The 72,089-nt window shown below is 35.4% G+C and overlaps 1 protein-coding gene across 1 annotated transcript; it reads left to right on the top strand.

Annotated features, from left to right (window-relative positions):
* Positions 1–20,568: 20,568 nt before the first annotated feature.
* LOC149554533 (uncharacterized) lies at positions 20,569–67,742 on the top strand. The gene is made up of 2 exons (XM_089828578.1): positions 20,569–21,126; positions 66,933–67,742. Exons 1-2 carry the CDS (start codon positions 20,755–20,757, stop codon positions 67,476–67,478), a joined length of 918 nt encoding a protein of 305 aa, XP_089684704.1. The 5' UTR covers positions 20,569–20,754; the 3' UTR covers positions 67,479–67,742.
* The last annotated feature ends 4,347 nt before the right edge of the window (positions 67,743–72,089 follow it).

Below are 72,089 nucleotides of genomic sequence, written 5' to 3'. Positions count from 1 at the left end.
CACTTTAGAGGCTCTACTATTGATTTACAGGGCTATGTTGACTCAGATTTGGCAGGGGATATTGATACCAGGTGAAGTACTACAGGTTATGTCTTTATTGTTGGCGAGGCAATGATGAGTTGGGTTTCTATGTTACAGAAGATTAATGCTCTATTTACTACAGAGGTAGAGTATGTTGCTGCTATAGAGGCAACCAAGGAGATGATATGGCTTCGATTTTTCTTAGAAGAATTAGGACATCCTTAGAAGGATAATTAGTTGTTCATAGATAGTCAAAGTGTCATTCATCTTGCAAAGAATTCAGCTCTGCATTCAAAGACCAAACACATATAGCTGCGGTACCATTTCATTCAATTAGTTTTGGAGGATGGACAGTTAAAGTTGGAGAAGATACATACAAATGATAATCTAGCAGATATGTTGACAAAGGTAGTAACAAGGGAGAAGTTGAACTCCTCTTTAGCTTTGGTTGGTCTTCTAGACTGAACATGAATAAAAGAACAACAGAGTCCAGGGTGGTTTGATCCAGTGGGAGCCTCATGGAGTAGCGACATAGCTATAGGATCAATCTCCAAGTGGGAGATTGTTGTTTAGTGTGGAGCCTAATCAATCCCCAAGTGGGAGATTGTTAGATTATGGTGACTGATCAGGAAAGTATTGTACATACTTCATAAATTCTTTCGGGCTTGGGGCATCACCCCAAAAAAAAAAATTGGGCCCTATTTTATTAGGATTTTGGGTCGACATGTGATTATTAATTATAACCCTAAAGTGGTAAAAATACTTGTATGAAAGATATTGGGGTTAGGGATTTTTTCATATGTGTAATGCGAAATTGGTTCTTGTGGCAGTATTGAGCTATAAGGGATTACAGATTGTAATTAGGATATAATCACTTGATCATAATAATATCGGACTTGTTGTTTGGTGGACGTAGCTGAGGGATTGGGTGAACCATGTTAAATCTCGGTGTCTTGTGTTCTTTTTTGTGTGATCTATTATTTTCTATTATTGGTTATATTTGCATGTAATTATTATTTATGTCTGTGGTTTAATCCTAACAGAGAGGGAGAGAGGGAGAGAGAGAGAGTAGAAGAAATAGAGAGAGATAGTGAATTAATAAATATTATGCAATATTTTATATAATAATATGTGTAGTAATTGATAATATTTATATATTTTAATTATTCTATATAGCATATGAATTAATTTATTAACTAAATAATAATATTTTTATTTGCATTATCTTGGTAATGACAATGTTCGCCTTGTGAGTAGGTGAACAGTGCACCAACTATTGGATAGACTGCAATCTTATCACATTTTAATTACAATCTTCACCTACATTTGAGAGGGGTAGCTCCTTCATAGGATAGAGTTATTTGTGATTTTTTGTGTACTTTTAACCTTGAAAGTGTTGAAGATTTCCCATAATGTTTTCTTTCCCTTTAAAAACAAAAATTGATCTTTATTTTAAAAAGAATGCAAAAGGCTTTAAAAAAAACCATAACAATTTTAAATAAAAAATGCTTTCATTTTTTTTAAAATGCATTGTTCTTTTTTAAATTAGATATCATTGCTTCAATATTGCTAAAACAAAATTGCCACAGATTGCAACATCATCCAAGTTGGATATATTTTATATGGAAATGAGAATTTTTGGGTGTTGGGAGCTCAACATTGATTTTCATTTAGGTTCAAAATGACTAGAAATAGAAGTCCCCCTAGATCCAATAAAAATCCTCTAGAAAAATAAAATAAAATAAAAAATTTTGTATCTAAAAACTAAGGCCAAACCTCTCCTAAAGAGATCAGGGGTATGAAAGTTTGGAGCTTTGGTACCATGTTGAAGTTGAGGAAATCTCATCCCACAACTCCCAAGAATCAATTACATGGAAACACCTATTACAGAAAGATAGAAGCAAAGCTATAGAGACTTGAATTTAGAGATCCATGAAAGAGAAAACATTCTTGATGTGCAAAAGAGAAATTGCAATTGAATCAAAAAATGTTTGAATATCTAAATTACAAAGAAAGATCAATCCTTATGAAGGAGATCAAGAACTAAAATGTAAATATTTAATAATTAATATAATTATTAAATGTGAACAATGCATAAGCTAAAATACGAAGAGACATAAATGGTAACTTAATAAAACAAAAACTCTAGTAGAAAGTACATAAAGGAAAATTTGTAAAACTAAACAAGATGAACAGAAAGAACCTCAATGATAGACATAAGAATACCAAATAGGATTTCATAATGGATAATTAATTACAAAGGGGATTTGAGAACATAAGTGTAATGATGAAAAAATATGGATAATAGACCTTAACATATAAAAAGATAAGCTATTCCAGTATAGTTACACCAAGATACCAAGAAATGAGTACACTTTTCCAAATCAATTGCATAGATTAGGGAGATTGTTGGATTACACCATTACATAAGAGATTGCCTACTTAACACTCAAAAAGTAAGTAACAAATGATTGGCGAACATATTCAAGACATATGAGTAAATGCATTCTTCATTGTTTTCTTGAAATATACAAGTTCAAGAACACTCTTATACATAATATGGACCTAAAATTTCCTCTAGAAATTTCTCTAGGATTTCCCCTTAATAAGAACCCCTCATGCCCTTCATTATAAAAATATCATGTATTTATGGGCTTCATTAATAACTTCCTTTTTTTCTCAGTTAATAGATGACTTTTTTTTGTGTGATTTGGAAAGATTAATTAACCACATAAATTTTGCACAAAAAAGTTAGTTGATTAACCATGGTAAAAGAAACCAAAATTCAATATTTAAAATAATGCAATTTTAAGCCCATAACATAAAACCATTATACTGATACCACCAAAGTAACATTCATTTCTTTTCTCGATTCATGATTTATTCATACACCCACAATTTAACTTCAATAACATGTTCATCAACTTTATTTGCATCTTAAGAACACAACATTCCTTTGAATAATGGAAAGGTTCCAATGATGCTATGAATAATTATTGTATTTCATTAAATAGTTTAAATTATCTTTTCAAATGATATTGCTAGTGATGTCAAAAATCTAGAGGGAAGATCGAGGACCACAAATATTTGGGTTTCTTAAAAAGTCAATTTCTTTTATTGCCTTTGGAATGACCTTAAGGATTTCAAGTGTTACCTTGAGAAGATTCTCATTATCAATATTCCAAATATACGACCATATCACTCTATAGGATGGTATTTGTCTAATACATTCTATCAAATAATTTAGCTACCTTGTCTGTGATCCCATTTTTTGCATATCCTTGGCCATGATTCCATGTTTGACTAGAATTTATGCTCTATATCCTTCATTCTTTTATGACTTCACATATTTTGTAACATCACTCATATTTTTCATGCACCTTGGCCATGACATTTTCACTTGCTAACGAGTTTCTAGAGCCATTCCAACAAATGTATTTTATGTGCATGTGTTTGAAGATTCATCAAACAATTACCTTAAGAGCTTTCATGTAAAATATAATTTGTGCATATTTCACAATAATGTCTTTTCATTCTTTGCACGTCTTTTTGAGACACCTTGTCATGCCTTGTTGATGATTAGCATTTTGTCAATTTTGTTGACTTTGAGGTTAAAGATTTCAAATTTTACATGCATGTTTACAACCACGTCCATATCCTTGATGTTCTTAGTGAGGAAATTGGAAAGAGAGGGGGGAGGGTGGTGAATCAACAATCCAACACTTTTAGTCCAATTAAATATTTTAGCACTCAACTATATGCATGCATAAATGAATAAACTAAAAAGTAAAGTACATAACACAAAGAAACTCATAACACCATGATTTTTTGACTAGGGAACCAGTAGCCAAGGGAAAACTCCGATGGGAGTGGCACCCACAAGAAATGCACTAATATAAAAATTCTATGTAAGGAGCGTTGACCATTTTAGGAGTGTATTACATACATTTAATGCATGAGTCATTGTTAGAGGACTAGACCTTGTTAGAGGCCTCAACCCTATTAGGATTTGTATTACAACAGAGATCAAGAGTGAGAAATATATAAATATTATTACCATGATCCTTTTGAAATTAACGATCATCCATTTACAACATATTTTGTTTGGTTGTTAATGAATTCAAATCCTTTAACTTCTTTTTAAACAATTGGTCCCAAATCAATAAGTGTGTTATGAATATTTTTTTATCGTATGTCCCCTAATATCTAGATGTTTGAATAGTAAAACATTTTTAAAGGATAAATCTTGTAAGAAATGTCATTATATATCACACAGAGATCCAAAATAATTAAGAGATACAATAGATCACCTTTTAGTGCATGATTAACACCAATACACATACATATCTTTTCAATGATGAAATCATAGTGGATTGTTTCCTTGTGTGTATGAAATATCTCTAAAATTTGTGATTCAAGAAGTAAATAAGAAAGAACTAAACTAGTGGCATGTGAACTGATAAACATGTTCCTCAAATTCTTTGAAATAAAAATCACATTCTTTCATCATAACACCAATTTCATGCAAATTACTAGAATGGAAAATGATCATTGAAATCTCATTAGTATATACAAATTGAACCACCTTATTATGTAATGTTTTATAAGGAATTGTAATTTCCCTTGGCGGATATTTAAGAGTGGGCGGTGGGTGAAGTGAATGGATTAAAGACAATAGAAGAGGTTGCATTAGACATAGAGTGGATGAGAATAATTGAGATAAGGAATATGGTAGAATATAGGATGGATATAGTGGTTGTTGTGAGTATTCATAATTCTATTCATCATGAATACTATGTGAAGAAGTTTGTTTTAAAGAAATATTTTGTTTTCCCAATGTAATAGAGTGATGAGGCATGTTAACATCATAATATATACCTTGATCTTCTTGATTTGGTGTTTGAAATTATTCATTTATTACAAGGAATACTTGTCCACTTCCACCCTTATCATGGTGATGCTCACAAACAATTTGTAACTCATTCATCATGCTTTCTTGGTTACTACAACATTTTCATTCACCATATTTCCTAAAACAAATGGGTAAATCACCATTGTTAAAATCACATTGTTCTAAAATTTCAACAATTATTTGTTCTTGTTTAGATATAGAAATAACATTTTTACATACCTATGATAAATGGAAGATCAAGTTGTTTTTTGAAATTTGAAAGCAAGGGTCTGGGGGAAATAATTGTTGGTATCTCTAACTATTATTTTCTATTAGAGTCAAACACTTAGTCATTTACAAGAAAGAGTCAGATGGTCATCATTGTGACCGAACTAGTCTATATAGGTTGAGTCATGTATAGAAGTGTGTACCAAGCTCTATAGGAGCCAAGTAAGTGTATGGTCACCAAGTGTTTTCTATATAAGCTGAGCTTGACATTGATTGAGCACTTTCAAAGCATACAAGTGTCAAGTTACATAGTATGTGTCCAGCACAATACATAATAGGCAATAACAATATCGAGTACCAGAAAACAGTAAAGGCCAAGCAATGCAGAGTTTACATAAAGGTCAGGAATAGTACAAATTTTGAGGTAAATTATTTCCAAGTTGACATGAAGGGAATATTTAATATATGTAGAGGTTGTTATAGAGAGTTTTGCATGTTAATGACGTGGATCATAGAGCCCTAGATTTTGTGATCAATGATTCAAATGAAGACACTAATTATGGAAGCATCTAGAAAACTCTTTATGAAATTTTTTAAATAGAGAAGATCTTAACCTAGTTCGTATGATGATTATAATGGCATGGAGATGAGAAGAGAAGAAAGTGTATGTGAATAAGGAGAAATATGCAAATACTAAAGTGAAAGACAGAGATCAGATCAGAAGTCGATGAAAGTGTTATGCTATCTCTTAATAGAGAAAGTGACCTAATTAGAGAACTTAAGGGGAAGAAAAGTATTATTAGATCAAAAGAGAGGACCAATTAGCAAGGAGAAGACTCAAAACCAACTCATTGAGCATATCGAGAGTTAGGTTCTAAATCAGTTCTAACCAACTTGAATTAGGGTAAATCTCTTAATAGAGTAGTCTTAATAGATCTCTGTAAATCTCCTAATAGAGTCCTTACTTCATTGTAAGTGTTAAATCCTCTAACAAGGTGAGACCTAGTAGTCTCAAACACTTTTAGCAGGACAAGCCCTTCATAGGGTAGATCATATATTATGATCAAACATTGTAACCCTAATAGGTCAACTTTATTACTACAATAGTGAAGATTTGTGGGTGTCATCCCCAAACTAGTTTTACCTTCACCTTGGAGGGTTTCTAGGTAACAATATTGTGTTATGTGTTTATTTTCATGCATACGATAGATCATATTTACATGTTACATCAAGTTTATTATTATGAGTTTTACATGCACAAGATAACTGGTGAATTTGTGAATGAATCGTTGAAAAGATAAAGTGCTTAAGATTGTGATTCACACCCCCCTATCAGTATCTTGTTATTTATACTTCCATCAATCATCAACAACCCCTAGTGGGTTCAAGGGCAATGCCTCTTGCTAGGTCTAATACAAGGTGAGGTCGAGGAGCAACACCCCCACTGACAAACACATTTGTCTTCTTGTGTTCTCTTTAATCTTTGCATTTTTGAAGCAAATTTCACCCAAAATTGATGTGTTTGAACTACCTTGAAAATACATAATTTTAAAAATTGTTTATTCAATTTTTTTCTTTCTTTATCTATTATCACAATAACCAATGATAACATAAAAAATTTAATCTACCTACAAACTAAAACAATACATCTATATGATTTAAACAACAGATATTAAGATTAATTACTCTAGCAAGGCTAGTGATTACAGATTCCTTTATCCTAATGCATTGTTCCCAACCTAGCTCACTATTACTTTACAACTTTAATACATTTCCTGACAGTAACGCCAAAAATGTAGAGATGAAATACGAATCTATTATAATACTCATAAAATTCATGAGCTAGTTCATATTGCATCTAATGTCAATCTAGGGTTGTAGACTGGTGAAGGGTATAGTGGTTGTTTGCTCAAGGGATGATGATAAGAAACTAAGTGGGGATGAGTGCAACTAGAACATGTAAAAATAAACCTACAACAAACAAAAATAGAATAGGCGATTAGAACTTAAAGCAAACTATCTAAGAATATGAAAGAAACAAAAACAAATGAAATTTTAATCTAGAATACAAAATTGTAGGAAATAAATAATAAACCACACAAATTTGAATTCACAATTAAATCTTAAATTTTTTTGAATTAATGATAATTATTATAACTATAATTATTTATAATTATATAAATAAACATATATAAACTGATATAATAATTCTATGTACGAAATTAATTTAAATTAACAACGTAAAAAAAAAACACATCCAATCTAAAAAAAATCACCAACCATCCCGTGGAATGGATCTTACCAACTCAATATGTCTGGTGATAGAGCACAAACTACTTTCTACTCTGTTGCAATCAAAATGTCATTAGTTTATACCATCAAAGGATTACAGAAATTGCATATAATGTTCTTTTACAAGAATATGTTCATATTCAAATATGTATATCAATTTGTATCTTTAAAATTGTGTTTGAGGTGAGATATATAGCTCAAGTTTATAACAACAACTAGCTAAAATTATAGGTTTATTTTGGTTGTCTAACAACATTAATAACTGTGATTGTTGGCCTCATATTAAAATTGGTTCAGTTAGAACAATAATAAAAATGACAAGCTGATTATTCTCTCCTCATATGATTTGGAACTATATTTACCTGCAAGTTTTCTTTTGTAACTAACAAAATATTTATTCACAATGAATCATTTTCCTCTATCCATAAAAATGACTTGGCTTTGTCTATCTTTTTATAGAGAAATAATAGGTTGACAATGTGGAATGGAAGATCCCATGAAAAGAAAAATGGCATTGTTGTTGGACTAACTACCAATGTTCCCATCCAGGATTTGTGACATGACTTAACCACTTCTTGTGTTCTATAAGTCTAGTGGTTGCATTAGACATTAACAATATGTCAATATTTGGGTGCAATGATAACCCTAGCTTGTAACAAGTGGTATCAAAGCTTGGTTGGGGTGATTTTTGGACTAACCACCAATGTTTTTCTCTAGGACTACTGACATGGCTTAACTACCTCCTATGTTTATAAGTCTAGTGGTTGTATTAGGCATCAACAAGTCAATATTTTGGAGCAACAAAAACTCTAGATTGTAACAACCACATGACCAAATGGCATCACAACCCATGTTCTCATCAACTAAAAAATATTTAGGCTTGAGATCGTGGTGGTAGACCTTGCAATAGTGGTAGAAGTTGTTGATGTTGATCAACTATTCGAAATACCTGCATGTCATGTTATCCTTTAGCCTTTTCCCTATGGAAACCTTATTTAATGGTTTTCCTCCCTTAACACACTTCATCATGGAATAGATCTTTTTTGTAGTGGTCATTACTTTGTATAACTGGAAAATGTTCAGGTGACCTTACCAATGATAGAAATATATTTCTTGATCTACTCTGTTGTGTGGAAAAGTATGATAAGACACATGTGGAAATATATATTTTTGACATAGAATAAATATTACTAAATATAATCTAATATTATTAATTAATTATTCTATCTAAGAACTTGATTAAATATTACTTACATATATTAAACCATATGCAACATAAGATGAGAAAACAAGATAAAATAGAATGAAAATGAAATGTGGAAGGGATAAAGAAGGAATGTAAGATAGATTAAAAATGAGATTGTGTAGGACTTAATTAGCTCTCATCAAAGATGAGGATCGTAATTGATCACTCTCATTCATTAGCCAAGTTAGTTGGAAAAACGCATTATTGAATAGGCAAGCTCATATGATTTCCAGTCTATTGATGATTTTGGAACCAACACCCCTAATTACAAAACATAAAAAATATCTAATTATAAAATGAATCAACTAAAATCATTCAACATCTTCCAAAACACGTTGAACATCTTATTGACACTATGTAATGGGCACTCTTGGATGTCCCACTAACTAAACCAAATTGCTGAAAGGAATTATGTCAAACAGTTTGCATTCAACTTCTTATTTCTCCGTTTAATGTTTTAAACCCCTTATAACTCCGAAAATCAAACGTTTATTTGTTTGTTGTGTTTGGTATCATACAACATAAGCAAGAAAGAAACTACAATGATATGCAAAGTGGAAATGAACTACTGCTAATAAAATGTTATTTTCAGAATTCATAAAACCAAATACATGGCAGATTTATCAACTCACTAATTACTTCAGCAGTATTGACATAATACTCCAACCCATGCTTTCGAACTTGCTGCTACAATACTTTGTCCTTCAATCAATCCACTACCTTCATAATACCATTCCCTCAAAGCGGCATAAGCGTCGGACAAATAGTGAAGAAGATATGAGCAAAATACCAAATCTGCCTGTAGCCGGAAATGCAACTAAACTGCCTAATAATGAAGCTAATAACAAAGAATTCCAAAGGCCAAACCCCAAGGGAATGACATCTAGACTGTTACAAGAGAGGATAGACGTCCTCAAATGCCAAGAACGGAGCTGCAACTCACACACCAATTTCTTCTCATATTCAACCTTGTCTAATGAAGCCACAAATGCTTCCTTTTATTCTATTTTAAAGGGTCCGCTCAACTCATATGGGCAATGTGGGATAAAAGACGTGTAATATATAAAACATATATTAAAATACCCCTTATGTCTTCCTTGGGTACACATCACCATAATATAAATATTAAAGTAACATTTTAATATTTTACAATTAAATTAGACGTTACTTTAATAAAACTTCAGGCATTAAAATGTATTAGCAATCGGACTCCGAATAATGTGAGTGATAGCTCATCAGAAAGCTCTCACCGAGGAGTATCGAATCCAATCACCAAAATTGACCTGCACTGTGTCCTGCCGACTTACTAAAAATAGTAAGTATGCCTGAAACTAAGTAAATCAACTTCATTTTGGCCCTAATTTTCCTTGGATGTCCCAACTAACTAAACCAAATTGCTGAAAAGAATTATGTCAAACAGTTTGCATTCAACTTCTTAAAACCCCTTATAACTTAATTACTTCAACAATATTGTCATAATACTCCAGCCCATGCTCACGAACTTGCTGCTACAATACTTTGTCCTCCAATCAGTCCACTACCTTCATAATACCATTCCCTCCAAGCGGCATAAGCGTCGGACAAGTAGTGAAGAAGATATGAGCAAATATCAAATCTGCCTGTAGCCGGAAATGCAACTAAATTGCCTGATAATGAAGCCAATAAGAAAGAATTCCAAAGGCCAAACCCCAAGGGAATGACGTCTAGAATGTTACAAGAGAGGATAGACGTCCTCAAATGCCAAGAACGGAGCTGCAACTCACACACCAATTTCTTCTCATATTCAACCTGCCTAATGAAACCACAAATGCTTCCTTTTATTCTATTTCCAAGGGTCCGCTCAACTCATATGGGCAATGTGGGATAAAAGATGTCTAATATATAAAACATATATTAAAATACCCCTTATGTCTCCCTTGGGTACACATCACCATAAAATAAATATTAAAGTAACACTTTAATATTTTACAATTAAATTAGACGTTACTTTAACAAAACTTCAGGCATTAAAATGTATTAGCAATCGGACTCCGAATAATGTGAGTGATAGCTCATCGAAAAGCTCTCGCCGAGGAGTATCGAATCCAATCACCAAAATTGACCTGCACTGTGTCTTGCCGACTTACTAAAAATAGTAAGTATGCCTGAAACTAAGTAAATCAACTTCGTTTTGGCCCTAATTTTTTCTTATCCTCCACTTAGACTTTGGAGAACATGAAGGCCAAAAGATGGGATCATTACACACTATTTGAAATACCATTCATCTCTGCATAGGGATGATACATTTCCAATGTTTAACAAGAACAATAGTTTGATTCATGAAGACACAAAATAAATAGAATTTAAAATTTTCACGAAAGAAATTAAAACACCATTATTTCTAAATTTGGAATGCAATGATTAATAATAGTTGACTAATAATTGTATAATTTGTATGCCCGTAAATAATGCATGTTGGCAATTTGACTAAGGTGATATGTCAGGGTTGTCATTTATCGCAACATATAGTCTATTTTGAGATGACAAAATGAAATGATAAGTTTGAAGTACTAAAACTCAAAAATTTGTCTTAGTACCTTTTAGCAAAATAATGTACAATCAACTTATTATGTTTAGCATAGTTCACCGGAGGTACTTGAGCTTATGTCCACTTATTGGAAGGTAGTATAGACTTTGTACAACACATGGGTAAAATTTCTTAAGATTTCTTTTTGTATGGAAGAAGTTATAACATATTTACCAAGTAAGGATTACCAGGACATAATAGAGTTAAAGACACAATAATGGTATTTTGGTTTACCAAAATAATTACTTGAGAATGTTGGGACAACATCATAGATGTTAACCCATGTGTGCAAAAAGGTAATTCAAAAGATTTAGTACCATATTAAGTAGCATGACCGATAAACCAAAGTTATGGGTGCAAAATCATAACATTTTGTTTAAGCAAAGTATGGCATTGTATTGTAATGATATAATGTTTGTAAGTGCATTTTATGTGATTGGTATTAATGCAAGATTAATACTAGTATAGAGTAATATAGTTGTATGATCAGTTTTGAAAAAAAGAGCTACAAGGATAGATCAAATTTTGAAGATATCAACACTATAAAAGGTTTTGTATCTATTTCTATTGATAGCATTCTACAATTGTATATGCATGTTTGAGCAGTGGACTCTTTTTGCACTCTTTTATATTATAATACCAACTCCTAATGGGGTCGAGGCTTCTAACAAGGCTTGGTCCTCTAACAAGGACAAACACACTATACAGATGTAACAAACTCCTAATATGCTCAATATCTTTCACAAGATACTTTTAATTAGTAGATCATTTTGTGGGGACCATCCCCACTAGGGTTTTCTCTTAGCTAAGCTTCCCCTAGTTAACAAATAATGGTATTATAAGTTGCATTACGTTATTCTTACGTTTACTTTTGAGTTTGATCATAGATCACTATGGATATCAATCAATTGCAAAAGAATCTTGAGGAACTTGAAATAGTTATACATGAAAGAAATAAGCCTAATATCAAACTTTAAAATGCACAAGATTTCATTCAAAAATTGAAAGAGCAGATTGAATCATCTAGAACAAAAAAGAAAGAGTCGCATGATTAGACCAAGGATTGTGAATCAGTTTCAAGGTTTAAGAAGGAGAATGAAATTCTGAAGCACGAGCTTGGAATTATAAATTTGAAGATGAGTATGATGGGAGATTAAAAGTAAAGTCAGTGAAATTTGAGACCTAAGAATGCAGATATGAAATCCAAACTTACCATAGTGACATCTAAACTTCAGATTACAAAGTTATAATATACAAAACTTGGGAAGTAGAATACTATTGTTAAAGGAGAACTTACTCAAATAAAACAATTTCTTGAAAAGCTATATTCAGTCACTAAGAAGCTTTATGAGAAGATCATGGCACAAGGACTCATTGGAGACAAAACAAGGATTATATATGGTGAAGGAGAATCATCTAAAGGATCTGAAGTTACTAAGGAACAAGTTCTAGTGAACCAACAACCTAATCAACAAGAAGATATGAAAATAGAAGTACTTAATCAACCTAAACAACCTTAAGAAGTAAAGAAACAATTTAAATAGAATATGGGTTGCATATGATTTCAGCTTGGACATATGAGGAAGGACTGCACAGGTAAGTGTACTAAGCCCTTTTTTAGTTATTATTATAATTGCTTTTCTTGTGGACATAAATATAATGAATGTAGGAAACCTAGATTTAATAACAATAATATAATGTATGGAAGTACTAACCCTGTAGCTAGAAAACCATTGGGAGCAACAAATGTCATAATAAATAAATTTATAAGTGCAACAATTTTGGGCATATTGCTAAGGATTGCAAATTTTAGTCTAATCAATTTGGACCTAGATATGGAACAAATTAATAGCATGTGAAATTTGCAATCACTTGGAGCATATAGCTTGATTTTGTAGAATGAATAACATGAGAACGCCTAAAATGAGATCGTAGAATATGAATCATAGGAGGAATGTAAACAACACTATAAGAAGGAATGAAAGTGTGAAATGAAATCAAGTTGAGAGTCTTAATACAACATTTGTTAGAGAAGGAACACCTGCAAGCAGTAAGGTATGGGTAGAAAAGACAAAAAAAACACTAGAGAACAAGATGAAATCAATGATCGTAGTTGAAAACCCCTTATCAACTTAAGCTATCACTTTGCAAGACTAAAATAAGGGATAATACACTAGATATTCATCAAAATTCTTATTGGAAGAATTAACTTTTGCATACTTGGTAGTAGCTTGGAATCACTATGATATTATGGCTAAGAGCACAAAAATGTTATGAAGATTTGTGAGGTTGCATAAGGTTTGAAGGTCTACTGGATTTAATAACAACATTTTGATTGTGTGTACTTGCACAATTAACACAAATGCAATTTTGTAAGGATTTAAGAGTTGAAATTAATTAATTTGATCACCATTAGATCGATCGAAGCTTAAAAAAATTGGAAGAGAGATTGAAAGGAGATTTGAAGGAGTTTGGAAGTGAATTCAACGAATATTCATAAAGATCCTAATTTGTGATTTCAAAGAACAGTCTAAAGCAGGTCAGTTAGAACCAAGCAATGGAAAGAAGAAAAAGAATTGAAAGTTGAAGATTGGGAAAATGAGTGAAATGATCACAACACGTAGAAATTTAGAGAAATTGAGAAAATTTTATGATAATTATTATCCTAACCAGAAAAGAAATTTGCATATTCTAGTCATCAAATATATGCTAAATTTTAGAAGCTCGTTGATCAATTTACATGGTACATTACCTGAAGAGATGTATGAAAGGATAAATCAATCAATGCAAAGAGATAAACGAGAAGAATTAGATACGAGGGAACAAAAAATCTGCAAGTGTTGTGCCATTGAGAGTTAAGAGATATTAGAAAGAATAAAGAAGAAGTTACACCCACTTTTGAGAGAGAATATGAGAGCTATGAGGATAATATGAGGCTTGTATAATGAAGTGCAAGATGAAAGAAAACAACTAGTTTATCAAGTATTAAGTGAACTAGGCATATTGGATACTGCCCCTACAGACAAAGTAAAAACAATACATGAACAATCACAAGATGACATTAAAATGAATACAATGGACTCTTAGCTTGATGCACTTGAGAAACATGATGCCACCATGACTGTAGGAGGAATAAATATTATAGTTGATACTACAAAGGACCCATTCAAGGATCAACCCAAATTTGATGTTGGCAATTTGATGATAGGTAATATAGAAACCTTTGATGAGCGGGGATAACTTTAAGAAACCCCTCCCGAGAAAAATATGTAAAATGCTAGCAAATTCAACATTAAATATGTAGGAAAATTTTCTAATCAAGGGCAATTTTTTCATTCGAGGCAAGGGAGAAAATTATTTTCTATTGGCAAAATTTTCCTTTTCATATCAAAATTTAATAATAATTGTGGCGAATTAAAATTATTATTTTTGGTATGCAAAAAAATGCAAGCAATTTATTTTTGTCTGTCATAAACATTTTTGTAATGTAAGAGGCAAATTAATTATTTCATATAACACAAAATATTAATATAGTTTTATAATATGCCATTTTCCAAAGAGAGATTATTTAAATTTTTGGTGAATTTATAGAGTTGCAAGTGGTCCATGGCCCACATGCCAAGTGTACACTGTACAATGTATTTGTAGTATGCCAATCCATTAGGATTCAATTAATAATGTGCCCTTTTTTATTGTCAACTTGGTTGTCATCATGTTTAATGTTATCATTTTTACGGTCAAAGGAATTAATTTGGATCATTGATGTAATATAGATCAATGGCTTCAACTCTATTTTGCGTCTGATTTTAAATGACATACCATAAAGTCTAAATATTCCCAGAATTAAGACATGTGTCCCAAAGACCAAAACATAAAGTAGTTGGCTAAACAAGGATAGTTAGAGACACATGTCAGTAAAATGGTAGGTGATGCTCAACCTGCGGGAAAATATTATTTTATTTTAAGGGCAAAATAGCATTGTCTAATAAGAAAACATTAGGGAAACACTGATGAAAAATTTAAAATAATTGTGTTCAAAATGTAGATTACATTGGCAATTGGATAGGGATTTGGACCAATTATGTGTAAACTAATGAGCGATTAACCTTGGATTTTAACCCAAATTATTTAATATCTCGGTGACATGGTTGACCACATATGTAGGTTTTATTCGCCAAATTGTGATTTCTCAAAGAGACGAAATAGCCAATTGGCAAAGATTCGCCACTAAAAAACTCATTGTTGATGACGATCATCAAGAACAACATAGTCCTATAAAGACTAGTTTGTGTAGTGAGGAATCACCACAACCTATTCTTTTGCCTTGGTCACACGATAGTGCACAAACTCTAGTATCTAGTACTGAGAAAGCATAATCTAGTTAACAAAGCAAATGGAAAAACATTGCTCAACAAATTACAATAGTAAAAGATATATCAATGTAGACTAAGGAACAAGTTGAAAAAAATGAAGAGAAGAAGGTAGAAGAGAAGACACAGGATATAGAAAAGGACAAATGCCAACTATCAATATAGTTATAGGATGGGTAGAGAGTAGAGAAAACCAGTAAAGACACTCAAATACAATCGATAACACCTACTAAAGAGGTTGGTTAGCTTAGTTCTACCACCTCACAATCACTATTTGAGATTTTATTAGCAAGCATGAAGATCGCAGAAGACATGCATGTTGAGAAATTAAGTCAAGTTGTAGTATTTTCCATAAGAAAAATTACAAAAAAATCAAATAAACTGAGCGAAAGTGCACAAGCCACCTTATAAAAGGTAACAGATAGACTCTAAGGCACCATACACATACATATCACTAAAGAAGATTTAGTGAAAAGAGTAGAGAAAAGTGGAAGCATTTGACAAACATTTTTCTACACTTGAGGATGCAACCTCTTTGAAAGCATAAGCAGTACATGATGCAAACTTTCTTAGTGCAACCCATGGAAATATCAAAAATGATCTAACACCATTAGATGTTTACATTAAGGAGTTGTGCATTTGAGGGAAAATATTTCTATGGAAAATGTGTCTTGGCACTTAATTTTACTCAAGACATTTCCCTAGTTATAAAGAGTAAGCAAGATGAATTGGAGAACACAACAAATGAGTTAAAGAATCCAAATGCCAAAATTATAGAAATTAAGTAGAGAATTAGTACAATTTATGATGGGTTATAGTCTTTTGAGCATAATAGAGAAATATTCTTGAAGAGATTCTCATTACTGAGAGAGCACTTGACTTTGAATATTGATATTGTTTAGAGGTAATTGGACACATATTTAGAGGCCAAAGAATCTTATGTAAAATTTGCCAATTCTGATATCTCCAAAGCAAAAGTTGCAGCTTTTGGGTTGTGTGCCTTAACAAGTGTAGGAGATGCAGTAAAAGACTCTTGGGACACATAGTTTAGAAGCCTAAAGAAGAGTTTTTATAACTACATGACATTTCTTTCCACCCATCCAACTTGATGAAACAAAGGCAAAACCTCAAATTTGACCAGTATATACATTTTTGACTCACCTTTGTCATGGATGTCGAAGGGAGAGAGTAATAGTGTGAAAAATTTGTAAAATTCTCTCTCTCTATATATATATAGTAAAGGGAGATATAAGTTAGGGGAGTAATTTATATATATAGATGATCCATATATATGAGTTAGGGGGAGTACTATATAAGATGAATAGAGAAATAATCTCAAAGATATTCTCATTACAATGAGAGCACTTCACTTTGAATATTGATATTGTTTAGAAGCCGTTGGACACATATTTAGAGGCAAAAGAATCTTATACAAAATTTGTCTACTATGATATCAATGCAACAAAAGTTGCAACTTATAGGTTGTGTGCCTTAACAAGTGTAGCAGATGTAGTAAAAGACTCTTGGGACAGAGAGTTTAGAATCTTGAAGAAGCATTTTGATGACTACATGTGACACTTCAATCCACCCATCCAACTTGATGAAACAAATGTAGAACCACAATTTTGACTTGTATATACATTTTTGATTCACCTTTGTCATTGATGTCAAAGGGGGAGAGTAGAAGTGTGAAAATTTGTAAAATTCTAGATATATATTGTAAAGGGAGATATAATTTAGGGTAAAGTAAATAGAGATGATCCACAAATTTTGATTTTTGACAGCCATGTGAAATACTTCACAAATTTTGAAGTTTTTAAATTTTGAACACTTGGCCAATTATTCCCATATGTTGTCATCAATGCCAAAGTGGGAGATTGTTGGCAATTTGGCTAAGGTGATATGTCATAATAGTCATTTATGGAAACATATAGTCTATTTTGAGATGAAAAAATGATAGGATAAGTTTGAAGTACTAAAACTTAGAAAATTGTCTAAGTACATTTTAGAAAAATAATGTACAATCAACTTATTCTATGTAGCACAGTTCACTAGAGGCACTTGAGATTATACACACTTATTGGAAGGTAGTACACACTCTATACAACATAGGTAGAATTGCTTAAGATTTTGTTATGTACGGAAGAAGTTATTGTAGATTTACTAAGTAAGAGTTACCATGAAAAAACAAAGTTAAAGGCAAAAAAATGGTCTTTTGGTTAAGGAATTTTTTTTGGTTTACCAAAATAATTACTCAAGATAATGTTGGGATGACATACTAGATAGTAACCCACACATGGAAAAAGAAAATTTAAAAGATTTAGCAAAATATCAAGCAACACGACCAATACCAAAGTTTTGGGTACAAAGGCATAACATTTGTTTAAGTGAAGTATGTCATTGTACTGTAATGATATAATGTTTGTATGCACACTTTATGTGATTGGCATTGGTGAGAAAGTAATGCTAGTATAGATTAGTACAGTTGTATGATCAATTTTGAAGAAAGAGCTACATCGACAAATTAGATATTGAAGATATCATCTTTATAAAAGATTTTTGTATCTATCCTATTGATAGCATTGTAAAGTTGTATATACATGTTCGAGAAATGGGCTCTTCTTGCACTTTTTTGTGTATTGTAATACTGACTTCTAGTATGGTTGAGGCTTCTAACAAGGCCTAGTCCTCTAACAAAGACATGCATACTATACAGATGTAATAGATTCTTAATAGGATCAATATCTTTCACAAGATACTTTTGATTAGTGGATCATTTTGCGGGTACCATCCTCACCGGGATTTTCCCTTGGTCAAAGTTTCCCTAGTTAACAAATAATGGTGTTATGAGTTGCATTGTGTTGTGCTTATGTTAAATTTTTAGTTTGATCATTTATGCAAGTTTAAAAATTGTTAATAATATCCATAGTTGGGGAAAAGTTTGTGGAACACTGATTCATCACCCCTCCTTCTTAGTATTCCAAAAAGCATTCACCATCCCATTAAAATCATTTGACACCCCATTCATGAACACCTCAACACCTATCTCCATATTTCATAAAAATAATAGTTCGATTTATGAAACATGAAATATAAATACAACATAGATATTACACTCCACAAATGATAATGTTGTAGTTTCTTTTGGATTGTTGATAATGTTAATAACTGGTTGAAAACGTCATAAACTATATGCCTCTTACCAATGCATACAATGAATACCATAAGTATATATAGTGGTTTAATTTATGAAAACATGAATTAAATAATATACAATTTACCAACCTGAATAAGCGTGTTGGTATTAGGAATGTGCAGACAATGTCTAAGTTAGCCTTCACATATTCATAGGATATTTAGTGTAAATAGAGAGAATTTGTAATGAAAATGACCCTAAAAATTCCCTCTTATAAATTTATTCAAATGTGAAATGAACACATGGATTTGTGGTTGTTCATTTTGCATTTGAAGATAGCGAGGAAAAGAATTGGTTATTTCATACTACATTTGATTTTCATTTCTATGATAGTTTTAATCAATTCAATTTTATGTTTGATTTTTTACTTTATTTATTTGTTGACTAGCGAGCCTTACACTAGCTACTATGCATGCATGTACTAGTAGTAGTTGGAGTAAATACATGAAGATATGATATGATGTGTGGAAGAATATGCACATTAGATATGCATATTAGAGCACATAAACTTTATAATTGTTTTTATTGTAATATATAATGTATCAATAGCTATAAGAATTTACAAAATAATGTGCATATGAGAGCACAAAGTTTACCGTTGTTTTTTTTTATCACAACATACAATGTACTAATAATGAGTGTTGGTGTAAATAATTATTCACTATTTACACTTTACTTAGATCAATGCATTGTTTTATTATTTCTTTGTTTGACACCTAGGAGTTTGCGTACTCTTATGAGTTGTCATGTTGACAACACTGAAGTAAGCAACTCTAATTCAACACATGGTGTCTACAACACTGAAGTTTGCATAATTAACTGAGTTGCCATGTAGAAAACACAGTTATTCACACTCTCATTTTAGCACATGGTGTCTACAACATAATTTTACGTGCCTCTCATCATCACACTTACTCTTGTGCTTAATGGAGGATAATTCACTTCTGGTGGACATGTGCCTTGTTGTAAGACTTATCAGTATGTTGATTCCTAAGCATTCTAGAAGCATTCCAGAGACCTTTATATTTAGGCACTCCCAGTGTGTATGTACATGACACCACATTACAGAACATTAAATGACAACAAATCAATTTTGGATATTGTTATTCTGATCATACCTTGTTGGTCTCCTGTTGTGCTTCTGCTTGAGTTCCTTGATCTTGGGTGATTTTGTCCTAAGGCAAATTCTTAGATGGAATCAAAGCTATACCAAATTCTTACAATGAGTTTTGGGGCATTTGGTTGTGGTGCTATTTGTAAACATTAAAGTGTTTTTTGAATAAACATTTAATTTCTTATGTTCAACCTTGGTGTGCATTATAAACACAAATGTACTAATAGTTGTACACTTGTATTGTTCAACTATAAATAATTTAGTGAAGGGTTATTGGTGCACAATGCAATTATATATTAATTTTTTGGAGTCAAGTGTATGTGGAATGTACGATTATTGAAATGCATTCAATTAGTGGCGCTCTTCCCCTAATTGAATATGAAAGACACTCCATCTTAGATTAAAATGCTTACAACAATATTAAAAGAAATTATGTTAATGTCCCAACAACTGATTCCTAGAATAGTCTTTTCAGTAATAAAATGATTAAACAATAAGTGGAACTTCTCATTATTGTATTTATAAAAAGAATTGAATTTGCTTAAGACTAAATGTAATTGCTAGACTAAATGTCCTAGGCTATAAACTCTTTAATGTTTAGGGAGACGTTAAAAGTTGTTCTTAAATAGGTGCTAAAATTTATTGGCGGGTAACAAAACCAAACCATGAACGACGATCGCACTCGCCTTATCTGTTTTAGTTTTGTGTCGTGTTCAGCTTTCAACACACCTTATGTGGTTCTTCGTACCCAATAGAAAAATGAACTGAATCCTCTGTTTTGTTTGGGTTAATGCCATGCCATTGTCGGAAGCATGAACTAGGGAACTAGGATGAACTTGAGTCCCATTCCTCCCCCATTCTCGGGACTTGGCCACACTTGTGGAAAATGCAATGCGTTCTGTCCAGATATTCGTCATCCACTTATTCACTATTCCAAACCAGTACTTTTGGTGGGCAGATCTACTGTTAGACTAACAAACAGATATTCATACAAGTGGAACTTTTCAAGAGACGAAAGAGAATTTGGTTACTGGAATTCTGATTCAGAAGGCTTTGGGGGGGTCAATTTCAAGAGCGGGATTGCTGAGGATGACGAATTTGATGACGGTAATCCCTGGTGGTCTGAAGAATATGAAAGGGATGATTATGATGACTACGACGACAGTTCTCAACTAAAATGGGGTAACAGCGCTGTACAACAGGTATTATAGAAACACCCAGAGGAAAATTTCTTCTTCTACTTGATCTATGTATATCGTGCGTACAATTCTGTATTTGCCTCTCTATGTGTACGTTTTCATCTATATTTTGCTCGTGTGTGTACGAATGCAATTCCGTATGTTTCTGTATATAAATGTTTGAATATGTCATTGTGTAGATTGTCTTGTGTGTACACATGTTAATTTGTATATGCATTTTCTATGTGTTTGTCTGTGTCTTTGGAAGAAAAAAGGTCAGTCTGAAAGAAAGAGGTCAGTCTGAAAGAAAGAAAGAAACAAATTAATTTTAACGTCCTAGATAACCTGTAGGACAGACTACCTCTCACACCGATTTCTGCATTTTTGGCCCCTTTCTCTTGTGGATTTGATGATGGGTGCCTCTACCTGCTCAGTAGTCCTCTGGTTGAATAAATCTACCCAAGAGTTAGCTGTCAAGATAGTAACATAATTGTTGCTGCTGCCCTTTAAGGTACCACACTCTAAAATGAAATGCTTTTCTATTTCCACTTTATAGTAAGTACAGAAAATGCAGTCTTTCTTCCTAAGCTTCTTTTGGTCTTTTCCAATCCCTAGTTTCACAATAAAGTTGACAAGAGTTGGTTCTTCATTGAGCGATAAGAATTTTTTCTCTCCAAGAGATATTGGCCCCTATTTACGCTTTTTGATGATGATTATTAGGGGTATTAACCTCTGCAATATAATAGTCTCTCTCTTTCTTGTTAAACCTTTATACCAAGAACCCGTGTGTAATTTATTCATAACAAAAGTCTTTATCTCTTTACTATTTGTGGGGCACAAATTCAAGTAAATATCCAAGGTACTAAACCATTTGTTGTTTTGACATTCCGAGTCTTCTTTCAAATGCGCAATATCTCATTGAAGACATTCTTAGGCCATCTGCCCTCATCTATTTGCTCAAATTCTTTTTAAATATCGTATGAGTCGCACCATAGCAATTGCTTCAACAAGAGCCACCCCCACCTCATTCAACATGATATCATTGGGACTAAACTTTTAATTTTGAACTTATATGTACTCAAGCATTTTTTCATTTTCTTAATTTCCTTCCACTGTAAATCGGAAGTGCCACTGACCTATGGTTCACAACCATAGTTCTAGAACAACTGGAAGTACTAAAATTCCAAAAAGAGTTTGGGTAGTTTTCCAATCCTATAGCTTTGCCTCTCTACATCTATTTTGGAAAGCATAAAACACTTTTCAATCTCCCAAAATTCGTTTCTTTTTGAACCCTTCCCAACTTAAATTTTTATTGAAGTCAATTGAGGTATTTGTAATCTCAAACTTCTTCAAGAGTACTATCTTCAAAGTAAAACTTACGCTAGTTATGTTTTCTCTATTAGAGAAAAATATCACTTTTGTCTTGTTAATATTAACTTGCATCACCACCATTCTACAAAAATGCTGAAGGAAAAGTAAGTGTTTTCGTAAGCCAAGAGTAGAATTAGAGATCAGATTAAGTCATCTGCATAACTCAACCAAATTAACACCATCCTTGTAAATCTAACCACTCTTCAAGTTTGACAATATATAAACCAAAAAGGGTAGGGAATGGGTACCCTTGCTTGACACCTATATAACTTCTAAATTTTTTGGAGATGCCATATGAAGTTGGGAGTTTGACTTTAACCTCCTCATATAGCCTATGAACATAAGCTCTAAGATGAATAGGGACCCCAAGTTTCTCCAACCCGAGCCAAATCTTGTCCCTAGGGGTTGTGTCAAAAGCTTTTTTGAAATCTACAAAGCAGCAAAATGATTCCTCCTTTTTCTTCCAACCTTTATCAATGATGTGCCTCAAAGTTATACTGTAATCAACTGTGGAATGCTTAGGTCTGAAATGTGCTTTCCCTTTAGCACGTTTATCCTTTTTTCCTGCCCTGTAAAGAGCTCAAGGTCTCTATGATATAAATCTCAGTTTTTCTTAAATTTAAAATTAAAAAGGCAAACTAATTGCACAATATGGATTTAGGAGAAGCAACTTTCACTGCAAGAATCTCCAAATCTCTTGTAGATTATTTAAATATATAATGATGCTTACGCAGATTTAGAACATCAACAAACCAATATGATATAGCAGATGCGAATTCCAGAATCAATATGTATATAGAACTGACAAAAACTTATGATGGCATAGTTTGATCTTTCAGGTTGAATAGATCACATGGGGGTTTTGTCCCAAGATCCAACATGTTCAAAGACAAAAAACGAATGTTCTGCATGATCAAAAAACATTGTAGAGTCCTCTATAAATACCTATGTGGGGCAGTTAATTAACCAGGCAAGTAAACTATCTGATTTGGCCCATTTCTAGAAGGTGTTAGGAGATATAAAACAAAACAAGACGAAACAAAAATCTGATTTTCTGCAAGAATACAAGATTATACAGTTGGCAGAAAACCTGAGTTTCCTTCTAGGAGACAACTGTGATGACAAGACAAAATTGGACTTCTTCAAGAAGTTGGTAGTTCTTACGAGAAGGTTCAAGGCAAAAATTTAATTCTTTTCATCCTACACAAGATAAGACCGCACAAATGGCAACAACCTGATCTTTTCCTGGTTTTTCAGGAAGGAGATGAAATTTCGTTGTTGGCAGCCAGCACTGCTGTCTAGGCTAGGTGGCCTCACTTTTATGGGTTCATCACATGTCCACTTGCTAGTTCTGTTTCTAGCATAATTCCTAATAACTTTGCAAACAAAGGGTTTATTATAATGGTTCTATAATTGAAAGGATTGTTGATGTCACCAGTTTTGAAAAGAGGAATAGCAAGACTAGTTGTCCAATCTAAAGGAAAACCCTGCTGAATGTTGTTGAATTTTTTATAATGCTAAATGCAATACATTTCTTTCCTTCTTGAAGATCAGCAAGGTCTTTTGCTTTTCCAACACCTAATTTCTTGACACCCAACTCTATCTCTTGAACAGTGAAAATTATAATACAAGTTTTGAGGAGAGGGACCTTAGAATCCTGCTCGTAAAGCTGCCTAGCATAATCAAATCACTAAGAATCTGTAATATTACTCTCCATTTGCTTTTGTCTTGATTGCAATTCTTTCCAAAATAACTTGGGGATATTTTTCCCAAGAAAGATTATCTCTTCCCACCTTGTGATCATGAAATTAGCTTTTTTCTTTCTTAAAATCTGCTTGCAATGACATTATTTTTCTCCTTGTTCGACTCTTTCAAAGAAACCAAGCATAAATGGGAAAACAATTTGTTTCAGGCTTCTTATTTATTGCCCTTTTGCACTTGTCCAGTACATTTTGAATCAAGTTTGTTAGCATGTGACTGAGATGGCCATGCAATGGATTTTTTTCCCTCTTAACAAATATCTCAAGTGCTATCTTGAATGTGCTGCAATTATTTTGACTCAAAAGAATTCTGCTCTTTGAGGAAGATTGTTGAATGCATTGAGTTTTTGCCACGTATTGCTTCTTTTCAAATCTCAGTCCAAGATATGCTTAAATAAATAGAATTGTGATAAGAATTTAAATCCTTATGTTGTTCACCAATTGAACCATCCTCCATATTCTACACTAGCCATGTGAGCAAATCACATAATCCCCTACTCTTGTGCCTATTACAAGGTAATTGGTAAATATTTGCTTGATATTAACAGAGACCGAAAGGTCGATATATACAAAAGAATGAGATGATGTTTCCTTAGGAAACAATCGTAAAGAATGGAAACATTCTATTCTAGAGAAAGCAAAAAACGAAAGCAAACTAAAGCTTAAGATATTTGCAATAGATAACCATTAACTAATAATAGACGACTTATCTATTGTTGTAATACCCTCCCTTAATGGTTAATCTATCTAACACACCAAGCTGTCCTCTGAATTTGACAAACTTATGAGGACCAAGAGGCTTGGTGAGAATATCTGCAGTCTGATTTGTGGTAGGAACATACTGCAAATCTATAGTCCCGTCTTCATCCAGTTGTCGTATGTAATGACAGTCAACATCCACATGCTTGGTTCGTTCATGGAAGATTGGATTTCGTGTTAACTTGATAACACTTTTGTTATCAACAAACAGAGTAGTCGGTCTAGCTGGTGACATCTGCATATCCGTAAGCATCCGACGAAGCCAAACAACTTCACATCCTGCCTTAATAGTCCCTTTGTATTCAGCCTCCGTAGAAGAGAGAGAAACTGCTTACTGCTTCTTGCTGGTCCATGTGATTGCACCAGATCCCAAACTGAACACATATCTAGAGGTTGACATTTTATCATCAACAGAGCCTGCCCAATCAGAATCTGTGAACCCACTGAGTTTAGGATTAGAACTTTGAGAGTACAAAAGTCCATAATTTGAAGTGCCCTTCACATAACGAAGCACACGCTTTGCTACCATCCAATGATCAGCCTTAGGAGCTGTCATAAAGCGTGAAATATAGTTGACTGCGAAGCTGATATTAGGTCTGGTAGCAAAGAGGTAGATGAGGCTGCCTACTAGTTGCCTATATGTAGTATCATCAACGGAAGGAGAATTAGACTTTGCTGATAACTTGAGACCTTTCTCCATATGTGTAGATGCAGGTTTGCAATCTTGCATTCAAAATTTGTCTAACAGGGCCCTAACATATTTGGACTGAGAGATGAATATACCAGAAGACTGTTGCCAAACTTCAACACCTCAGCAATAATGCATGAGCCCAAGGTCAGTCATATCAAAAGATTGGCATAAATTTTGTTGATTCCTTGAATCAAAGATGCCGAACTGCCAATGATGATGAAATCATCCACATAAATAACTAGAAGGATGATGTCACTGTCAGTAGTTTTGATGTAGAGATTTGATTATGAAGAACTCCTCTTGAAGCCTTGATCACTGAGGTACTTATCAATCTTGATGTACCATGCTCGAGGGGCCTGCTTTAAGCCATAGAGAGCTTTTACCAATTTGAGAACTTGATCGTCTTTACCAGCAACCTTGAAACTAGGAGGTTGCGTCATGTAGACCTCTTCATGGAGATCCAACCAAACTGTGCTGCCATGGCTAGGACTAATTTGATGGTGCTCATCTTTGCAGTAGGAGCAAAGGTCTCCTCATAATTAATGCCCTGATGCTGAGAAAAGCCCTTTGCTACTAAACGAGCTTTGTACTTGTCCAAAGTACCATCTGATTTGTATTTGATTTTGTAGACCCATTTGCAGCTAGTGGGTTTCTTCTTTGGTGGAAGATCAAAAATGACCCAAGTGTTGTTCTTCAACAGGCTTTGTTGTTCAGATGTCATGGCCTGTTCCCACTCCAGAATTCCTTTAGCCTCAGAATATTTTTGAAGTTCAAACACACTGTGAATGTTGGCCATAAGAGCAAAGTTAACAGTATCTGTAGTTTTGCTCTTTTTCTAAGCAGTTCTCCCATCAGTGAGCTCATCTTCACAAAGATCATCAAGTATCTTAACCCACCACTTAGGTCGGATAGGAGAATGACCAATAGTAGAACTAGGAGATGCTTGATCAGCAGGATCCTCATCAGAAGAATCTGGATCAAACTCAGGTGAAGCATCTACAAGCAAAGTGATCCTACAAGAGAAGCCGAAGGTGTCTGTGTATAGGTATCAATGGTATAACTGGAGCTGCAGGAGCTACTGGAGTCCTCCCATCATGTGGACCTAATGGAAGCCGAACTCCCAAATCATGAGTCATCATAGGCTGGTCTGCTGGATCAGGAACAGGAGAAATAGGCATGAATGGTCCTCATTGCTCGTCAAAGACTTCATTGCGACTGTAAATGAGATGAGATGTCTCAACATTAGTCAAGCGGTAGGCTTTGTGAAGACTGTTATATCCAACAAGCATCGGTTTTTGACTCTTGGCATCCAACTTGGTGCGTGACGCATCAGGGATCCAAACAAAAGCAAGGGAGCCAAAAACCTTCAGGTGACCAATTCTGGGCTTGCGACCTGACCAAGCCTCTTCCGGAGTTTTACCTTTGATCGCCACTGTGGGTGACCGGTTTAACAGATAAACTGCAGTGTTAACTGCTTCAGAACATGTCTGTGTTCGAGCATGGAATGAGCCATCTTAGTGATTGTCTTGTTCCATCATTCAACTACACTGTTCTATTGTGGTGTGTGGGGTGTGGTTAACTGGCGTTTGATGCCATGTGTATCCAAGAAGCTGGAGAAAACATTAGAACAAAATTCCCCCCATTGTTTGATCTAAGAGTAATAATAGATTTCCTAGATTCTTTTTCAACTAAGGTTTTAAACTTCTGAAATTTAGTTAATGCATTTGATTTCTTTTGAAAGAAATAAACCCACATTTTTCTACTGAAATTATCAACAAACAACAGAAAATACCTAGACCCAAGAACAAAAGGAGTGGCCATAGGGCCACAGATATCGGCATGAACAAGCTGAAGTGCCTAAGAAGCTCGCCAAGAATCGCCACTGGTGAAAGGTGTGCGATGTTGCTTCCTAGCCTGGCATGCATCACAAACTCCAAGGTGTTGAGTCTAAATCTCTGGAAAGCCAAGAACAAGCTCATCCCGAGCAAGCTGTGAGAGATAATGCACATTTAAATGCCCATATCACTGATGCCAAAGTGTGCTGACAGAAGATCGCCGAACAACCATAGCTAAGTCCTAAGAATCACCAGAATCAGTAAGTCTGAAAAGACCATGATCCTCAAGACCCACTACAACAGTCGACTGTGTCGCCCGATCAGTGATAGTGCACTGATGTGAACTAAAGGTGATTGCCAAGTGTGGAGAATGTCGTAGCAACTGACTGACTGAGAGTAGATCTAGTTCCATCCCTAGAATGTAGTACACATCAAGGAATATGAGATTCCTCCCAACAGACTGAATTTGAATGTTGCCTTTACCGACAATCGTGTACTCTTCTCTGCCACCAAAAATAATAGAGTCTAAGCGGTGAGTGAAATGACGAGAGGCACCTGAATCAATGTACCAGGCAGACGACTTCACATGATTTGCAGGTCTTTTAGCCATGAAGGTGTAAAAGGCAAATTTCGCCTACTCAGGGTGCTCTGCACTATTCGCTTTGGGTTGTGAACTTGACTGCTTAGATTGTGTAGCTAAGCGTCTCCAACATTCAACCTATGTGACCAAACTTGTGGCAGTAGTTGCATTGAATGTTCTTCTTTCTGGAACCATCAGAAGCTAGAGCAAGAGACTTCTGCTGAGATGGTTGCTGAAACTTGCCTTTATCCTTCTGAAAGGATTTCATAACAAAAGCTCACTTTGTGGAGGTGGAACTGAAGCTGCTACCGAATTGTTGTTTCCATCGATCTTGTTGAAGCAACAAGGTGTAGAGATCAGTGAACTTCAAATCAACACCAGTAGATGTGATGTTGAGAGTCTCGATAAAATACTCATAGGATTTTGGTAAACTCCGAAGAGTGATAACCACAATATCCTCTTCCTCCATCTTGCAACCGACGGCAAGTAACTAATCATGAATTTCTTGAATCTGATTCAGGTGTGCCTGGAGCGAGGTGCGCTCATCTATGATAATAGAAAATAGAGTGTTTTTCAGAAAGAAGGCTCTGCTCTTCGTAGAAGTCTCATGAAGATCTTTGAGATGTGTTCAGATTTCGACAGTTGTCTTGCCGAATGGAATCTGAGAAAGCTGATCATTAGCCACAGATAATTTGAGAAGCATCACTGCCTCTCGATTATTCAGATCCCATGTATCTTGATCAGAACTCGGAGAAGTCAGATGCTTCGTAACACCCAGAACAAGTTGATCGACGTTCCAATATTCAAAAATTGCGATGATGTGCTGCTTCTAGGTGCCATAATTGTGACCATTGAATTTGGAGTTGTGCTCGAGCAAAATATTTGTTAGAGATGCCATGACACATTTTTCAATGAAAAACTGTGAAAATTTGTAAAGGCACGTTCTTCGAGGAAAAGATTCAGAAGACCTAGAAGAATCAGAGAGTGACCTAGAAGAGAGCTCGAAAAATTTAGAAGGAATATGCTATCGGTTTTTGGATCCACTGGCTCAAGAAATCGAGGCATCCAAAAAAAAGGGGTGACAACCCAGTTGAGCTTTCGAAAAACCCATCAAGAATTTGCAATAAAAAATTTTCAACTCCAAAAATTAGGGTTTCGGGTAGAAAATCAGTCGGCAGCCATGGAGGTCAAAATGGCAAAAAACGTTGATTTTTTTGGAAAAAAAGTCGATTTAGCAGTGGCAGGTTGCAAATAGGTATTTGTTGTGATAAAAAAACATAGAGCCATTTGAAAATGACTATGATTGCCCTTAAAAAATGTGGATTTGGCAGGAGCAGAGCTGTTTTTTGTTGGATACAAATCACACTACAAAAAAACAACTCAATTTGTAGAGTGCAAACGAGCACGATTTGCTGAGTACAAACGACCACGGGTTGCAGTGTTAAATTCGGACCAGTCACAAGCACCTGCGTTTTTTTTCGATAAAAAACAACCACGATTTTTCCAGAGTTTTTGGTAAAAGCCGACCATGAAATTTAGACTTTTTTCAATACGTCGTTTGCAGAACTAGACTAAAAAAGAAATTGTGATTTTCAGAGGAGTCGCAAAATCCTAGCTCGAGATTTCTCCAGGTAGAAAACACTAGGCGGGTTTTAGAGAAAATTGATTGAATTTTTTTTTAAAAAATTTAAACAAATAATTTCAAGAAGAAATTATAAATTTTTTCGAAAAACTTTAAGTATTAGCTCTGATCCCATATTACGAGATAATTGGTAAATATTTGCTTGATATTAACAGAGACCGAAAGGTCAATATATACAAAAGAATGAGACGATGTTTGCTTAGGAAACGATCATAAACAATAGAAACATTCTATTCTAGAGAAAGCAAAAAACGAAAGCAAACTAAAGCTTAAGATATTTACAATAGATAACCATTAACTAATAATAGACGACTTATCCATTATTGTAATAGTGCCACTGTAGGTATTGCAAGTGAAATTACCAGACTTAACTCATCTAGGCACGCCATTGCAAATAACTAAATCAAATGCTCCACAAAGAGTTAACAACTTCTCCTCAAAGAGATTGCATCCTTTGTTGTCTTCTGAAACTCTTACCCATTGATGATTGCTTGCTTTAATAAGCCAAATAGAGTTGTAATTTTCCTTATGACAGAGAATGAAAGCTTGTTCACTTGCAGTCCTAGTATTGAAAATACAAATTAACTAATGCAAGTTTCATGCGATAAATTACTTTGTTTAATTGTATCTGAAGTTTCATGCCAAGCTTGAATTTTAGTATGGATTTTCTATGTTGTGAAGCCATTTTAATTCATCTGGGAAGCTGTAATTAAAAGATAACATGCAACACTGATGCAATGAATGCTAATTACCATTCAAGCTCATGACATCAGTAAGAGGAGAGATTCTTTCTGATGTTAAATGAGTCACTGAAGGGTGACTTCAATATTGAAAGGTTTAAGTTGTTTTTAAGTTCATGGTTGAAGCCCTTGTTTATTTGGCATATTAATTAGATCCTTAAGTTGAAGCTTATAAGTGGATTTCTTTCCGTTTATTTTGATTCTTGCTCAAATTCATATGCCTAGGTTCCAATCCAATGACCATACTCCATGGAAGCTCACAAGTATAAATTGTGTGGATTTTGACCTAATAGCCAAGCTTATGTAGAACTACACAGTGGCATTTCTATCTTTTATGTTAGTTTATTGCTCAAATTTGTACTGCTGGATGATTAATTTTGAACCTAATGCCTATGCTTGGGAATAATTTGAACATTGTCAGTCTGCTTACAATTGGAGTACATATAGTTAATTCCAAAACTAGTATCTCAAGATTTAAAAAAAAATGCATTTGTTGAGCACAACACTAAGGAATTTGTCTTTTGAAATTCTCTAAAGATCATTAGAATTCCTGGGTCCAGCTCATACTGGGGCCCCAGTAATCTGTTTGTGCCATTGTATATGTGTTAATACTAACAGATTTTGACAATCCATTGAATAGAGAGAATGCTGTTTCTGGATTGAATTGTGTATAAGATTTTTGCATCAATGTTTCAGATCACACTTCGTGATCCATCATTAGGATGAAGAGAGCCACAGGAACACATATGAGGATGGATCATGGAGTGTGATTCGAAATGTTGAGCAAAAATCTTGTACACTATTGAGTCCATAAATACCATTCTCTCAATTGTACATGTGTTTTCTTCTATTATGGTTGTTGGGTGGATATTTTGCAACCGTCAGTGTTGGGTAAAATCCAGTCGCAAAATAGGATGACCATCCATAGTGTGTGAGACAAAGTGTCTCATATTTTAAAGAGAAGGCTCCCCCTTCTCATTGTTCCTTGGATCAACTCAAGGTAAGCAAGAAGTTGAGAGATTTTGTAAGGGGTGTTACCAATATTCTTTCCTCTTAAACTTTCAGGAATGAATCCACTTACCCGCAGAGCGAGAAATGGGTACGATAAAATCTCTAACTACACTTCTATCTAGTAGCTTAAAAATGGCGATATCGATAAACTAATACTAACACAAAGGCTAGTTAAATTTGTACCGATTTGACTCTAAGTCCTGTCTTAATCTATAAGAGTTATCTTTACTCTTGGGGCTCAAAGACTTCCAGAAATAAAGTAGTCTAACTATTTTGTGAATCAAGAAAGAAATATTAGCTACAGTCAAGGGTTCTAATCTTAATATTTCTACAAATGCTCCCAGTCAAAGCTTCGGCTCCGATTGCTTCCTAACTTGTTTTATACTCTATTACCAAGAACACAAGATTGCATGAATCAAAGACAACATATGCAAATCACAGACAAAGCTTCCAATTCACACAAGTAACAATTGCACTCAATCATAATATTAAAATCATAGTTGAATGGCTCTCGCTCATGCGTTTCAAACTTTTGCACCCTGGCTTGCGTTGGTGTGGAGGCGGCCTCTACTGTGGTCCGACTCTCTGCCGCATTTGCTCATGCGGCTTCTTCCGTTTAGGTGAAACCTGTGCCCCCTCCTACTGTGGCTAAGATTGTTGCTGCAGGACCTAAAACTACTGCTCCAGCTGTGGACACCTTTCTTGATGTGTCTCAAGATGCTGTGGGTCAATCTGCTATCTCTTATGTAGATGTGGCTGCATTTGAAGCAGGTATTAATGCTCTGGTTCAAAGGAAGGGGTCTCCTCCGGCTGTGGTTAGTCGTGCGGCTGTACCTGCTCCTTTCAGTAATCCAATAGTGCTTAATCTTGAATCAGACATTGTTAATAAGATCAATACATATGTGGATGATTTCTCTGCTACTGTTGCTATTTTTTCGTTTTAGGGGTTTTTGGCCCTCTCTCTCGGATTTGCATGCTTGGATCACCAAATTTTGGGAACCAATCGTTTCGGATTTAGTTTAGATTTACCCTGTGGCAAGGGGTTTTTTTATTGTGAAATTTGCTAATGCTGATGACAGGAATTCCATCTTGTGCTGTGGTTTCCCTTGGGAGGAAAGGTTCCCCCTGATGGCCAAACCTTGGTATCCAACATTTAATCTGACTACTGAGTCCTTTAATAAGATTCCTCTTTGGGTTAGGTTGTCGAATCTTCCCCTTCACTTTTGGCAGAACTCAGTCTTGGAGGCTGTGGGAGAAAACCTTGGGGATTTCTTATTGGTTGGTTCGGTCTCCTCCAATGTCTATAGGACAACGTATGCTCGCATCCTTGTGGAGATGGATATCTATAAGGGGCTCCTTGCTATGTTGAAGTCAGCTTCTTCAAGTGGTTCTTGGACTCAGCTTCTTGATTATGAAGGTAATCCCTTCAAATGTAGGAAATGTCATAAAACCAACCATCTTGCTGCTCAATGCTCCTCTGATAAGGTTAGATTTAAGAAATCACCTTCTTGGTGGTTGGGGTTTCAGATGATTACTATACAATTTAGAAAGTTGCTTTGGATGTAGATGGGTTGGATAGCTCTTCTCGTATTACTTTGGATGAGGATTCTGTTCATTTGCATGTTGTCCCTACGACGGTTTTGACTCAAAATGTTGTTGCTGATCCATATCCTACTGCTGACTCTGCTGTTCCAGTCCCTTTGGCAGCTTTGAGTCAGAATTTTGTTGCTATCCTGTCTGTTGCCAACTCTGTCTAGAACATTGTTGCTGGTTCTTCTACTGTGGGGGTTTTGGGGGTTAGTGGGGATTGGCAGAAAGTTGTGGGGAAGGTGGAGGATGGTTGGACTTCAGTTAAAGGGGAAAAAAGGCAAATCTTCCAAACCTTCATTTGATATGTCTTTACATTCTCAAAAGAATGGACCAAAATATAAATCTTGATGTTCTGTGGTCTCTTGGGTTGTTTGCTCTCTTGTTGGGAACCTTAGTGTGTCCCTCTAGTTTGTCGGGTGGTTCTCCACAGTTGTTTTAAAATTCTCATTGTTATATCTTTCTTGTCCCTTTGTACAAGGTTTCAGGTCCTTTCAAAACTTGTTTTTACTTAATCAAAACAGTTGCACTCAATCAAACTTCAATTTCAATTGCTCCTTTGTATTCACTTTTCTGTCAAAACAGTGCTACATAGTCAAAGTTTTGTTGGCACAATTTCTCCAAAGCTCTCTTGCATACAATAAAAGATGATTTTACAATAAGAGAAGACTTATTTATATAGGCATAGGAGTTGAGAAAAAGATGGAGGAAAAAGTGGGAGCAACTTAACCAACTTTGACCTAGTCTAACTAGAAGAGAAATTATTGGATTACATAACTACACATGCAATTTGCATTACATGTAATTACATAATTCCATGCAACGCATCCTCTTTGATCTACAAACAGAAAAACAAAAACAAAATAATAATCTTAAAGATTGTTCTTTAGTGCCTTAAATTTGATGATGACATCATGCACTGTAGGAAGATCTGAAATCTCCATTGTCTTTGATATTGCCTTTATTCTTATTGCATCTGTATATGCTGATCGCACGATTTTGGAATTTGATGACAAGGAATCCTGTAGATGGTTTGCTAAAGACTTGTATAGAACAAATCTATTCATTGTATGGGAACTGAAATCATCAGAATCTAAATCAGCATTGACCTTGATTGTATATTTTGGAGTCATCCTTTCAATTGTAATCATATTACCGATTCGTCAAGAATCTAACATCCCATTTGCTCTAAGTCACATCTTCCAAATTTGCTTGCAACTTTGTCACAAGCTTTCTTAGCGTCTCCTCCTTGTAACCTATGAGCCCATGACATTTGTAAAATATTTTACAAGATGGAAGAATGTCACATGTAACCATGGCATCTAGATCAAACTTAGCAGTCTCATCCCAATTATTAAGAATTCCTTTCAAAGCGCCAACTTCTTGAGTCAAAGAAGAAATCAAGTCTTGTTCCATTTCATCGATGTTTTTGATATGCCTAAGGACTTTAACTGTATTTGTAATAGCTTGAACTCCTTTAGAAATAACTTTTCCTATCCAAGACATAGCAACTTCTACTATCCTTCTCTCCCTGGATGTTTGAGACACAACAACAACATTTTCCAAGATTTTCATCCTTTTGCTTGGGCTCCTCTGACTGATCTGCTTGTAACTTGGGTGCTTTTGTCTGTGACTCGGGCTGAACTATCAATGAGTTGTTAGGTACACTTGGTTGCTGATTGGCTTCAACCCTTTGAGGTAAAGTTTTAGGTTCCTCTTCATAATAGACAAACTTTATGTAATCTTCAAGCTCTTTGTTGCTTTGTTTTGCGCTTCTTTTTGCAAACTCATCAATCGTTACATGGGCACTTTCTATGACTTTGTGAGTAGTAAGTTTCAAACATTTGTATGCCTTGCTTCTATTGGAGTAGCCTAGGAATATCCCTTCATCACTTTTTGCATCAAGCTTTCATTTTCTTACATCTTTTAAGATATAACATTTGCTTCCAAATACTCTTAGATAACAAATATTGGGTTTGCAGTCATACCATAATTTATAAGGTGTTTTGTTTGTACCTTTCTTCAATTGAACTCGGTTCAATGTATGAACTATTGTGCTGATTGCTTCTCTCTAGTATTTTGGTGCAACATTCTTCTCTATCATTAGAATTCTTGCACATTCCATGATAGATATGTTTCTTCTTTTTGCTTCTCCATTTTGCTTTCGAGTTCTAGGTGCTGATACATGTCTTTTGATTCCTCTTTCATTGCAGAACTCATTGAATTCATTTGAGATGAATTCTCCCCCTTTATCTGATCTCAGGCATTTAAGATTCTTCCATGTTTCTTTCTCAATTCTAGCCAAATGCCATTTGAATTTTTTGAAAAGCTTCAGACTTATCTTTTAAAAATATTGCAGTCATCATCTTAGAATAATCATCAACAAATAGAATGAAATATGTATCTTACAAATCAATGGAATTTTGCCTTTGAATTTTCCTTTCCCTTTTGCTCCTCTTTTTGCTAGAAGAGCTTCAATGACTTCAAGATCTTCATTTGATTCATCTTCTTCTTCACTATCAACTTGTTTTCTTTTTTGAGTTCCCTCCTTTTCTACCAAGAGTTAGTTTTTCTTTGAATGTAGATTCAAGATTGCTAGAAGTAGGACCATAGTTATCAAAGTTATCCAACTCAAAAGTAGTCAATCTTCCCATAAGAGCATCTAGGGTCAAATCATTTGCTGGATTGCATCTCTTGAATAGCTGAAACTCTAATTGCATAAATAGGAAGACGAGTTTTTAGTACCTTGTTGATTACTATTTCATCATTTATTTTACCTCCATAGACTTTCTGTAGCTTTGCTCACAAATGTAATCTTTGATTTCATCAAATTCAGAATGGATCAAAGAGAATGCAATATCAATCATTGTAATGTTGTGATCCTTTGCCTCTTTTATTTGCTCCACAGTCATAGGTTTGGGTGGTGGCACATATTTGTTCTCCAAGTAGAACACACCAACATCATTGATGCTTGATATATGTAGCTTCATCAACTCCTGCCATGCCGAAAAGTTTTCTCTATTAAGATCAGGGATCTTCCTTTTGTAAGACATCTTGATCTTTAACTTAGATCCTTAAAACCTTTTCCTACAAGCACCAAATGCTCTGATACCAGTTGTTGGAAATGTAAGAGAGTAACTGAGAGGGGAGGGGTGAATCAGTTACCACAAAAACAAATCCTTGTCTGTTAGATGTCAATACAAACTTTCATTGTTCATGTAATATTGAATAGCTCAGTTCACACTAGAATATTACTGATGCTTGGTTAACAAGGCTATCTTGAGATTTATTAAATTGTTTCAACCTTTAGTAACTTAGTTGGAGAAATATAAAGCAAAAGAAAATAACATGAACACAGATGACACCAAGATTTAGCGTGGAAACCCAATTTGGGAAAAACCACCTTGCAACTAGTCACAATATTTTTTCACTCTTCTAAAGAGAGCCATGTTACGAGCCAACCTTGTTAAAGGTTACAAAACATACTGTTAAGTATGACCCTATTAGAGATTTAGATCACTTTGTTAGGAGTGGCTTGGTCAGAGGTCTTTAAACACTTCAATCTTGAAATGTCACTTGTTAGACACTTTACAAAAATGATTGTTAAGTCAACTTTGTTAAGAGATTTCTTTACTACTACAATCGTTAGAAATCAACAACAATTTTGACCTGATTTACGATACAACTTTTTTTGCAGATTTAGATCTCTGTCTTGGCTTGACCTCTGGATCCTTCTTGATCAGATGTTCTTTGTAGCTTATCTTTCACATTTTCTTGCTTTGCCTTCACTTACATATCCATCTTTTGTTTCATATTCACTTGTATATTTTTAATCCTCACAACTTGACCTTTCTTATATATCATAAGCTAGGGCAAGTCGGCTTGAGTACTTATCCAAATAATTAATGAACATCCAAATGGTCAGCCTCAATTAATTAAATATTTGACAAATGTATTTTGTTGTCACTTGGTCAATACTAGGATTGAACGGTCGGTTGACACTATGACTCCTTCGATGCTCGACCACTTGGTCAACACTGTAAGCTCTTTGATGCCCGACTACTCAGTCTACATTGTAAGTAGGAATCCCTTTATTAACCAACTACTTGGTTATACTGCAAAAGTCTTCTTTGCCTGACTACTCAGTTAATACTTGAGATGTACAAGGTTATATTGCAAACTTTACATTGCCCAGTTAAATTTGACATTTGTGTGAACATCAATGACAATATACAATTGAAGAATTGTTACCAACATTGACATGTTTTAAAAACATGCATCTTGGTCAAAAACGGGTTTCCAAGATGCATATGCATGTCTCTTAGACAAGACACACCTTTTTGGTGCCATTACACATTTTAAAACTTTCAAAAATGACCTCCAAGGCAAAACTCACATTTTGGTGTCATTGACATGTTTTAAAATATGCATGCAATGGAAAACACACCTTTTCGTGTCATTGCATATTTTTGCAATATGCATGTCTCTCCTTTTTGGTGTGATTGTATGTTTTTGCAATATGCATTTGCATGTTTTTTATGCACTTATATTTTTGATGAAAATGTGCTTATAGACATGTTTGCACAACTTAAGTGATGAATTAAAACACATTTCAATTTAATTTTTGATGAAATATTACTCAAATGGGTCATAAATAATATTTACGCTATCATAATTAATATATAATGTGCAAATGTAATTTAAAAAGTAATAGTTGCTAGAGCATATGATTTATAAATAAAAAATTAAATCAAGCTATATAGTTAATATAGTCATTTAAGTGAAAAATCAAAAGTAACTCAACTTAAAAATATAACATAAAGTGCACTATAGTTGCTTTAAGTGAAAAATCAAAATGATAAAGTAATTTAAAAACATAACATAAAGTGAATTTATGTTATATTTTTTAAAAAGTGAATGTCAACTTAAAAATATAACATGATATTTTTAATTCGTGCAGTTGCATAAAAAAAGTCCACTTTTTGGGCACTAAAATGGTCATATCTTTTGATTGCCAACTCCGATCAAGCCCTAAGATATACCGAATCAAAGGGATATCAAAAACATTAACTTGAGCAAAACCAAAGGACCAAAAACCAACAAATGCACCCAAAAATTAGAAAAAGGACTTTGAAGGCCTAAAAAATCAAGCATAGGCTCGACAAATAGAAAAACGAAAAAGACTTGATGGAAACCTTTGGTAAAAGAGTCCATTAAATGAATTGGTACTGATTGGTTGATCAATGCTAACCAATTAAATAATGAACTAGACTCAGAGAAATGTGAAACTAATTTGAAAAAGTTTTGTACTGTTACCTACATTTTGTTGTGTCAAAATGCAGGACAACAATGGTTATGTAGATATGTTTTTGATCTGAAAGAAATAAGCCTTGGTTAGTTTAGTCTTTGTTTATTTGGCGCTTCAGTTCCGTTATGAGGTGGATAGATTGTCAAGCCATTGGTTAAGGTTAAATTCCAGCTGCAGTCTGCACCCACTTAAAGACACTAAAAGAAAAAGGAACAAGGTTGGGTGCAAGTCCTTGGTGGCTTTAGAAGAATATTATATTGGTGAAATTTGCGCATCCATGTCAATCATCATTTAGCGTTGTGCTTATTTTTTCATGCAACTATATATGGACAAATGGTGCTATCTTGAGCAACGTTGAGGGGCTCATTCCTAGATTTGTCACTTGTCTCCATTTAGATCCATTCTCACATATCTTATCCTACCTCATCTATTCCCATATATTCTCGTGTCCTCTTTATATTTATTTCAATCTTTATACTTGACATTCATTCCCCACAAAAAAATACCACTCACTTATCTTGTGTCAATTATTTGGGTGCTAGATTGATCTTTCACTTGCAGATTTGACCCTCAAATTTCAAACATTCAAATTTACAACTGGACCAATCCTGCCTATTCTATTCCTTCCTTGAACTGACTTGGTACTTGTTTTGCTCAGTTATCTGTATGTAATGGCATTTAAAGACATTCATTTGGATAGGTATTCACATCTTGAAATCATTTGAGTTTCAAAAACACTCAAGGTGCATTTATTAGAGGAATGTTTCAATTGATTTACTGAAAGGAACAGTATTTACCTCAGATTCATCATCTGGAGTTGGGATATTCAGACACGCTCTTGTTATTTGCCAATCTTTAGCATGATCATTAAGCCTAATTCTCCAGAGAATTGACTTAGGTTCAAATATTACCAGTCGTTGACTGTCAACAATAAGCTAAGAATCCAATGAACTAGAGAGTAGAAGTCAAAATTAGCAGGATCATTTCCAGATATCACATTACAGATTTCTCCTGTGAAAGTGATCTAGAGTTATGGATTTGTCCCAGAAAATATCACATATTTGTATAGTATCAATATGAATAGCAGATCCAGACTAGCTGATTTCCTGTGCCATAAAGTAAATTTCAGCACTTCCATCAGAAATATCTTCAACATTATTCTTACAACTAAGTACACTCCTTGGAATTCAATCTCCTATCTTAGCATTTAATTCCAAAGAATTCACTCCCCCAGTGGTTACTGAATTAATCTATGTTGATATATGTTTATATGAATTCATCTTATTGAATTGACATAGGTAAGTGTATAGAAAGTTTATTTTCATTAAAACAAATCTTTTTCTAGGCTTTCTTTTGCCTCGTGGACTTAAGAAGTTTTCTATTCTATTTATTTTACATTTTTGGACTCTAATGTTTTGCCCTAAGTACCTTTTCTGTTTTAGTGTTTCAGATCTGTCATTATGATCGCATGGTAATGTCTTGGATCTTGCTAGAGTCTGTTGGCTTTTGTCACTATTACATTTATATACATTTTTCTTTTTAGGGTTTTAGGTTCATTGTTTGCTATCTTTTTTGCTCACCTTACCCACCCTTCGCTACCTTTAGGGTAACACTTTCAGATCTGATTACCCATTGGTATTTCTGATTTATAAATGTGAAAGCGATTCATTGAGCTTTACCTTCTCATCTTCCGTTTATGCTATGAGCTTCTTATGTGCCTAATCCTCCTTTGAGAAATGCTTGTCACAACCCTAACATGGTCGCACAATTTAATGAGACTGATTTATTTTGATACTTGTGTTGAGAACAATTTAGAGAGTATAATCAAGATTATGCTTATAATCTTCATGTTGGACAACAATAATTTGGCTTTGGAAATGAGTTTTCTAGTTTGGCTGATGTAGACAATGCTTCACAACTAGCCAATATGATTCGTAACATTTTCATCAATAGCCACAAGGTGTAGAGGTCTTGCAACCTGTTAGTAGTAATGGTGTTACATCTGATTCTACACTTGCTGCATCTATTTGCCGTCCTTCTAGTATCATTATTCATCCCCATGGTGCAAACTCCAATCAAATGCTCCCACTATCCCGCCAAATAGTGCTTATCACTTCTTTTCTTTCCTTCTAACGATCTAGCTCCTAACTTCACCCTTTCTAAAACTCCTGCTTTCCATGAGATGTACTAAACCTCCATTCCTATCTCATTTATCACTACTGCACCCACCTTATTGTGACATCCGGTTTTCTCGGGTCTAAATAGTTATACCATTCATGTTCATGTGAAAAATAGTTAGACAAAATTTCTTAACTTAAAAACTTGAAGTACCATCAAATGAAATTATTACAGAAATTGAAAACTACATACCTTAGAAAACTGAGATTGAAATCAACTACGGATGCTTCTGCAACCACCCGGGTTAGTCTACAAATACCTCTATAACAATACCACAAAAACGACTTCTTTCCAATATTGTTAAACCAATATCAAATGACGATTATCATTAAATACCATTATGTAAAATTAGGGCATTGTTTACCTTCAATTCATTTAGGGCTTCTGTTTCCGCTATCTCATTTAGGGCTTCCAATACCACAGATTCAACTAGGGCTTCCAATACCACGGATTTCAATTAGGGCTTCCAATACCACGGATTCAATTAGGGCTTTCGATACCACGGATTCAATTAGGGCTTCCAATACCACAGATTCAATTAGGGCTTTCGATACCACTATATCATTTAGGGTTCCAGTCATCTCTCAATCAATTAAGGTTTCAGATTCCATTCCATCCGAAATGCTTAACTGTAACAGTTTCTCAAGATTAGATAAATACTTATATTCAATATTCATATAAATGAAAACAATTCACAAATCTATCTAGGTGTAAAATAATGATAACAATGAAATTAACTCAATTCAATCTTACCTCCTCATAAATAAAAATGATAATACCTGTTTCTGATAAACAGTTGAATGCATAGCTTATCTTTGCTTGACTCATGTTCGACATCTTGAGAGAGGTGAAACATTGTCAGGGGCTTAACCACCCAACTTCGGACCAAATCTTATCCCCACACGATCTCTAATGAGAAAGGCCCTTCCTACCCAAAATAGACAAGGGTCATCTTGCCATCCACTGGGCTTCCTGGTAATAAACTCACCATACGACTTGGCTGCAGGAGATCGTAATAACAGGAATATGCTTGAGCTATTAATTATTTTATATTAGATGATAAATATTGAAATGTCATAATTGATACTGATTCATATTATTGATGATTCCTTTCTCACACCTCATCACCCATCTTCTTGGCTACATAGGCGGGTGAGTCCCAAGTATTCGGAATTCTTAGAGCAGATGATTCTATCAATTATCAAAGAAGATTACATACAACCACCATCTCACATTCTATGTTTACATAAATTATGTTCTTTAAAGATTTCAAAATACGAACGCTTAATTACTTAATTTAATCATAACTGAATCCTCATCTGCGTTCTTGCAGATCCTCTACACCTTCTCACCATTTTAGGCTTCCTCGTCGGTGTATCGCAGGTGCTCGTGAGTCATATTCACCTCTCCACCTAATATGGCATTATTGTCGGTGAATGCCTTGGTGTGGATTCATTTATCATCTCATTATGAAAGAAAAGAATGTATTAAGTTTTGATCAAGATTATTGTGGCTTATTCAAGGTTGATACTCTAAGTTAAAAACAAAGATTATCAAAGAGATACTGAACAGAATATTTGAACAAGAATCTTCTCTTATCAAACCGATTCCAAACTTAAAGGAAAAAGGTGAGTTCAGTATTTAACGTAGCACATTCACAACTTGGGATTTAATTATAATTTGATTCCAACTTCAGTCGGATTCCATCAAATAGACAAGCTTATAGTTAGCATAAAAAAATGGTGTAGTCGGCATGGCAAATAGTAAGGTTCATGCATACAGTTGGCATAGCAATGATAAGGAAAATGCTTACAGGCAGTTATAAAAAATGATAAGAGAATGCTTACAGGCAGTATAGCAATGATAGTATGGATGATGCATACAGTCGGCATATGAAATCATATTAAAAACGTGCAAGAGAAAGAATATCCTTTCATGATTGTCCTATATCCTGTTACGACAAGTTGTGGCCCGAGCCTAGCTTGATTCACAATTCTTATTTGGGGATTTATTGAACTTGGAGGTCGTCGCAACTTGAATTTATGGGCCAATTTGAATCGTTGATGAAATATGGAGACTAGGAATCCTTGGTGCTTATATTCATTGAGCCAATATATCATTGAAATCCCAAAAATGTGCCTCCTTCAGCACTAACGCCACTTTCTGGTACTCACATGGCTTTCTTAGACCCTGCAGCTTCCTTTTCCTTGACTCCACACACTTGATGCACATTCATTGGAAACAAAAAGGAAATATCGTGCGTGAGTGATAACTCGTGAGACTCTAATATAAAGTTTAATTTGGCTTCCATCAGCTACAAGAAACCATATGAATTCCAATCATAAATTCGATTTAAATCCCCAAGTAATAAATCGATTAAAACATAGAAGAGAAGAGGAAATGATTAAAAAGGGAAAATATCATAAAATAGTTCGAAATGCCAAATAATAAATTGATTTCCAAACCAAGTGCTAATTGGCTAAAAGCGAGGAACAATAAAATGGAAAGAATAGAGTTATAATTATAATTCAAATGTTGTTAAATTATGAACATTATTATAATCTTATAGGTACATATAAACATTATTTTATTAAATTATTAAATTATAATAGTGCCGAATCATTTTATATTAAATGGACGTATTTAAATATGAAAGATAAATTAAAATCCTTTAAGATACATTTTATATTTAAGCTCAATTAATTTAATTAACTTATTAGATAACTCATGCAAGTCCCGCAGATGTATTCTATTTCAAATCGCTAGGTCCTTTACCTGTCTGCCCAATGATGGTGATGCCCTGACTAATTCTTTTTTGACAATGCTTCTACCCCTTCGACATGCTTCCTGCAAGGAATTTCTCCGTAGTTAAATTATAAATTATTTAATCATAAATAATCATAACAGTTAACCTTCATCTCAATTTCATGAATTCGTGATTAACGGTCAACTAACATGTCATCTTCACTTGAAATCATAACGACTATCTATCTTACCATTTCATCAGATTATAACAAATTAAACTGCCAACTAGCTTCATGCGAACCTCAACGGCTATATTTCAAATTAGGTCAAAAATTGGGATGTAACATACCATTCCCCTCGTGGTTCATCGTCCTCGATGCACTTGAAATTGCAATGAATATTATAAAGGAGTATTTTAAAATTGGAATGTAACATATGTTAAGCCCCTGACAATGTTTCACCTTCCTCAAGATGTCGGACATGAGTCAGACAGAGATAAGCTATGCATTCAACTGTTTATCAGAAATAGGTATTATCATTTTTATTTATGAGGAGGTAAGATTGAATTGAGCTAATTTCATTGTTATTATTTTACACCTAGATAGATTTGTGAATTGTTTTCATTTATATGAGTATTGAATATAAGTATTTATCTAATCTTGAGAAACTATTACAGTTAAGCAATTCGGATGGAATGGAATCTGAAGCCCTAATTGATTGAGAGATGACTGGAATCCTAAATGATACAGTGGTATCGAAAGCCCTAATTGAATCTGTGGTATTGGAAGTCCTAATTGAATCTGTGGTATCAGAAGCCCTAGTTGAATCCGTGGTATTGGAAGCCCTAAATGAGATAGAGGAAACAAAAGCCCTAAATGAATCGAAGGTAAACAATGCCCTAATTGATATAGTGGTATGAGATGCTCTAATTTTACATAATGGTATTTAATTATAATCATCATTTGATATTGGTTTAACAATATTGGAAAGAAGTCGTTTTTGTGGTATTGTTATAGAGGTATTTGTGGACTAACCTGGGTGGTTGCAGAAGCATCCCTAGTTGATTTCAATCTCAGTCTTCCAAGGTATGTAGTTTTCAATTTCTGTAATAATTTCATTTGATGGTACTTCAAGTTTTTAAGTTAAGAAATTTTGTCTAACTATTTTTCACATGAACACGAATGATATAACTGTCTTCTTATGAAACAAAGTAGAAACTATATATCTTTGAGTATGTTGGATGTTAATTTAGACCTGGGAAAATTGGATATCACACTTATCCTCCACCTCTCTATCATGTGTCATACGTATTTTCTCCACTCACTTCTCCAACCTGTCTGTGCTCGATGATAATCTCCCCATCTATGTCTATACATGCCCTTGATTACATGTCTTCATCCATGCCTCTTTCACAAACCCATCAACTCTTCCATTTCTCACACCTCTTGCACCCATTACTGTACATGCCATAGTGGCTCTGAACCTCGCCTATTACACTTCTATTTTCTATCTAGATTCCCTAATGTACAACATTGATCAAATAGAAAAAAGAGTGGATGCTAGACCTAATGGGAAGGATAGTGATGAAGTCAAACTGGTAGACATACAGTATTATCTTATGAGATTATTACACATCCACTTGCTATGGGCAAGGTAGACCCTAGTGCACAATTTAGCAAGTTATCAGCTAAGCTATTTCCAAGTACTCTTAAGGATTATGTTATAGATTGCTTCTTTTTATTGTCTCATGGGTCTATCCATACATTGATGATCTGATAATGGTTGTCTTGGAATTGTTGAAGTCGATATGGGTGTTAGAGTTACCGTTTTTTATCCATTTGATTGTCTTAGTATTCAAAGGATCCAACGAGTGGATCAATGATTACATCATAAGATTCAAGTCCTTGTGTTCTAAAGTGATTGCTTCCTTACATGAGCTTGATTATAAAACATCTATATTAAGGGACTGATTAAGCCAATTGCTAGGTGTAGAGTCGATTGCTTTACTTCTTTTGTCAACCTTTGTGCACTTCTGAAGACATTGGGATCTAAGTTGTTAGTGATAGAATGTTTATAAGCATGGATCATCGAATCAAAATACTTCATCATGCCCTTTAAAGTATTAAAATTCAATAGCTATTCATCAAGTTTATAATTCTTGCACCTTCCTTTAATTTTATGAAATACTCCTAGTAATTTTGCTAAGTTGTAAAAATCCTTTGATGTTCTTCAAAGCTTGCTGAGTACTAAATTGATCACACTCCCTCTAGTCTATCTATTGGATCCCAACAAACCACTTCCTAGGACAAATAACAAACAAGCTTTTTTGCATCTTCCATGGGGTTAAAGGTCATCATAGTTGACAATGCACGGATCTTAAACTTGAGGTACAAGACTTTATAGATAGTTGAAGGTGTCAACAACAATGAAGATTCTTTGGTTGCATGCTGAAATGATATTTATTAATAAATAAGGTAATTACAATGGAGATAAAGACTCCATTAATTAGGAATTACAAAGACTCTGTTTCTAAAAGAAACAATTGTAAACCGAAAGCAGAAAAAGAAAGATAATAATCTATCTAATTGATATACAGAAAATAGAAAGTTGCTTAATAAGCTAAGTAGATGAATTAAAATACTTAAATGACCATTAGAAGGTAAACAATACAAAACTATTCTAATACCTTCTCTTTGTCAATGTATTAACTAATTACCCTACAAAGACTTGACAATATCTATAGGTCATTTAGCAATGAATGCATAGAAGCTTGATCCCTCTTCATAATGTTCTGCAATATGAGATTTCTTCCAAGACTCTCTTTTCTTGGACTTTTGATCAGAAAACTGCTTTTAGTAGATGCTTTGTTACGACCAAGCTTACCACTAAAGTGGCATGTGATATTGTTCATAAAATCTGCATTAGATTTGAGTCCTTTTTGCCAAGTGAACTCACCTTTGCCTTTGTCTGTGGCAGTAAATGTTTGTTTCACACTGGCGGGGTCACTATTGCTACCAAACTGTTGTCTCTATGTGGCTTGCTACAACTCATCAAAAGTAAGGTCAACATTAGTGGATGTAATGTTGAGAGTTTCGATGAAGTGCTCATAGGATGGTGGTAAGCTTTTCAGCATAATGACCACCATATCCTCTTCTTCCATTTCACGACCAATAGCCTCCAATTGATAGTGTATATCCTTGATATTCATAAGTTGCTTCTGTAGAGAAATCTTATTGTCCATCATAATTGAAATGAAATGAAAGAATTGAATAACGTCCACGAGGCCAAATAGCCTATGGAACACACGGGTAGCCAACAACAAAATGAACAAGCGGAAAACAAATACCACAAGCCTCACCAACTAGTTCTCTTTTTGTTTCTACAACTTGGATCTTCTACTCAATAATTTAGTGAGGAAATCTGCTGCCCTTGTGATCTTTTCTTTTTCAAACAAATTTCTCAAGGTGTTCACTTTTAAGGTATCAATGTGATTCCCTTGAATATCTTTGTAGGTTGAGCATTCTATGATGTAATGCCATTCGGCCTCCACCACTCCGTGAGTGCATTAACATCTTCTATCTACCCACTCTTCTTTAGGTATCTACCGTCTTCTGATTTTACACCTACACTGGTGTGAACTAGTTCTTATTTGGGCAAATAACATTTTTGTTTTCCATTTCATTCCATTCCTATGTAATTCTTTTGAGTATGGTCATGCATGGGATTCAAATGTTTTATGTAGTACTCCTTCCTTCTAAGATGCATTGTCCACTTATCCTCCTTGAACATACTTTTTTATTTCCTCATTGATTCTTGGGCACTTAGTTATTTTAATATCCCTTCTATCCATCCATTTGTTGTTTTGTTTCATCTTTGTATTCTTTCATTTGTATAATTTCTCTTTGGCTTCTATTTTTGGTCAGTGGTGTTTCTCCATGCTTTTTGATCTCCTTAAGTAGCTTAAAAAACTATACATAGCTGTTGTTTCAATATGAAAATCCATTGCCTCATCCAAGAGAATCTCATATGGAATAGATGATATAATTTTAAGGCTACCTGTGATTAAATGTTTTTGCAATCTTTCTATCTGCTTCCATTCACTTGCTAAAGTGTTACTGCCCCATACCTCACAGCCATATAGAAAAACTGGCACTACTAGAAGCCCAAAAAGAGTTTTCCTAGCAATCCCATAACACTTCTACATCTATTTTTCTGTGAGTTTGGTGCTTTTCATGCCCTTGTAACTGTTTTGGGCAAGTTTCTCAACTAACTTTATGGTGGAAATTAAGAACCAAGTATTTGTATTCACTGACCACTTGCAAAGGGCCCCCTTCAAAGATGTATTCTCAATGAACTTTCTTTCTCTTCAACACAAAGATCATGATCTTAGATTTTCTGCTGTTCACTTGCATCCCAGCCTCATGACAAAATAGCTCTAGGGCTTTCAAGTGTTCCTTCAAATCTTGTGTTGTTTTTGCCATTAGAATGAGATCATCCATGTATAGAAGCAACTTTATTACAGAGCTGCTCAAATGAACCCCAGCACCACCAAACTTGTCTAGTCATTCCTTTAATTTGTCAATGTACATCCCGAACAGAGTAGGGGATAAAGGGCAGCCTTGCTTGACTCCAATATCACTCCCGAAGCATTCTAATGAGCCCTGTTTGGTTCTGATTTTGGTCCAAACTTGGTCATATAACCTGTGGACTGCAGCACTATAAAGTACTGGAATTTTTAACTCTTCCATTCTATTCCAAAGTTTGTGTGGTACTGTATCAAAAGCTTTCTAAATCTCGGTCCTTATTGGATGTTTCATGGAGACTCTTCAGTTTCTTCCAAATCTCCACATCGGTCTTGCCAGATGGTACTTTTGGAAGCATGTCGTTAGTGACTGATAGCTCTAGCAACATAACTGCTTCATGGTTACACTCATTAAGCTTGTCCGTCTTCCCCTATCACTGTGGGGAGAGTAGTGCTACCCAGAGGCCAGAACAATCTGGTCTAGACTGGAACTCGAAAATAGAGAGTATCCTCTACTTCCAAGTAAACCGTTGATCTCTTTCCAACATGATACTGAGAAAAAATTTGACTTTCAGGTAAAAAGTGAGTCACCTATCTAGCACAAATTCCAAGGCAATCTTACAATAAAACCCTGATTTTATTAGGAAAATCAGTAAAAATGACGAGGAAAAAAATTCTAAAGCAATACCATCAGAAATCATAGCAAAAAATGTGAAGGAGAAAAAATCGGAAAAAGAAAAAACAGAAAAAGATTGCTAAAATCCTAGCCACGGGTTGTACAAAAAAATGTAAGTCATTGAGTAGAACAAGGTTGTCATTGGTCTATGCTGCAAAAATATGTCACGATTTTTTGAAATCATGGCTTCTGCAGGTTAGCAGAACCCAAAAAATGTGGGTCAACACTCCTTTGAGGTTACTCAAAAATGTGCACAGTTGGCTGAACAGAAAAGTTGAAAGTCGCATCAATGCCTTGGTTGTGTTGTTGCACAATAAACATGACAATAAAATCTCATTCAACTGACAAAAAAATTGAGGCCCATGAGCAAAAGAAAATGCAAGTATCAAGCCTTAACATAAACATTTGAGAAAGACACTTAAGAACTCCATGAAAAATGGTGCCCAGCTGATGCCAAAAACCCTCTATTCTACCTTGGGGAAAAAATGCAATTTACAAACCTTGGAACCTTCGAAGGAAAAATAGGTTGGTATTTCTTGGTGCCAGAAAAATTCTTCTAAAAATTCCAATTTCTAGAATATCTTGACAATTTTCATAAAACAATGTTAAAAACTTCTCAAAATTTATTGAAGTATAAAACTGTCAATTTAATAATTCAAAAAACAATCTTATGGACTTTGATACTGTTGATGTCTGTTTTTGTACCACTACATAACATATTGGCAATTGAATATCTGATACGGGGTATCACACACACAATTCCTCTCTTGAAAAGTTAATACTTATGCCGACATAAGCAAGAACTCCAATGTTCCTTACACTTGTGGATACTAACTCAGTATATCGATGTGATTCGCTGGTAATCACATAGGTGGCCTTACACTATTTGTTTGAGGACAACTTGGACTCTTGGTGGAATGATGGTGATGGTGATTCGGTGTGAATGCTAGATGATGTTGATGGAGAAGGTGATGGTGATGGAGGGTGAATGTTCTTGTGACTTATGGCTTCCTAACTTTCCTCTTCAAAACTTCAACTCCTAACCACTTGCTATTCTACTCCTACTCCTATGAATGGAAGATTAGCAAATGGGTGGGGATCAAATCTAATGAAAGTTAACCGGCGGCTCCACCTCCATAGATGCAATGATTCAAAGAAAAATGAACTAGTTTACCACACAAGGCTTCTCAACAAGCCGCTAGGATGCTAGTGGCCTAGTTATAGATCCCTATCAAACATCCACCAATGCTACCATGCAACTATTCATCTACTTTTAATCTTATTTTACCATGCAACTATTCATCTACTTTTAATCTTACTTAGCAACTTGAAATGCAATCCACATTAACAACTTGAAAAGTAATTTTACTCTAATTAGTGGAAGCAGAAACCATGCAACAATACCAAAAGCTCTTAATCACCATGCAAGTCACAACAATGAGAAAGAAAAGCGATTTTTTGGCATTATCTTTGCAACAATTTTCTTTGACCCTTACAAATGAGAGCAAATGGCCTTATATAGAGGCCAAAAATGTACAATCGACAGTAGAGATAAAGAGGCAAAACCGACGATCTGGATTTAATCCTAAAAACCCTAATTAGGGTTTTGCTACCCCATCGGCCAATGAGAAGATGCCACCTCGTCAATTGACCAGTGAAAAAAAGTGGAAAAGTAGCAACTAATGAGAAGACACCAAAATGGTGGCCAATTAGAATTAGACACTTGTCCTACCTTAGAAGAAAGAGAAATTGCCCCTTGGGCTTACATCAAATGATTTTCTAATACAAATCTCCCTTTTTCTTTCGTTCTTTTAGCTAAGGCAATGAACTTAGCTAGCCTTTCGTTGACTTCTTCCATGGGAGGGCAAGGTGCATGCTTTATCTTGAGCTCGGCCGATTTCATCATGCTGTTTGCTGCTTGTAGTGTCTTCTCGTGGCCTTTCTCATATTCTTTTGCGTATCCAGTAAAGACATTGAGGGAGGAAAGGGTGCCCAAATGTTTCTTCTTGATAGCAACCTTTCCTAACTTGTCCAATCTCGATCCAAGCCTTGTCTCATTGATGTCCTCTTCTTTGATGTTTTCAAAATTAAGTGCCGCCCCAATGTCGCTCATCATGGTTAAAATGGAAGTGTCGATGTTTCGGCTGTTCTGTGCAATTGCATTCTGTATCTCCTCGAGTGTTCTCAATCTGGTAGTCAAGGCAACAAACCAAGACTCTACCGTACTCAATCCTCCTTCATCAATCAACCTGACCCTTTCCAAGTATGTCTTTGGTAGCTCAATGAATGCCTATAGCCTAGGAATAGCTAAATCCTTGACTGAAAGGAAATCCTTCCATTCCTCTTAAAATTTTTTGAATTTGTTTCTAATAGTCACTAATGACCGGAATGTTGAGACAAAGGAAGGCAAGAAATTTCACTCATCTTGGATTGTATCATGGACCCAATCCTTGACTTCATGTAGCTAAGCTGCTATCTCTTCTATATTGCTCCCGCTGTCTTGAGGAAGGGCTGCCTGGTGCAGTTGTTGGATAGGTTGGCAATCTCTCCAATATTTGTTCTTGGCCTCCAACTTTATGATCTTTTCATTTGCCTTCCTCAACCTTTCTTTGATTGAAGCTATACCTTCCTGGAGCTCCTCACACTCCATGTCATCTGTGTTTCTTCCCAAATTATGTTCTACTATCTCGTATTCCTTGGCTGCAATCTCATCCAATGCCTTGTTGACTGTTGGTATAGCAATCTGAACCTTTCGGTGACCATCACTATTGCTCCCGATTACTTTTGCCACCATTTTTGCCATTTGTTTTTGGTTCTCGCTATGACCCTTTTCTATTACTCCTTGGATGTCTTCAATTGTTCGAGCAATTACTACCTTAGCTCTTGGCATAAGCATCTGCCTTAACCATGGTGGTGCGGTGCATCTCCCCATTTCTGGATTTGGTTTGACTAAAAAAGCATCACCAATTGCCTCGAGCACCTGACTCATTTCCTCAATATCAATCGGTCCATCTTCTTCACTAGTAACTGCCATGCCATCTCCACGTTGATTTTTTGAGAGAGGAGAGTACTTGGTGCTATTATTGTAACCACTTGACTCTGAATTAGAGCTCACTTCTACCGCGATCCTTTGTTCACTTGTGTTATCTTCTTGGCCTCTAGCCTCAATTATACTTTCCCTTGATGGTGCTGTGTGTTGTCTCTTTGTTGGAGGTTCCAGATGTTCTTTGTTTTTCTCAACCTCCAAAGCTCTCTTTTTGCCTCTAATTGTTTCTTGTTGCCGGCTACCTCCTTCACCCTCTGTCCGACTGATTCCGTTGGACCCTCTTTTGACTTCATCTTCTCATAAGTAAGGGTTATTCTTTGACTTTGTAGCTTCCTTGATCTTCCATTATACCATGACTTGGTATGCAAATCAACTGTCCTTGTGACTGCTTCTAAGGAAGGATCCTGATGATCATCCCAATCTACTGGACTCAACTCTGTTCCCTCTACTGTATCATAATATTCTCTCAACACATATCCATCATCTTCTAGTTGATCAGGAATATTAAGGCCTCTCCATTTGATATCTCTCATCATGTTCACTGACAATTTTGAGAAAGCTAGCTTTTTCACATGGAAGTCATCCTTGGCATTGGCCCTAAAGTCTTCTATAGTGGGAACATGTTTAAATGCATTTCCATGAGATACCTTGATAAGACCATTAAGATCAAATCCTTGCCTTGCTCTGTACCATCCTAGATGATACCATTCCAATTGCTTCTCTGTAGCTACAAAGGTGACACGATTGGGGCAACTATCATTGCCAATTTCGAATGAGAAGGTAATCCCTGACTTACCCTCAAGTTTCATTATTCTATCATAATTCTCAAGTTGCCTAGCCAATTCCATCAAAACTACCTTGTTGGGTGGGTATCTTGGAAGCCTCTTGGGACAAACTGTGCTTCTCGCTACTCTAATGTAGGTGAATTGCAGAAATTGGATGAACCAACTCCCATACTTTTTTATCTTTGCTTTTGCTTCCAATGAGAGTCTCCTAGCAGGTGTCCCTTATAATACCCTCACTGTCTTCATGGCAAAGGCATCACAAAACATTTTGTAATCCTTGTTGTTGTGCAAATAAAGCTGTGGATAGCATTCATGCACCAAATATTGCCCCAGTCCACTGCCAACTTCTCGTAAGGCCTTAAGTCCCAAACTTTTATACAATCTAACAATTAGGTAAAACAGATAGGATCCCATGTAGAATTGCTTTTGGTTTTGTATGGTTCTAAGTTGCAACTCAAGATTCTTGCTTATGATCCTAGCCCAATCAAATCTTCTTTTCCCTTTTTCAATTTCATCAATAAAGAAGTACATCCAGTTTTCAAATTACATACCTTGAGCTAGGCCCATGATCCGGCTGAGGAGCACAATGAGATTGCCATATTCTGATTTGAAATTTGCCATTGTGAGCTTCGATGATTTGGTTACTTCTTTCTTTCCCTCATGTAGCCAATCCTGTTTTAGATGCATGAAATACGCCTCCTAGTTATCCTGAAATGACTTGGTTGCCTGATCCATCATTACCACTGTCATGCTCTTGTATTTGGGAATGTTAAATGCTTCTTCGATCACCTGTCCACCAATGTTGGCCAACACCCTCTTCCCTTCATCAAAAATGATGGATTTACTGATCAGATCAAACTTGGATGCCCACTCCATAACCAATTCTGGACAAGGCAATGTAGGAGGAAAAGCTGCTGCATGTACAATCCCACTTTTGTATATCTTCTTTGCCATGGGGGATTGTTCTTCCTTTAGTCTGTCCTTTACCTATATCATATTTACTATATCGACATTGGTATCGGTTATTCGTGTCATTTTCGAGAAGAAAGTTGTTTTGGATATCATATTTTTTTTGTCTTTTTTAGTGTTTGTTCTGTTAGGGTTCTTGCTTGCACTAACATCTACCATCCTAAACACTTATTTCTACCCCTTCGTTCGAAGTGATATGAACTACCCTTATCGATCTCCAACCTTCTTTCTATTGATGGATTCTAACTTATTTTTGCCTCGCCAAGTCCTATCACTACACTTATCAATCTCCAATCTTCAACCTAGGTGTGGGACTATCACTTATTTCTGCCTCTTCGTGCCTTAGGATGGACTACACTTATGACTCTCTCTCCAATACTTAGGGTGGTCTAGCTTATTTTTGCCTCTTCAAATGTCCTATCATGGATTCTACCCTTATCAATCTCCAATCTTCAACTTAGGATGGGATGATGAAGTGGTGGATGATAAATGCAAGAAGAACCAAAAGAAACAAAACTAGACAAGAACAAAAGAGCAAAATCCTCTTAAGGACCACTTTCAACTCTAAATGAATTGAATTTACCTTTAGCAATGGTCGGGTCTTCTTTTGAATTTCGGATTAGACCTAAGAATTTCAAGCCCCTTGCAAATATTGATGCCCTAGTTGAAGAAATCAGAACTCTATCCACTTGAAATTGCCCAGAAATCAGAACTCTATCCACTTGAAATTGCCCGTGCATATGCCACAAAAATCAGACTTAATCACTTGTTTTCTTCACCAACCAAAATCGTCCAATCTCTAGGAGAAAATCGTAGCCTCTTTGCTAGAAAATTAGACCTCAACAAGAATCGGCCTAGGGCAAGGAAAAATAATCAAATCTGCCTTCCAAAAGTTGCCAAGAATGGAAAATTCTATCCTTAAACCAATTCACCAAGCATGGAGGATGTTCTTAATAAAAATTGCCAAACAAAATGCTAATTTGCCTTTGCAAAAATCGTCCAAGGAGGATTAAATCAGCTCCTTTGCCAAAATCGCCAAACACAATGAAGAGGATGATGGAGGAATGAGGAGATAAAGGGGAAAGAGCTTCCTCTTATACCCAATTCACTTGCTCTCCTTAGCTGGCTGACTTGCACCCTGGGGGAAGAAAAACATTAATTAGAGCACAAATCTGGTCCCAATTAACTGTTTAGCCAAAAATTAATTTTGCCACAATGAGATTTGCATTTTTAAATTGCCGGTTAGACCAAATTTGCAAAAATAAAATAAATAAAGCTTTGGAGATGCTAAATGTTTCCATTTAATGACAATTTAGTAATTAATATATCATTAAAAATCGGATTTGGCAAGCCAAAATTGATTTTTTCAATTTTAAATTACAAAATTTCTTTAAAGACTCTAAAATCTTCAAGGCAAATTTAATCCATTTAATGTCAATTTTCGCAATTTAATCCAAATCGATTTTGCTATGCAATTTTAATTTAATTTTCTAACAAAAATAAAATCATTTCTCTAGAATCCAAAATCAACTTTGCAATTTGGTTTCACCATCACAAAATTAATTTTTTCACTGATACAAATTCAAGATTTTCCAAAAAAACTCAAATCTAACAAAATTTCACTTTTTGAAAATTACCCAAGTTTATACAATTATATCCAAATTTTCAAAAAAAATAAAAAAAGTCGTGTAAGTACAAAATTCACAATTTTATCTTGCCAAGTGTTGTTCTTTGAAATTTGCTCGGCCTAAGGATAAAATTAGTCGTTCTGGAAAATCAAGTTTAAAACTAGGTGAAAAATAAACCTAAACCTTTCTCCCTCCGGGCTTGAAGGCATCTAAGAAGTAAAATTTTCTAACACTGAAAATTTTTGGACAACTTTAAAAATTATTGCCAAAGCGACCGAAAAAGGGGGTCCCCAAATTTTTTTGGGGCGATGGTGTGAAAACCTCACAACAGATACCATGAAAAGGTAATTAATTGAAAAAAAAAGTAATTTTATAAAGGAGATGAAGGTTCCTTTAATAAGAAATTACAAAGATAATGTTTGTAAAAGAAATAATCATAAACTGAAAGCCAAAAAAGTAAGATACTCAATGATCAAATTGACACAAAAATAACTAAAAGTTGCTAGCTAAACTAAGTAGACAACTTAAAAGACTCAAATGACCATTATAAGGTAAATATAATAATATTATTCTAATACATACAAATAGTCAACTAAAGTATATTTAAATCCTCGTAATCATACAAATCATGTGGAGGTACATACTATTCCTAATGTAGATTAAGTTGGAGATGAAGATATATCACATGAACATGTTTTTGTGGGAGGCATTGAAACTAATGCTACCTCTTTCTCTCTTCCCACTTCTCCATTGATTATATTGTCAGATGAGGAGATTCTACAAAGCAACTATTATGGGCCATTAGATGTATTGGGTGGTTTAAAATTCAATTCACCTACTCAATTTCATATTGACCCATCATACCAATATAATATTTGCACTAAAGAAATTTAATTCACTAGACATATTAGATATCAGAAATATAGACATTCCTAAATTTCATTCAAGGTAACTAATGGAATGTTGAGACATTGGGATGCCATATCTTGCAATTAAGAGTTGGAACGAAAAACCTATTAGTTTTATGCCATGTCATACGATCCTTAAATATTTTTGTTGTTTACTTAGATGACCACGAGTTGAACAATGTAAGGCTGGATCTTTTTTTTAAACAAGGGTAAACACTTTGACCCAGAGCTATGAACCGGTGAGGCCACAAATGGGGAACCTCATCCCCAAAGTGATTTGAACCTTGATGGCAAGAACAACAAGGCTACAACTTGATGGGGACACAACCCAAGAACAGAATGGAACCAACAGAAAAGGGAAAATTATATTAACTGAGAAAATAAGCTAGTACAAACAGTGCAGAGAAAATAAACTTCAAACATGCCCTAAGGGCTTACAATAGCATAAATTTGGAGATGATTTCTCCTTTTAGTACCTCCTCTCAAACTCCACTCCGAACTGCCTTTTATAATGCCAGAAATCTCCTTAAATAGACCCCGGAGCGTTAAGGACTAGGAGTACATTCTAGAAAATGCTAGTAGGCATCCACCGACAAAATAGAAGGTTCCAGAAGCTGCGTTAGAAGTCGGTGCAAATCTAGAAGAATCCAGAAACGGTAACCGAATTTTCGGGATTCATAACTTTTGAACCGTAGCTCCGATTGACGAACCGTTTACATTTTGGGAAAGCTCTCGAAGCGCTCTATAGCCCTATGGACAAGCTTTGCTCGTCCCCCATTTTTCGACCCTTTTCGAGGTCATTTAATGCCCCAAACCTGACTTTGAAGCATTCTTAGGAGGTCTCCAAAACCCGAAAAACTGCAATAGCTTTCAAACCGTGGGGCCTTTTGACCCGATTCTTTTTCTGGAATGCTCTAAATCACAATTACATTCATCTGGCCAATTCACACCTTCTAAGTCACCAAAATGATGGCCAAATTGCATGCTCCTATTTTTTCGGGATTTTCTAGCACATTGATAGTTGAACTGTGAGAGTTGGAACCTTTATTTGACCCAAATGGGTATCCAAAAATGTAAAGACATGAAACAGAAACTAAGTCTAAGTACATTTTTTTTTTTGGGTGACACAGGATTGCCCTTATACCTCTGGATGCTCCTGCATCAGACACCCAGGGTAGATTGAAAAGTGACCTTGTCACTTTATGGATGGTAGAGGAAATCCCAAATGGGAAACCTCAGCTGCTGAAATCCAAGTTGAGTCCTCGATTGGCCGTCCTTTCCATTTGACCAAATACTCTTCATATTGCCTGTTTCTGGTACTCCTACCCACACGATGATCTAGAATGTCTTCTATCTCCTCCTTAGAAGCAGGAATTGGACATGGCTCTAAAACCAGCTCCTCATCTGCACCATCATCATGATACTCTGTTAAATCTGCAATGTTGAAGATGGGAGAAATGTGAATACCTTCTGGTAGCTCCACCTCATATGCATTTCCTGAGTCATGTTTCTTCAGAATTTTGCAAGGGCCAAATTTTTTCATTTTCAGCTTGTTGTAAGTACCGACTGGAAATCTTTCTTTTCGTAAGTGCACCATGACTAGATCCCCTACTTGGAATTCCTTATGTCTTCTCCTTTGATCAGCCCTAGCTTTATACTCTTGATTCATCTTGGTAATGTGTGCTTGAACCTCCTCATGTAGACGCTTGATATGTTCAGCAAATTCCTTAGCTTCAGCACTTGTCCTCTCCCCTTGTTCTATCTTCTTCAATTCTGGTGCAGTCCTTGGGCTACTCCCATATACAATTTGGAAGGGTGATTTTTCAGTACTCCTATTTACAGAGTTATTATAAGAAAACTTTGCCTGTGGTAGAATCAAATCCCATCCCTTGGGCTTATCCCCAACTAAACATCTCAGCAAATTGCCCAGACTTTTGTTTACCACTTCTGTTTGGCCGTCAGTTTGTGGGTGATGCGTGGAACTGAATTTTAAGTCTGTTCTTAACTTTTTCCACAATGTCCTCCAGAAATACCCCACAAATTTAGTATCTTTGTCAGAAACTATGCTCCTTGGAAGACCATGTAATCTTACCACCTCTTTGAAAAACAAGTCTGCAATATGGACAGCATCATGAGTTTTGTGGCATGGAATGAAATGTGCCATTTTGGAGAACCTATCAACCACCACGAATACTGAGTCATTACCCCTTTGTGTCCTTGGCAATCCAAGAACAAAATCCATACTTATGTCCTCCCATGGCCTTGATGGAACAGGCAACGGCTGATATAGACCAGTATTGTGACTAAACCCCTTGGCAACTTGACAAACTTGGCAACTTTGTACGAACTTCTTCACATCCTGTGAAATTTGAGGCCAAAAATAATGTTCTCTAAGAATGGCAATGGTCTTATCTCGACCAAAATGTCCTGCCATCCCTCCACTGTGTTTCTCCTTAATCAGATTTTCCCTCATGGAACTCCTTGGAATGCACAATTGACTACCTTTGAACAACATGCCATCTTGAATCAAATAATCTAACCACTTGGTTCTATCTACAGCAACAGGCTCTTTACAAGCTTTCCATGCTTCAGCAAAATCAGGATCCTTGGGGTACAAATTCTTGAGTTCATCAAACCCAACTACTTCAAACTGCATTACTGTAAGCAGTGACTGTCTCCTACTTAGTGCATCTGCAACCCTGTTAAATTTTCCACTTCTATGCTTCAACACAAATGTATAACTCTGCAAGAATTCTACCCACTTCATATGCCTCTGATTCAATTTACCTTGGCTATTTAGGTACTGTAATGCCTGATGATCAGTATACAAAACAAATTCCTTTGGCAATAAATAGTGCCTCCATTTCTTTAAGGCCTGAACTGTTGCATAGAACTCTTGATCATAAACAGAATACTTCTTCTTTGCATCATTCAATTTTTCACTAAAATATGCAATAGGCTTACCTTCTTGGCTTAATACAACCCCAATAGCGCTGCCACTAGCATCACAATCCACCTGGAACACTTTTCTAAAATCTGGAAGTGCCAACACAGGCTGTTCTGTCACCTTCTTCTTCAGCAATTCAAAACTTCTCGCAGCTGCTGCAGTCCATTTGAACTCTTTTCTATCCCCTCTTATTGTATCAGTTAGGGGTGCACATATGCCATTGAAATTCTTAATAAACTTCTTGTAGAAACTAACCAGACCATGAAATGATCTTACCTCAGTAGCAGACCTTGGAGTAGGCCATTCCAAGATGGCTTCTACCTTCTCCGGATCCATTTTGAGACCTTCAGGTGATATAACAAACCCCAAATAGACTAACTCCCTTTTTGCAAAGTTACATTTCTTCAGATTAATTAACAGTTTCTCTTCCCTTAGCCTTTCAAGGACACTACGAATATGCAATAAATGTTCTTCCAAAGTCTTGCTGAAAATTAAAATATCATCCAAATAGACAATAACAAATTTTCCCAAGAACTTCTTAAGTACCTCATTCATGAGCCGCATGAAGGTGCTTGGGGCATTTGTCAACCCAAAGGGCATGACCAACCACTCATAAAGACCCTCCTTGGTCTTGAAGGCTGTTTTCCACTCATCTCCTTCTCGAATCCGTATCTGGTGATAACCACTCTTCAAATCTATCTTTGTGAAGTACTGAGCTCCACTCAAGCAGTCCATAATATCATCCATCCTTGGCAAAGGAAACCGGTACTTGATGGTGATCCTATTTATAGCTCGAGAATCTGTACACATCCTCCACTCTCCATCCTTCTTTGGTGCAAGTACTGCAGGTACTGCACATGGACTCAGGCTCTCTTGAATCAAGCCCTTCCTCAATAGCTCTTGAACCTGTCTATTTAGCTCCTCTGTTTCAGTAGGAGTCATCCTGTGAGCAGCCTTGTTAGGCAAACTAGCTCCTGGAATCAGATCTATCTGATGATTGATTTGCCTTATTGGTGGCAATCCATCTGGAACATTATCAGAGATAATATTTCCAAACTCCCCTAGTAAATCTGAAACTTCAAGTATTATTTCACTACTACCTTCTTTATCTTTCCTAGGAATCAAAACATAGCACATATGCTGATGTTTCATGCCATCTAAAAACTTCCTTCCATCAACAAGACAAATCCTAGCACTGCTACATACCTTTTCATCTTCCTTTTTCATGGGCTTCAATTTATGGCGAACTCCATCCTTTGTGAGAGAGTATGTGTTTGCATGTCCATCATGTACTGCATGTCTATCAAACTGCCATGGTCTACCCAACAATAGATGGCAAACATCCATCGAAATAACATCACAGAGAACTTTATCATGGTAACTCCCAATTTTGAATTTCACTAAACATTGTTCACTTACCAGGATCTTATGATCATCTTTTACCCAAGCAATCCGATAGGGCTATGGATGTTTCTCCCTCTTGAGCTTCAGCTTAGAGACCATCTCTTCTGATACCCAGTTATCAGTGCTACCGCTATCAATGATCACGTCACAACATTTATCCTCACACTTGCATCTGGTACGGAACAAACTCCTTCGTTGTCCTGGTTCAATCTCACCACTTAGTAGGACTCTTTCATTTACCAAGGTCTCTCCTCTTTCTGCATCCTCTAAATGTGATGATTGTGCATCCTCATCCACATGAGCAACCCTAGCTTGGCCCTCAGCTCTCCTATCTGTCCTTCCTTGTCGTTGAGGGCATTCAAAGGTACGATGACCTTCTTCATTGCAATGGAAACAAGTACCACAGAAGCCTCCTCTTCCTTGTCCACGTCCTCTACCTCTTCCTCTTTGATTTTCAAAGTCTTGATCATGGAAGCGGTTGAAACTCTCATTCCTCTGGTTCCTGCTAGTACCCACATCTTCATTTTTCTTTTGGGTTTTATTGCGGCCTCCAGATGATCTACCGCTTCCCCTTCCTCCTTGACCGTGCCCTCTTTGTCTTCTTTCAAACCTTTTATTCAACTTCTCTTCAACTCGTAGGGCAAACTGGTATGCCTCTTCAACGCTGGTCATTCTTATCAGACTTAATTCCTCCTGGATTCTAGGTCGCAACCCACTGATATAACGAGCAACCTTCTCCTTATTTGCTTCTGCATGCCCCGCTCTAATCAAGAGTCGGTAAAACTCCTCTGTGTATTCTTGGACTGATCTTCCTGCTTGCTTTAACCCATGCATCTTCTTAAACATATCAAGCTCGTAGTCCACAGGAATGAACTGCTTCTTCAATTTGTCCACCATGCGATCCCATCTTGTGATCTTCTCCTTTCCTCTTCTGTTTCTTTCCAATTGAACCTCTTGCCACCAGATTTTGGCATGGCCTTTCAGTTTAGCCTTTGCAAACTTAACCCTATCTGGGTCCCTGATATCCTCATACTCAAAGTATTCTTCCAGTTCATTGATCCAATCGATCAACTCATCTGGTTTCAGATTTCCTGAAAATACACCCACTTCAATTGTGGGTCTTTTTCCAAACTTAGTAATGGCCCTAAAAAGCCTTTCCTCTACAGGATTCAGAACTTCTCCGTCAAATTCCCCTTCTGGTCCCATTTCTTCTCCTTCATTGTCATCCTCACTGTCGTCACCTGCGGCAACATTTGCTCCTCTACGGAGCTCCTCTTGCAATGCTTGTACCTGCCTTTGGAGGGCTCTAACCTTCTCAGGATTAATAGCTCTGGCCCTTCCGCCACGCTCTCTTCGTGGAGGCATCTTCTATCTCGAACCCACAACCACACAGTCCTGGTGCAAACTGCCTCACAGTCGGCGCTCTGTGTACACACTCAGGAAAACCAACTCTGATACCACTTGATGGGGACACAACCCAAGAACAGAATGGAACCAACAGAAAAGGGAAAATTATATTAACTGAGAAAATAAGCTAGTACAAACAGTGCAGAGAAAATAAACTTCAAACATGCCCTAAGGGCTTACAATAGCATAAATCTGGAGATGATTTCTCCTTTTAGTACCTCCTCTCAAACTCCACTCCGAACTGCCTTTTATAATGCCAGAAATCTCCTTAAATAGACCCCGGAGGGTTAAGGACTAGGAGTACATTCTAGAAAGTGCTAGTAGGCATCCACCGACAAAATAGAAGGTTCCAGAAGTTGTGTTAGAAGTCGGTGCAAATCTAGAAGAATCTAGAAATGGTAACCGAACTTTCGGGAGGCATAACTTTTGAACCGTAGCTCCGATTGACGAACCGTTTACATTTTGGGAAAGCTCTCGAAGCGCTCTATAGCCCTATGGGCCAGCTTCGCTCGTCCCCCATTTTTCGACCCTTTTCGAGGTCATTTAATGCCCCAAACCTGACTTTGAAGCATTCTTAGGAGGTCTCCAAAACTCGAAAAACTGCAATAACTTTCAAACCGTGGGGCCTTTTGACCCGATTCTTTTTCTGGAATGCTCTAAATCACAATTACATTCATCTGGCCAATTCACACCTTCTAGGTCACCAAAATGATGGCCAAATTGCATGCTCCTATTTTTTCGGGATTTTCTAGCACACTGATAGTTGAACTGTGAGAGTTGGAACCTTTATTTGACCCAAATGGTTATCCAAAAATGTAAAGACATGAAATAGAAACTAAGTTTAAGTACATTTTTTTTTTTTGGGTGACACAGGATTGCCCTTATACCTCTGGATGCTCCTGCATCACAACTTAACAACCATCGCACCATGCCGGTATTGCCAATAAGGTTGGACCTTTAGTTTTGCATCAATGAGTTAAATCTGTACTTGTAGGAAAAGTGACAAATATTTAAAGGACTTAGCACAAGCCAATACCCATAGCCAATGCTAGTCACTTTATAGTAGAGGTACTTGTGAAGACATGAAAGGGTCTGCCCTATGAGAGCAATAATATTGTATATGATTTATAAAAAGCATGGTTGGATGAGTTAGAAAGAATTCAAAAATGTTAAAATGACAAGCCCATCCTCCAAAAAAATGAACTTGAGAGTCGTACCAAAACAAAAAATTGACTTTGTAAAAGAAAAGTGAGCAACAAAAGTAGAAGCAAAAATGATAATAAAAAATGTCAGCTTCATACACAAAAAAAATGCTTGGATACCAAAGTAAGATTTTGAGGTGTGTCTAATACCAACCACTTCATTCCAACACAAATGTAGAAGTTGAGAAATACAACTTCACAAAACTCAAAGAACACCTACATGCAAAATAACTTGTCACAAGGAAGAATGAAGCAAAAGGCAAGAAGATGGCTTTAGAAATAGGAAAGATTTATTTTTCAGATAATGAATTGAATTTTAGAATACAAAGGATCAATCCTTATAGAAGGAGATGAAGACCTAAAAGGTAAACATTTAATAATTAATATAATTATTAAATGTGAGCAATGTATGCAATGTGACTTAAGAAGGCATAAAAGGTAACTTTATAAAAAAATTATGTTAAACTTTTTACTCTAACACCGCCCCTAAGATGAGCAACAATGTAGATACAAACAGTGCATGAAAGCAAACTTGGGTCCTGACAACAAGGCATGATCAGGTGCCCAATCATAACCAAATCTCTAAAAAGCGGAGAAATAGAGAAAACCACATGGGAAAAACTCTATTCCAATAAGAGATGGAAAGAATGCTGAAAAACTAGTGAAGGATTGCAGAAGCCTTCAAACTAGAGAATGTCCCAGAAGATAGGAACAAAAGGATGATCATGAAGAACACCAATGAAGCATACAAAAGCTGCAAACACTGTAAAAATTTAACTGCTTATCTGAGGAACCTCTACAGAATATAGAACCTGACTTGGTAGAGAAGACTATAATCTTCATGAGTGCTCTCAAATGACACTACTCAAATTAGGAGGCAAATAAAGGAAAACAACTAAACTTGAAGATATAGATGGCATAAAACACCAAAGTCTAAAGACCTGATTAGTTGAAAATGGAAGATTGCATCCAAAGTAGAAATGAAAAGAAAAGTGTCCATATGGTAAATGATCCATCTCATCGAAATGCATAGGTACCTAGCCATTGCATCCGCCTAGCACATAGGAACAAATACTTAATACATAGCTCATCCCATCAAACCAATGAAGCATAAGAATTAACAAGAGAACCCCCCACCTGATGTAGACAAGGGTGAGGTGACATGCAACTAGGAAAAATGACCAATAAGAACTGCATGTCAAGGAACCACGATCAAGATGCATAAATGAATACATAAAAGTTTCATGAGGTGATCAATCTCTGACAAATCACAAGGCGAATGTCATGGAAGGAATCCTCATTGACAAAGGTAGATGGCACACAAAGGAAAACATTAACCCCCCATGGCACTTAATCAGAGTAGTGCATGTATAATAAGGCACAAGATATGGTAGATCCTAAGAATACAATAATCTGTATCAATGCCCTCAAATGATAGTGTTTGAATCAAAAGGCAAAAAACTGAAGCAAAAATACAGATGGAATACTTTTGATTATTGGATCATTTTGTGGGTACCATCTCCATCGGAGTTTTCCCTTAACTAGGGTTTCCCTAGTTAACAAATAATGGCATTAGGTGTTGCATTGTGTTATGTTTACTTTCCAGTTTGATTATATATGTGAATTCGAAGATGGTCAATAATATCCATAGTTGGGCAAAAGTTTATGGAACATTGATTTACCTCTTCCTCTCAGTATTTCCTATTTCTAACACTTCCTTCGTAAATGGAGACCTAATTGCCCCCTACAATCTTTGATCAATCAAAGCTAGATTGCCCCATAGGACCCCATTCCGAGTTTGACATACGGTCAATAATATTGAAAAGGGTATTTGGAAAGGAACTTAGTTTTGGTCCATGGGTCATAGGGTAAAAATTTATAGTAGAGAAACCCATTGAGTTGGGCTACAAGGCCTAGTAGCCTCATTGAAGCAAATGGTATTAGGTGATGCAATGTATTTGTGTCAATGGTACTTCTGAGTTTTTTTGGGTTGTTTCAGGTTGCAAACCTCATAAGATTCATGCTCATGACCATGGAAAGGTTTGTTAGCTTGTTTGGCCCGTGTTGTTGTGTTGGGTTCTTGACCTTGCTTTGAGGACTTTGAACTGGAATATATCCATGTGTCTCATTGTGTTTGAACATTGAAACCAGTGTCTTGTGTAAGTAATTTTGCCTTGAAATCCTTCTCCATCGGTTACCAAAGTAAGATGTTGTGGTATGTCAAATACCAACCACTCTTATTGTAATACAACCAAAGAAGCAAGAAGTATGGGTAAGAGATTTCCAATATATAGTTATACCAATGGATCATGTGTTCTTGTCTGGTGCAAAGGATTTTAAATAAGACACGTAATTTGATAAAAAATGCAAGAAAAGAAGAATAAGAGGCAAATGAAAAGGAAGACAATTATGATGAATATTGTTGGGACAAGGATGATCTTTTGGAGGAAAAGATACTGTCAAAAGTTTGTTCAATAAGATATGAGCATTGTAATAGCATACACACCTATAGATTAGATCATAGTTTGACTTGGCAAAAATTCACCAAGCCCAAAAAATCCTCTTGTTAAAAAATCAGCAAAAACCCAGCAAAAAACTTCAATTTAAAAATGGCTTTTATTTTATGAGAAAAAATTATTTTTGCAAAATTCAATGAGAAGATGCATCTGCAGTCCATAAATGAGTTAAAAAGTGTTTTCTATTATATATGATAGATTTGTATGTAAGTTAGTTACAAAATGCAGAATGTTGATTGCTGATAAACTGAAACAAAACAAAAATTGTAACTGTTTTTGTAAAACTAAAAGTAAATAGTTGATTTTATGTCCTCCTCTTTCCTAATCTATTGAAAACTAGGTGAAAGGTAGAACTAGAGGGTCTAGTCCTTGGAGTTTGTTATGGCTTCCGTGCCTCGATTGGCATGAGAAGCTGTATCTTGACCTCCATCTTGGATAGATATCAGTGGCAATGAATCCTCAACCTCATCAATATCATCCAATCTCAAATCTGCTGCTGCACCCACCTCCTCCAATGCTTTCATCTCCAAATCATAGATTTTGTTCTCTAAACAATGAAGGTTGCTCATCCCACGTTGTCCAATCCTATATAGATCTATCTCATCCAAGTCAAGTGGATCATTTGATACATCCTCTACCTTTCTTGTGCATAACTGAGACAAGCTCATGGCAAGTGCTTGAGCTATTGTGTTCCTCTTTTCTTTGGATAGCCTCAAACAGGCTTTAATTACACTCACAATTGGATATACTACAAGATTGGCATGAGATGCAGAGGAAAACTCTTTGGAGATTTGGGGTATTTGCACCTCAATTTGTCCACTAAGACTACACAATAAAATATTGAAGAGTAAGAAAGCAAAGTCAACACATGAGGTGGTGTATTTATGTTTGTCTAACATTAGTTGTTATAATTGATTTTATGAATTGTATTTTCAATAATTCTCTAAAACGATTGCCTGATCTCAATCAGGATCTATCTTGCTTTAACATTCTTTGGGTACAGTTATATCTCTAACTATATCATGGTCATTGTTATCTGAACTTGTGATTTTAGGGCAAAACATAGGGTAGTCCCAAATGGGTACATTATGAAGGAGCCACCATGCTACCCCTGCATACTCTTTGCAGAAGATGCTTGTATGTGTGATATAACAGGCTTTCCATGCATCAACTATTTGGGTGCTGCAGTCTCCCTGACAAAGCAGTAAACATATTGCCCTAAGAAACTTAGCTTATACATCATTCATAATGTATTTTGCATGATGTTATTTGATGGCTGTTTTTCTTTTCTTATTTTTTGTAATGAGAAAACATATCAATCCAAGTGAAAAGAAAATGGCTAGCAGTCCATTTTTAGAATCTATTAAATGAGAAACATTAGATTCCACCTTTGATTTTTGGTAAGCATTAGATTCAACAAAAAATAATATCAAAACTGATAACTTGAAAAAATTAGTCCCCCATCCTATAGGCAGGTACAAGAAAGTGCCATTCTGCCTGTTTACACTGTTTCATAAGAAAAAACATGTGAAGCAGAGTATTGCTTATGCTATAAATTTATCTTGAATAACAGTTCGTTTTAATGCAAATCTTATTCTTTGGCTTCAATGTAGGCTCTCAGATCATTGACTTGGATTCTCCCAGCAGTTCTGATTCCATGGTTGCTTGGAAACCCCATGGCTATTATAATGGCCTTGTTTTTTCCACTTGCCCAGACAGCAGTTGGCTCTTTATTTGAACAGGCTTGGAGAACAGTTCGCAGAAGTGTGTCACCAGCTCAACCTAAACCAAAACGAAAGTGGAAGACAGAAGCTTATACAAATGATTGGAATGGATCAGACAATATGTCTTCCAATAGGGATCAATCTACAACATACGATGAACCGGAATTGGATACAAGTGGCAGTACACCTCCAGAATCAAGTAAAAAATACTCATGGGCAGATCCTGACAAATCTACGAGTGCTAGAGTACAAGGTGGGTTGAACTTGGGTGGCTGGGAGGATTTGGATAATGGTGTTCAGAGGCCAGTTAAAACTAAAAAGCGAGATAAAAAAGGTAAGCTAAGTAAAAAAATCAGGAGGAGGGAAGTTCCATTGTTCTTTAGGTTGCTTGTAGCATTTTTTCCCTTTTTAGGATTTTGGGGTAAGTATCTATAGTTTATTACTCTCCTTGTATTTCCATTGCATGCTTTTATATACAAGTGTCATACCTCAAACCCTATCATCTATATTTTTAAGCAAACCCATAAGCTGACAAGTCCAATACAGGGTAGTTAATTTACTGCAATGGTAGAAGCCTTAGAATGAGACTGTTATCATATGCAGTAATCACCGGACTAGTGGTATTTTAAATTTTTTAGAGCTACCAAGTAATCAAACATTTCAAAATTCTAAGAAAAACATGATCTTTATTAGTAAGAACTTCCTTGTTTATTGATTATTTTTCTGGAAAACTTGTATATACGTCATTTACTTTATCAATCATGGTCTTCTTGTTTTTGTTGTTTTATTGTTTGGAGCAATCTAATCATTTTCCTTTCCCTCATTTATTTCATTTTATTGTTCTCAAATCATCTATGTCAGAAAGCTTATCAACGTAGCAAATTTTAAATTCTAGTGGTTGGTTGACATTTAAACTTTATGGTAATTATTGGCCATTTATCATGTTCAAAAACAATGTTGGATTAAGTCAGATGAATTCATAGACCATGCACATTTCTCTGCCTGTTTTCAGTGAAAAGATTTTGGATTGTTGCAATTGATTCTCGCAATTCTGGGTTAGATTGTGTCAAGAGATTTTTTCATAACATTTTGAATCTCATGCTGTGACTTTTTCCTTATCTTCTTGAACTCTCTATTATCATCCTGATGGAGGAGCACAAAGTATGATCTAAAATGTAATGAAAAATCTCTAACACATTCTAATCCAGAAATGATTGCATTAATTCACTATGGATTGTGGAAACCTGATATCATTCAGATTTTAGATGTTAAGTTTATGGTGATTTTAGATCAAATTTTCTTGTCGGATAGATCAAGGTGGGCTTCTTGCATTTCTTATGTCAATTTGGGTATGTTGACAACAATTACTTGATCAAGGCAGCTGTGTTTATGGAACTCTTCCAAGGACTAACATATGGTTCTGATATATGATTGTTGGTTGTGGTGTAAAGCAATTGGTGATTGTGTCCATAGAAATTTGTTATTTTCTGATGTTAGCTCTCAGATGAAGTGCGTGATGGTGGTTGGACCAAGGCACACCTGTTGATGGAATCCATTTACAATTCGTCCATACACTTCCTATATTAACTTGATTATCAATAACTGTATGGCAAGTGGCATATTCAGTTCTCTTGTATCGTGGATCAAGGCAGTTGTTTTGCATTTCTACTTTTTGGATGAGTTGACGATAGTTATTGGATCAATGCAGTAGTAATGATGCAGCCCTTTTATTTTCTTTCTCTGAAATTATTTCCAGTATTAATAATGAAAGTTTTTTGGATTCAATTTTGGTCATTTCAAGTCACTTGATTGACTCATCACCAAGGTTAAGCTTGAAGCCAATACCTGAGCCAAATAAGAGGACTGAATCTACTACACACTCACAATGAGGGTTCCTAAACAAAATATACATAAATTAACAAAGCTGGGGTAAATGGTTTTAACTAAAGTTTGATTAATCTACTAATCCCTTACATTTATCAGCATGATGTCATATATCCTTTGGCCATTTTTAGGACAAAGACTTGATAATTTTTTTAATTGATCTATCTATACAGTGGTGTTTATTATTATTTTTAAAGCACTACTGAAGCATGTATCAATTTTTAGTATATCAGTTGCACGTCTGTCTCTGGTATGGTGCATCTTCCCAGATTTAGCACGAGGAACTGTACTGTAATTGGACAATGGCATAAACTTTTTTATTGATATATCCAAAGAGTGTTGTGTTTATAATTATTTTTTCCAAAGTACTATCGAAGCATGTAAATATTTTTAGTATTAGTTGCTTGTCTATCTCTGGCCTTATAGATCTCCACAGATTTAGCATGGGTTAGCATAATGAAAATTAATATTTTCCCTCTTGCCAGGCACTCGCTTTTAGTTGATTAGGCTTAATAATACATGCAATTATCACTTGCGACCAAATTGCGTACAAACTGCCTTTGTTCACTTGTGACATTTGTTTTAGATTTAACTGTTTCTGACCCAAACACCCCAACTCCCTTCTACTTCACACATTTAACCCCTTGATGCCACCTTGCTTGCAGTAGTGCCCCTTGGCTACGATTGTGCACGACAACTTCCACAAGAATAAAAAGCCATTTTTTTCCAATTGTTGATGTGTTACATGGAATTGAAGTAATGTTTCCATTTAGAAGTTCACCAATGCACTTGGGGCATTAACAGTTCAGATTTATGTAATAACCCCAGCTGGATATATCTTCAAAAAACACCAATTATTTTTTAACTGAACAGTTGTTTGATATTTTGTCAAAGAGTTGCAAACAAATTTTGATATCACTGTTAAAGCCCAACTGACTCACATCAACAACCCAGCTTGAAGTATTGTCAATGCTTGTAATTTGCAGCTTCTTATGTTTTCTTTTTATGCTAAACATAGTAATATTGAACTGTGGAAAGCATACATCTTATAACATGATAAGTTGCTACTGATATATGTTCACCTTAGCAATGCATTTGCAATAATGGAGCTTACACAAAACTGATAAGTTCAATGTCATGAATCTTATTGCATTAAATGATTTCAAACTGTTACTCTAATGCAATTGAGAATTACAATATTTAAGGAAAGGAAACCTGGTAATAATGCAGCAGATTTGCTTGAAGGAGAAGGCTCCCAATTTGCAGAAGTAAATGCTAAAAATACTGTGCAGAAACACACCCTTGAATTCTCAATGCAAACCCCTTAAACTTGATCACTGGTTCACTAAATCTGTTCACAGCCCTTGTAACTCAACAACCGCAGCCTTGGGTGTGATAGCGGGTCCAACATCTGTAATTTCTTGGCTTCCAGATCACCTAAATTGAATAGTAATGACTGTGCCTAAGAGCAGATTATATAATGCATGAAATACTGATGACAATGTCACCAATTTGCTGGAAAGGATCCCATGCTACAGTAGACACTTAACACCAATGAGGAAAATAAGTAACACTGCAATACAATATAATCTGTATCTCCAACAAAAATTAACGTCTTCCTACTTACATGAGTCACAGAATTGGAAGACAAAACAATTTCCAGAAAATGCAAATATCAAATTCCAGAATTCCCCTTAACAACTCTCAGCAAAAGAACTCTTCTCGCTACAGCCAAAACAATATGAGAAGATATCCCACAAACAACCTTGTTTCAATCACAGTAGGGAACAAAAGAAGTAGACAAAATGAACCTGAGATTTATTTAATCCACAATACCTTAGCTATGGATTAAATGTAGAACCCAACACGAAATCCTTATACTTCAGCGAGGGCACAAAAGAAATCAACCTAAAAAAAACTCACCAAATCAACAAAAGAAAATTAGATAACCGAATGCCTTTCCCATCGAATGGTCTCATATTTATAATCTCCAAATGGCACAAGTTTTCGAAATGAATTTCACTTAAGAAGCTTCCTCCGTACAACATTAAAATATAACAGTGTCATTATAATACAATCTATTTATTTGCTTTTGGCTCAAAAAATGACATTTTCCACCATAACATAATATTCTAACACACAAGGCCATTGTTTCTTATGCTCACAATTTAAAACTTTTCGACCCAATACTAAGGAGATATGATATTTGGGTGACCAACATTAAACATCAATGAAAATAACAACCTCAATATATTTAGATGAATAATAATAATAATTCACCTATCTTGCGAGAACGATTGAAGAAGTATTATTATCAAAATTTGATGAACACTATAGTGATCCTAACAAAGAAAGACGATGAATGTAGGTGACTTATCATAAACAAATGCTCCCTTCAAGATTCTTGGAGCCCAAATTGGAAGTTCGAAATAAAAATTAAGAGCATCACTTGACTCCTCTAACTCAATTGAGCTCATTGGAACCAATAGTTTGACTTACTACAAATAGCTAAAAATAGTTTGTCCCTCAAACAGAGCCAAACATGCCATAGGCTGCTAAAAAGACTATAATCCTAAAACTAAAACCCTCAAGTCTCACCGTCAGCTCACAAGGGTCGTGATGGTGAATTGACTGAGCCAACTGCAGGAACTTGCTAAAAAATGGGGACATTATAATGCACCCTCCCTAAACTTGTTTGTTCCCAAGCAATCTTGGAGAAAAATGAACATTGTGGTCCATCTAGATCCCAAGGGTAAAATTGCATACTATCTTGGCAGTGTACAAAAAACTTTTGTAGCATCAACCACCCAAATAACTAATATCAATGACATAATCATCTAGAAACTGACTGTAGGCACTGATGGCGGTAACAACTCATCATAACTTAATTCAACTAAAATACCAACTATGTCAACATCTAAGTCCCTATCAAATTGACACTCACACCTAACTGCAATGTGGAGATGATAACGACCATAAGTACTTGAATCACTATCACCAACTCCACTACAACATTTGGGGTCAAATTGCAACGACATATGCAACGATGGTGTAATTTGTGATGATTGTTTTTTTCAATTGTCCCCGACGTTGGTGTCGCAATTGTGATGCCCGCATGAGTATAATTTTTTTTTATTAAAAAAAAATCATTCCCCATTTGTT

Source organism: Cupressus sempervirens, chromosome 5 (genome assembly GCF_028749045.1).
Source record: "Cupressus sempervirens isolate cs-2001-9-10 chromosome 5, ASM2874904v1, whole genome shotgun sequence".
In the NCBI taxonomy this organism is placed as follows: domain Eukaryota; kingdom Viridiplantae; phylum Streptophyta; class Pinopsida; order Cupressales; family Cupressaceae; genus Cupressus; species Cupressus sempervirens.
Note: the sequence above shows the minus strand (reverse complement) of the source record. Positions and strands in the feature narration are given on the sequence as shown.

Bases quoted from the DNA above. Each gene is read 5' to 3' on its own strand.
- LOC149554533 (XM_089828578.1), top strand. From the start codon at position 20,755: ATGAACTTGAGTCCCATTCCTCCCCCATTCTCGGGACTTGGCCACACT. The intron at 21,127-66,932 runs GTATTATAGAAA...GCTTCAATGTAG, and splicing joins GTAACAGCGCTGTACAACAG to GCTCTCAGATCATTGACTTG.